This window comes from Astatotilapia calliptera, chromosome 11, assembly GCF_900246225.1.
Source record: "Astatotilapia calliptera chromosome 11, fAstCal1.2, whole genome shotgun sequence".
Lineage (NCBI taxonomy): Eukaryota > Metazoa > Chordata > Actinopteri > Cichliformes > Cichlidae > Astatotilapia > Astatotilapia calliptera.
This window is the reverse complement of record NC_039312.1, coordinates 14,769,308-14,821,509: the sequence shown is the minus strand read 5'-3', so window position 1 is coordinate 14,821,509 and position 52,202 is coordinate 14,769,308. Positions and strand designations below refer to the sequence as shown.

General features: G+C 40.6%; 2 protein-coding genes across 4 annotated transcripts; one reads left to right on the top strand and one right to left on the bottom strand.

Moving 5' to 3' along the window:
* Positions 1–19,741: 19,741 nt before the first annotated feature.
* Positions 19,742–24,978, bottom strand: tpbg (trophoblast glycoprotein). Its single transcript, XM_026183660.1, has one exon. It carries the CDS (start codon positions 24,458–24,460, stop codon positions 23,327–23,329), a length of 1,134 nt encoding a protein of 377 aa, XP_026039445.1. The 5' UTR covers positions 24,461–24,978; the 3' UTR covers positions 19,742–23,326.
* Positions 24,979–27,350: 2,372 nt separating this feature from the next.
* ibtk (inhibitor of Bruton agammaglobulinemia tyrosine kinase) lies at positions 27,351–50,958 on the top strand. Of its 3 annotated transcripts, XM_026183659.1 has the most exons (30): positions 27,351–27,538; positions 28,128–28,230; positions 28,605–28,983; positions 29,125–29,221; positions 30,475–30,599; positions 32,020–32,130; positions 33,465–33,635; positions 33,803–33,920; positions 34,293–34,473; positions 35,560–35,683; positions 36,006–36,183; positions 36,387–36,540; positions 38,360–38,744; positions 38,940–39,196; positions 39,282–39,368; positions 39,473–39,555; positions 40,447–40,484; positions 40,613–40,709; positions 40,851–40,952; positions 42,339–42,456; positions 42,627–42,687; positions 43,287–43,414; positions 43,589–43,701; positions 43,791–43,936; positions 44,100–44,218; positions 44,490–44,588; positions 44,798–44,953; positions 45,859–46,059; positions 49,236–49,368; positions 49,813–50,958. In XM_026183659.1, the coding sequence occupies exons 3-30, from the start codon at positions 28,660–28,662 to the stop codon at positions 49,936–49,938; spliced, it is 4,032 nt and encodes a 1,343-aa protein (XP_026039444.1). In that variant the 5' UTR covers positions 27,351–27,538; positions 28,128–28,230; positions 28,605–28,659; the 3' UTR covers positions 49,939–50,958. The 3 variants fall into 3 exon arrangements, with proteins under 3 accessions (XP_026039444.1, XP_026039442.1, XP_026039443.1); XM_026183657.1 differs by having other exon boundaries at positions 28,128–28,983; XM_026183658.1 differs by lacking the exon at positions 27,351–27,538 and adding an exon at positions 27,721–27,885 and having other exon boundaries at positions 28,128–28,983.
* The last annotated feature ends 1,244 nt before the right edge of the window (positions 50,959–52,202 follow it).

Here is a 52,202-nt window from a genome sequence, read left to right as displayed (position 1 = left end):
TAATGTACTAGGAAAATGGGAAATATGTGCAGCAGTTTATCGAAACATGCACAAACACACATGGATATACAGTATACATTATGACTATCTTTATTTTCTTCAACACAGCCTGAACTGTGTTAGGTAGCTTTCTTATATAAGTAGTCTTCAGGATTAGTACTTCTGAATGCCATAGCACATGTTAGTGTGGTGTTTAATCTTCCTCATATGCTACAATGAGGCTGAATTTACTTATTTGAGTAAAATGTCTCGACAGCTATAGCTATTTAACTTCTGTGACATTTTTCCAGTATTTTTGGTTTCTAACTAAATACCTGCAAGACTTTAAGTCTTAGCTCATACATTTGTGTTAGTATCTTAGCATGCTAATTCATAGTTCTCAAAAAAATTACCGTCACTGTGAGCATGTCAGTAATCTTATGTTAGTGTTCCAAACACTGCTGCACTTAAGTAATGACCACAAAGAGCCACTGGCATAACTGTCGTTTCTTAGTCGTTTCTGTGATCCTAATTTCAAAGTCAAACTGTCTTTCCCTCTGGCTTTCCTGACCCCATTCATATAAACCACCCAACCTTTGCATCCATACATCTCCCTCTGCAACTTCCCCATCTCTGTGATCTAATCAAACCTTGGGTCATATCCATGACTCTTCAGGGGCTCATTAGTTTGTCCATCGGTCTCAACAAGCTTCAGTGCTAACCTTGGAGCAAGCCTACACCAAGCCTTAAAGCAGGCTAAGGCCACAAAGTCAACATGCTCCCGGGGAAGAAGGATGCAGCTGCTTCAGCAAGCATAAAAAAACCCCCATCTCAAAACAGACAAACAGAAAGCACTTTTAGAAGTTATAATGCTTGTGACAGCGCAATGACAAACGGAAAAGTGCTTACTGTCATGAGCAGTGGGTCCAGAGTGAGAATACAGTGGTGAGAATGACGCTTGTCAAATGCATCAGCAATATTTCAGTTGTTGGGGTTCCAGGATACACATTGATATTCAGCCATAATGCAAAACCTCATTTCTAACTTTGGAAAGAAAGTGAGGTGGTAGGTGGGCAGACAGATACAGATTGAGCTGAAAGCTGTGGTGTGACAGGCAGAAGACATTTTGAGCTGACAGCTGGCAGAGGAGATGGAAGCCCTGCTGGAAGTGGGGTGTTAGGATGCTGCTTCTGCTGCCGCTGCAGCTTGATATCTCCTCCAGCCCGAGGGAAGATAAATTGTCTGTTGCTTCTCAGTTTGGAGACAGAGGAGCTTTTGCCTCACTGTCGGGGGCAAAATGCTTATCAGTGGTTATGTTCAGATGTATTATGGTAAAATAAGCAGTTAAGTTTCCTGTTGCTGCTAATCTGCACTCCAGGGGTAGATGCACAGTGTGCTCTAAAATCCCAATTCAAAAGGAACGAGTTTGTTTACCAGGTAGAAACAGGGCATAAAATCAAGGGTTCACACAAATGAAAACGAAACATGACTATTTTTAGAGGTTGCTCCTGGATGTCGATGGAGTTTAGTTCCAGACCACATTTGGCTGATAATAGACTTCTGGTCTTAAATGAACTCATTCTTGTATTTAGTAAAGATGAGCATGAGAATGATAGCTACGTGAACTGGTGGGAGGACCTGAACGAAGGAGGTGCAGAACAGAAAGAAACAGAGGGAGGGACAATAATGACAGAACAATCTGTCAGACTTAAAACGTTCCAATCTGCCCACAAATTTGATCTTGTCTTTTTATTCATGATAGACAACAAATAAGTAGGGAATTTTTCTGGGATGTTGGGATCAAAACAGAAAGCTTTGCAAAGGTTTGCCTCACATAACTGTGTTCAAGTGAACTGTCCTTATAGTAAGCTACCAACTATCTCAACTTTTTCCTTGTCCATAAGCGAGGAAAAAATGACCATATTTTGACCAAATAGGTAAGTCTGCTTCCTTGAGATGAATGCTACTCACACTCCACATTGATTATGGTATTGGTTAATGCTAACCTGCTAACATTTGGCAAGAAACACAAATACACTGCTGCAGCAATGGCTCTTTTTTGTGGGCCAATCTGAAAGTTAGCATTGCTAATACCTTATTACTGCAGAAAATAAGTCCTGGCAAACAAATGTTTATTACCCTTGTAGTTCTATTTTGCCAGATAGTCTCCACAATTAATGCAACTTTTATAAACAAAAATGCAATTTCCAAAATAAATTATTAACCTATGGTATGTAAAACCTTCAAATTCATCGAAACCCAGACCTCATTCCAAAAACAAAACAAAAAAATTTACATGTACTTTGACTCTTCTAGCTGAAAAGTCAGGAACATCAATGATATTATAATTAAGCCTCAGGGAAACGACTTAATTCATTGGAATTCCACCCAATAGTTCTGGAGATGTTTCAATGAAAACCAAAACCATAAGCCTCGATATTTCAGTCTTGACTAAAACATATTTTTTTTAAAAACAAACAAAACAAAACTGTAGACAAAATTGAAGCATTCATCTTTTCAGCAGTTCTAGGACACCAGAAAATCTGTAGCCAAGGAGAGAAGAAAAGAATAGGGCACATACGAAATTGCAATATTGCTTAGCACATTTCTCTGCTGTCCTCCCCCTCTTTTTCTCCAGGAGTTTTAGCTGATTCTAGCCTCAGGATAAAGAGGCCTTCTGTTTGTGTAGCAGACCTGACCTCTGAAACCCTGCAGCAACACATCCTTCACATGATGAACCCAAGAAAAGTGGAAACCTGGAACCAAAGCAAATAATAGGCAGAGACACATTCCCACTGGCCAACCAGGATGGTCTCCACGGTTTCTGTGTGTGCCTTCATGCCAGTTTGTGTGTTACCCATTGCTTCTTGCCAAAGCGAGGCTTTTTGTCTGTTCCAATATATTTCCGACAATCTATCTTTAGATGGCATTCAGTTTGATGAGTCCGGTTTTCTGAATGGTTCCAGGATTGTGCACATTATGAGCCTCTTGAGGCATTGATGTTTTGAGGTTCGAGATTCCCATTTCCTGGTACCTCTCCCAAATTATACTACCTTCCACATGCAGGTGTCCCTAGGCAGCCTGCTACATCAGACAGAAGCCTTTATTCAGTTGGGGGGGGGGGGGGGGGGGGGGGGGTTATCGCTGAGACTGAACAACGACCCTCGTATCCACTGAGTTGGAGGGGAGGACAGTTTGACAAGTTGAGAAAGTCATTTCATTTCCTCTCTGTCAAAGTGCCGCTTTCCTTTTCTTTTGCAACACTTTCATACCTTCCAGAGAGAAAACGTGAGTATAATATTTCTTTAAGTGTGCTTACCTTTCTTTGTCTATTTTCAGCAATGGAGGGTGACAGAAGTTCAAGCGAAAGACCTTGAAATCATAGAGGATATGTGGGATTTGACTTAACTAGCCCCTTCTAAAGTTTTTAGTAATGGTTAAAATGCAGGTTGCTTCACTCGAAAGAAAACCTCGTAATTCCACAATCATGAGAAAAACAATTCCTGTTACATTTTGGACACAGAGCATATCTTTGCATTGTTCTCTCAAAGAAAAAAAAGCACATTTGAATGTTGGACCTGCTTGTCTCCACTGCTTCTCATCTATAAGAGAGCCTGTCCGTGCTGTGCCTCTGGCTGGGGATCTTGCAGTGCATTGTGTCGACTGTAATAGCTCCTGTAACAAAGTAAGAAATGATTCACTTCAATTTGCTGAAGGCTACATGCGTTGTACTGTGCTGTATGCGGTGAATGAATCACGGCCACGACACGCAGCATTTAATGTAATTTTTGTGGAGGAAAGAGGGCGAGGGAGAGGTTTTTATATCTACTTTAATTGCAGTGCACGTTATTATCAAGAGCAGTTAGCAGGGACTTTTTCAACAGTGATGGCTTTATAATTACTATACAGCAGGTTTGACTGTCACCCTTGGCAGTACCATACAGTGGCCTCTGCACATTTTTATAAAATGATCATTTTAGCACACTGACAAATCGAACCATTGTAAGAAAGTAGGAGGGATGTCATTTGTCACCCACACTGAGTAGAAAAGGCCAATTAAATTCATAATCAGCTAGTTGTTAAAGTTTTCCTCTTTCCAGCATTAGGTCACAAACAAGCAATATGTTTTTACCTAATCTTGACAAACACACGCCTAGCTCAGTTTTAAAAGGGATGAGATTTTGCAATATTGAAAAGTAACCACGGTGCTCTATGATTAATGGAGAAGAGTGTATGTCTTAAAGGACCTGTAGTTATAAGATGTGCTGTTCTGCCAGTGGAAACAGTCCTATGCAACTCTAACTGACCTTTGTAAAGAAATAACCCAGATGATTTTATCAGCTTTTTTGCAGTACCGCTGATATCATCCAAAAAGAACTGGTATTTAATTTCAAGCATAATGAACCAAGCTGTAATACCTCAGGATGAAAAAGTAAGCCAATGTGAAAGGGACCAAAAGCTGTAGCTCCTCAAACAGCCACTTGAACCAGATTTCTGTTTGTGCTCTTTGTGCCTTTTGGAGCATTTAAAATTAATTATTCATTTAATGATATGGCCTATAGTGTCGTACAAACAGTCCAAGAACACAAAAAGCTAACTCCCCTGCTCCTTGCTCCCAAGGAAGGACCAATGATGCCACAAAGTTTGCAGTTTTACAACCGAATATTTTATTTTTCTTTGAAGGTAGGAAATGTCAGGGTGGGTGTTGTAGACCGTGTTGTTGTTAATGTATGTTTGGGGGCGTTGCACCCCGGAACCTTCAGAGGTTTTTCAGGGTTTTCCCTGTTGGAATGTTATGTGAAAAACATTCCTGTATGTGTTGCGACTAGCTGTGGTTGTTTCTAAAAGTGGTCAGTAAACGTCCTACAAGTGGCACCTGAGTTTCCAAGCATTTTTATCGTGAGGTTATAGCAGTAGGCATGAACAAAACAACCAATAAAACGCTCTAGAAATGAAACACAGGCCTCTTACCTGTGTCCCTAACCTAAACAGGAGAAACAAAGTTTTGAAAGAAAAAGGCTTCCCACCCCTACAGCTACCAGATCAATCAACAACGGTCTAGTTACACTATTTACAATATATACAAAAACAACCATCTAGTTCTAGCCATAATCACACTCAGTAACACACAGCTAAACACAAAGTACAGGGCTAAATGCACAGCTTGTTTGGAAGCAGGCGACAAACTCTGTCATAAGTTTCCTTATTTCCTAACTAGCCAGATAGAGGATCATCATGGGCAAGGCCTAAAACTTGTAGTTGGTAATCTTTTGGCATCGCAGCCTTAGTGACCACATCACACTCTCTTCCAGACACCGGAGACCACCACTTACGTAGCAATACACTGTGGTCAAATAGTACAACACAGGTTGGGTTACATGCGCTTGTTGCCTGGCAGCAGACAGGGACCCAGACAAAGTAGCATCAGACTGCTGAGTTTTAATGAACTGCTCTCTGTCTGTTGCTAAACACAAGTCATTTGGTAGCACATTAAATGATCTAGATTTTTTTTTTTTATCCCAGGAGAAAGCTTAACAGCAGTTTTAAACTTCAAGAACCTATTGGAAATGTCCACCACATCACCAAGGTGACGGCCTGGGCACGAGTAACCACGCATGCCGGTAAAACTGAAGAGACACTGAGCCCAGAGGGGGTATGAACGAAAACATCTGCAGCAGGATTTTCAGTGACTTTGGGTGTGGCAGGAAACACCTTTCCCCGAGGCAAATCATTTCCAAGAATAAGATCAATACCAGCAACTGGCAGCTGATCTTGCACCCCCACTCGCACCCGAAAGGGGGGAAATAGGGTAAATGAATGAAGCGGCATGCCAAACATATTCATTCTTACTCCCCACACCAACAAATCTGAGCCACAGTATGACTGGTCAGAAAAAGGCACTACACCACATCGCGCCACAGAATGCTTTGCACTGGGATCCCTTAAAATTGTGACTGGAACTTGGTCCCCCTCACTCCCAGTCAGTGAAAGAAAGCCTTTAGACATAAAAGGCTTGAACACCTTATCTATCTCTACTGCTGGCACTCTGGCAGACACTGGTTTATGTTAATCAACAGTAGATTGACCCTACAGCAGAAGTTTTATCCTTCAACATTTCTTTCTTTCTTAGCACCAGGCAAAAAGCAAAGAAATTACCAAGTTCCTGACAATAGAAACACCTCCAGCCACTATGAGGTTCCACTGGGAAACCTGAGGTGATCGTGCTATATCCACACCAGGTGAAACCATAGTGTCATGCCACGTCGGAGATGAAAAAGCACCCTTGTGAGTCAGGGCAAACTCATCAGCTAGGACATCAGTGTTTGCAAAACACTCAACTTTTTGTTCATTTAAATAGACTACCACATGCATTTCTTAAAAGCTTCGAAAAGCACTAGTTCTTTCAGCTTTGCAAAATCCTTGACTTTGCTAGCTTGACAACATTTATGAAAAAGCAACCCAGGTTGATCTTTTTTTTTCACAATTTTGGAATTTCTGTCCATATGCTTCAGGCACCAACTCATAACCATCCAACACTGTAGCCTTAGCCACATCATAATCTAAGCTTCAGAATTTGCAATTAGTATCAAATCTACTTTTCTACACTTATTTAGCTGCTGTAATGTAGGATTTCTGGCAAACTCATCTAACTCAAAATCCATTGTGGCCAACCAAACAATACAAAAAGCCAACCTGAAATATGAGAGAAATACCTACGGCACTTGCCCATTCAGTCTTCAAGCTGTTCCAACCTTTCTGAAACCCTGTGCTGTAACGTACGCCATAATATACGTACGCGTATGTCTCTAGAAATACAACTACATGTGGCATCAGTGCCAGCTCCAGTTCAGTAGCATCATTTTTTCCCCTACCTATTGCCTGCTGTTTCTTCTTCTGTCATTACTTTTTACTAAATTGACTGGAGAGAATGGATGAAGCTGAACAGAGAAAGCCTGCTGCTAGCTTTGATGTTGATGGTGAAACTGCAGAACAACACAGGCACATAACGCACAAGTATAAATGCTGGGAATGATTTTACTGCAATTAGCAACAAGAAATGAGTCAAACCTAGCACCAAATGTCTGATTTTGATTCTTACAGGTTTTCAACATAAACTTTAGGCAATAATAATACCAAACTCCACACTTCCAATCTTTCAAGGACGTACTTGAGTATGTTATGTCATAGACTCGACATAGATTTAACAACCTTTAAATTAACTATAAGGAGCTGCCCTTTATACTGTGTGTATAAAGGAGACTTAGTGTAAAAAAACGCTGTAAGAAAGCAGAAGCAACAGCTCCAGCATCTGTTCAGGGAGTAGTCAGAAACAGAATGAGCAGTGTTTTGGCAGCAGTCAGAGAACAAGTGCATATTCAGCGTGGTTATGTTGGGAAAACAGAAGAAAATGAGACAGTTTGCCTCTCACATGTAGCACAATTGAAACAATATCACATAGTTTCTTTAGTTGCTGGGATCATATTATATTATTCTGGTTGTTTATTTAATTCATCACATAAGGTGATTTGAGCCATCGGTTCTTAGCATGAGAAGAGTGAGGAACATGATGCCACATCTATGATGGGCGATCTGCACTGTGACCTATCTGCGCTGCTTCTGGGTGGAAGTTTGGCTGCAGCACAAGGGAATACAAAGAACAATGTAGGCTTGATGCCTGCCCTGTATGTTCTACCCTCAGCCCGCCATAACAACAAGAAAAAATGCTTTACTTTCGTTTATATTACACTGTTAAAGAGTTTCTATACAACTTTCGAGAGGCCCTGGAATATATTCCACCTGAAAAAGAAAAGGAAAAGTTTAAACACAATAAAGCACCCTACAGTTTTTTTAAATTAATGATACTTTTCTTATTCTGTTCTTATGCTTTATGGTATATTTTAAAGGTAACAATCACCCCTTAGTTTCCTCTGCTCGTCTGTATAATTAGCATTAATGTTGTTCTGGTAGAGGAAAGTAAGTTGACCCAAAATCAGCTCTTCTGGACTTTAATTCCTGGGAACATTTCAAAAGAGCAGTTTGAACTTAAGCTTAATGTGCAGCGTTTGTCTGTGAGCCATGCATCTCTGTTGTTTTCACACCACTAAATGATGCCTCTCAGGGATGTCAGCGTCTCAAGCAGGGGATGTTATTACAGCAGCCCTTTTCCTCTGATCTTCCCGTCTGTGCTTGTTATCCAATAGCTCCTTTATCACTCGAACAGCCCCATCATCATAGTTCAGAGTCGCTGCGGAGGAGAGCGGCAGGCCTCGAGGACTGGGCTTATGTCACACGGTTGTGGAGCTTATAGGGCGCTGCGTGTACATCTTCACCAGCGTTCATGGTGAAAGCGCAGCTCCTACTTAAGGATGCTGACTAACTGGCCAATAGGGAGGATGATGTGATTACAGAGTGTGTGCATGCCCAGTCGATCTGTTGTCATTAACATTTTACGCTCCTCTTTGTAACGTCAGTGTAGCACAGCATTATTGCCTGCAGCCTTGGCCTCGCCGTAACCCTGCCAGCCTTGTTCAGGATCACTGCTGATAAAAGGAAACTGTTTGAAAACTCCCTTAATGGGAACAACAAGGAAGAAGCGTTTCATTTTTCCTCAACAGCTGTCTGTTTGACTTTGTACCCCTCATGCACGCGCTCGCACACACACACACAAACGCAAACACAGCCACACCTATCTGGTCTCTCTCTCTCTCACTAATTAAAGATGGAGTTTACCTGAGTCTGTGAAGGTAAATGAGCTCACAGTCTGCAGTTCTTCCCTTTCAAGTTGCTTATTAAAACACCATCATTATATAATTACATATATACACAGCACTTGTAAAATGCTATATATGCTATATGTACATTTTAAGGTTTAATGAGATACAATGAGACCAATGCCAAAATGAACTGGTTATCTGAATAAGAATACTTTAATATTATTGCATAATAATATTAATTTATTTTTAATAAAAAGTTAAAAAATAAGATGTACTGTATAAACAATATATTTCATAAGTCATAAGGAAGAGTTGGACAGTTTGATGGCGTTCTGTGGTGCATCATGTTGGAATTAGTCTTTTGCTGAATGTGCTTCTGTGGCTATTCAGCATTAGCTATAGAAGCTGTCCAATACTGACAGTAACATGTAACAACAGCAATAGTAACTAACTCATGAAACATCATGATCATGGGCTGTTCTCACTTGGCCACTGGTGTTCGGGTTGCTCTCATGTCTATAAGCAGTTCCTTAGTCTTTGCCACGTTAAACTGCAGATGGTTCTGCTCGCACCACACAGCAAAGTTGTCCACCACAGCCCTGTACTCTTCCTCCCACTACTGCAGAGTCATCAGAAAACGTCTGAAGGTGGCAGGTCTTTCTGGAGTAGCTGAATTGCGTGGTGTGAAGAGATAGGGAGAGATGATGATCTCCTGCAGGGCTCCTGTGTTTTTGACCACACTGTTTGAAACACGTTGCTGTAGGTGCACACTAGAGAGGCAGCCACCTGCATCACTGTGAGTTGTTCACCTACTAGAGACACTCTGATGGTGTTGAAGAAGTCAAAAAACACGACTCTCACAGCGCACACTGGCTTATCCAGTTGGGTGTAGACACGCCCACAGGTCTGAACCTGAACTGGGTGGAATCTATTGGTGGGCTAACCATAAGAAAGAGGTTGAGTCTCTCCACACCGTGATGCGTGATGTGAGTGCCACAGCTCTGTATTCCTTAGGGCCACTGGGATATGATATCATGGGGATTCTTTTGCATATTCAGGCTTTTTCATCTGCCTGGTTCTCAAAGTTGTTGGGCACAGAACCAGAACTCCAAGGCTCATGTTGTCACGCCCCGCAGACTTGCCTGAGTGATTTCTTAACAGCTGTCTCCTAATTTAGTCAACAGTGAAGGTGGCTGGAGCGGAGAGAGTGGTGGTGTCCTGATCTAGAGTGTCGAGAGTGCGATGTATCTGGGAACCTGGGGAGCAGGTGTGAAATAGGCTTGAAACAGTAGGCTTAAATCCGAAATTCTCAGTTCGCTGTGGGAATTTTTTTGTGTATTTGTGACTAACTGAATAAACCATACACAGACTACTGACCAGGCTCTATCCATGAATGCTCTACAGTGCTATTTCTAAGCACAAAAATCAATATTTTCTTGGCTTTGTAAGTGACATGAATGGCTGTACCTAGCTCCTCACTTTCCCCCCCGAATGCACTAACCTGGGAGTGACATCACTCCTGAGTTCCAGACACAAGGACTGTGAAGAGGAGAGAAGGAACAGAAGGTAGTTGGTGATCGCAGGCTTCACCTCCACTGCTGCTGGTTGTCCTGAAACTAGTGATGGTCTTCATGCCCCTCCAGCCCTCCCTTGCATTGTTCCACCGTAGTTTGTATTCCGGCTTCCTCCTGTAATTGCCCTTAGCCTCCTTGATTGATGTATTCAGTTCACTTTGAACTGTTCTCACCTCCTCCCTATTGCCAGCTCTAAAGGCCGTCTTCTTCCTGTTAAGGAAATGATAAATGGTTATGTTGAGAGAGATTCAGATCCTACTCTAAATTTATAGCACCTTACTTTACAATTACAAATATGATTTGTAGCTTCAAATGTATTTCATTAAACAGATTTTTGGAGTTTCATGAAGGAGCAAGACGTGTCGCATCATGTATTATGATTATCTGATAAATGTTACATTCACCAGTTACACTTTGGGAAATAGGTTAACTTAGGACATAGATTGTAAATCAAAGCTCCAAATTAATTGCAACATGTTACTACATTTAGCTCCAAAATTTAGAAAAAAGGGAAAAAGTTAAGTTTAGGTTTATAATTTAAAATAAAATAATATATATTATACAATGCTTTCATCCTCCATCCATACATTCCCTTCTGCTTATCCGATTCAGGGTGGCAGGGGGGCCTGGGGCATATCCAACCTGTCATGAAACAAGAGGCAAGGCCCCGGACAGGTCCCAGCACCAGTCTATGAAAAATCTAATACAGAGAGACAGAAAATCAATCAAAACTCACAGTCACACCTATAGCAACTTTACATTCACCATTCAGCCTAACAAGTCAGAGGACATGGAGAGAACGTACGGAGCCACGGAGAGAACACGCAAAACCAGCGCCGGTGAATTCAAATCCAGAACCTCACTACTAATATTTAAATATAAAATTTAAATCTAAATTTTAAATACAAATATCAAATCTAATTTTTTTTAAATGTTACATTTAAATAGTACACCTAAATGTCATGGTTAAAAGTAAATAATTATCTGTTATACAAATTTAAACTGCTGATCAGAGAAGCATCAAAAGAAAGCTTTATGAAAACTTTGTTGCCAAACAAAAGTGCTTTTCTACTTTCTTGGAGTACTCAAAGCACTCTATGGGCTTTGATCAGCATTATGATCTAACAAGATCATAATGCTGCTGACTGAACTCTGTAAATATACATATTTACTAATTACCTGTCACATTTACGTCCTATTTTATTTTTAATATTTAGCATTTATATTTAAAATACATGATTAATTTTAGATTTAATTTTGATAATTTTAGATTTAATTTACGATTTAGATTTACATTTAAAAATGTAAATATTGTTGTAAATCTTGTAGAAAATGACATGCAAAAATGCTACATCATATTTGGAAAAAACATGTTTGAACTATTTTAATTGTGCTTTAATTTACAGTCGAGAACCAATAGTGTACACGAGCTGGTAGAACTTTTTGTTTGGAAACCAAACCTGTTTTGATTATGATCTGAATGATCACAATCATGGTTTACGACAGTAAATTAATGGACAATGCATTTCTTAGTAAAACATTGAACTGATAATAACCGTAAAAGAACTAATCAAAAGCCAGCAAAATAAAATAAAATCCATTAAAGGTAAAGTGATTTAGTTATTCCCTCACCTGATTTTTGCTATATGCATATCATACTTATCTCTCCTAATATACCATCATAGTGATAAAGGTCTATATTAAATCTATAGTAAATATAAAAGATTTGGCCTGTATGCATGTACATATAATGTATTTTATACATTCAGCTATGGTATTGACTGATTGTGTTTTTATGCAAAGTGTGATGTGATAAATGTTCATACTGTCCTTGTTAAATAAATGCCCAACTATAAACGCTCAGCTCTTTTTATGACCTTGTTTTAATTGAAAGTTCAGTAGGGACATTTCTGTTAGAAAAAGAATAAAGTGACATTATTGTGTTACTGCACTTCAGTAAACGAGCGTGCTTCTGTTGCAGCTTCATTACTTGCAGATATAAAAGATTTAAGGGAGAAAACGAGTTTTTAGGAAGCCAGGAGATTGTGAGTCACATTTTAAACTCAATGTGACCTGGCTGGATTGGAGCAGAGGAATTTTTTTTTTTTTTTTTACCATTAACACGAAGCTCGCCTCATTTCATTAATTTACATATTCTCCATCAAATCAAAGAGATATTTGTGGAGTTACAATGCCCCACAGACATCATTTCAGAACTTTGTCTGCTTTTTTGGCTGCAATCCCCATATTTCTGATTTACAACGATTCATCTCAAATAAATGAATCTTTGACAAAGTGTGTCTCTGCGGGGCGAGGAGAAAATAGAAGTTGAGGGAAAGATAAGGGGGAGGGAGACAGTATGAGGAGAAACGTTACTTTTTGTCTGAGCTCCTTCATTCTGACGACTAAGAAGGCCGTGACTTCGCCGCATACCTTTATAGTTACTGAACCGACGCCTCTTTAGACTGCCCACTCAATGACGTATAAACCGGAGGACCAGTTGTCAGATCAAATATTCTGTTCATGTTTATCCTCACATTGTTAAAGGGATTTGTGAGGGAGTGTGATGGATTAATCCTCCTTGAGCTGTGCTTTTTGTAAACTCCAGTGAATTTAGAAATTTTGCTGCTATGAGGGGGGCCTGGAAATTCATCTCAAAATGCAAAGTAGTGACAAGAAGGAAATAAGAAAGGTCGTAGCTTAGCAAGTATAGTATGGAATATGTCAGCAGGTATGTGAGCGATCAGCACTTTACAAAAGCTAATTGAGTTTCTATCCTTCTCATCTCAGATTGGCTTGTGTACAGAAGGGTAACCGGAGAAATCTAGCTTGCCCAAAGCGTTGGCTTGTGAATGGTAATGGAGGCATCGTCAAGTACTATCTGATGTCTACATATGAAGCTCATGTTACACAGCACTTTAAGAATGCTGCATGTCATCTGTCGGGCGGGGTGGGGGCTGTCTGTGGCTCTATCTGAAGCCGGTTTCATTATTCTCAAGCGCTGCTGTCAGACCTTTCTGGCGTGGAGACTCGTCTCATTTCATACAGAGAATAGAAAATGACAAGATGGTGTGCAAAGGGGCGGAACGGCACACTTGACAACTGGGGGCAGAGATTGTAACAGGAGAAATGTGAATGTAAGTATTTCCACGTGCACTGAAGCTGCTGAGAGAAAAGGCTTCACTTGATGTCTTGAATATGCACATGTATGAAATTTTAACAAGGTGTGGGGCACTAAAACTGACAAAGTGCAGGAAAAAGTCCAAGTTATAGCTGAATGCTGCTATAAAAACTGTAATTTTCAAAATGGTGTCTAAAAGTAACATGGAATGTATGTTTTTTTTCATGGACAGTTCCTTGGAAGCACCTTTATTTTAATATCAGCATCATTCTACATGATAGTACTCATGCAGCACTCAGAGTGATGTGTATGGGGGTAAAATATTCCTGAATACACTTGGGAAATTATTGGATGTCCAAACATTACTTTTGTTGGACAAGGTTAATTTTTTCTTTGTAAAAATGCATCACATTAGATAAAAAAAATGTTCAGTTTCATGTTCAGACACAAAATTATACAATAACTTTTGAATTAGGTAAAAATAACCTTACAGAACTTTATCAATTGCGTCACAAAAATAAAATATATTTGTTGTGGATATGCATTATTATGTAATTTAACTATTACAGTCCCGTGCTTTGTTTATGTGTGGCCATAAGCAACAAGACTGGCACTTATTTCCTCTACATTAGGAAATAAAATAATAACTTTTAACGTAACTCGGTTGAAATCCAATTATCACTGTGTTCAAAACAGTCCAACTTAACATATCAAGTTTAGGAATTCTTGCAGATATGCAGTATAATGTAAGTACAAAAGTCACCAAATTATCGAAAACACAAATCTATTCATTTTAATGCATCTTAATCCCTTTTATACATGTTATATCTTTAATATAGCCATTCCCCTGTATTTGCTGCAGTTAAAAAGTAGCAGCAGCAGTAGCATATACAATATTTGCAGCAGTGATTTTAGATGGTAACAATGATCAGCAGCTAGTTTGAACAAATTTAACTCCAAAGACACAATCAATTTTAAACTTACTAAATACTAAAACCGTATTACACACTGCACACAGTTTAATCCAGGTGATAATCCAGCGGCCATACTGCACCGGTTCTCCTCTGTGATGTTTTTGTGATGTTTTGCAATTGATCCTGTGTAATAGTCGCCTGTGGCGGCCAGAAATATCGTGTAAGATCAACTTTTACATTATCGTAAACAGGAAGAGCATGTGTTTTTAAACCAAGCATAAAACGAGCAAAGAAGTGCAAGTTAATCCGATGTGGCTGCCATGTGTAAAGAGCCATGAAAAAGAAGATAATTTTAGGCAGCATAAATTCTTGTTTCTTCTCTAAGTGCTGTAGCTGGAGGAGTTGACACAGCATCCACTTTAGCACCTCTTGTACCAGCAGATTAATGGCAGGAACACAGTTTTCATATTCTGTGCGGACCTTGTTATACTGATTCTTCAAGGCCTGCTGAGCACTCTAATTTGGATACGGAAAGAAACGTACATGTTTTTAAATGGGTTTTGCACCACATGACCTTGTAAAAGCAGTACTGGATGGCGCGATCAAGCTCCTTCTGGCTGTCTCTGCTCCCGTTGCTTGCTACTGTTCCGCTGAGGTCATTACTCATTGTGACACCCTCTGCTGGTCTACATCATATTACAAAGCGTTTAATATTGTTCCGTGTTGAACGCGTGGCCTCGCAAAACAAGCACCAAAAAGCCAAATTAAATACATCATCACGATAGTTTCAGTACTTCTTTCCTCAGCAAATCCTTCTCGTGTCTTGCAAAACTTTTTTAAGTTTTGCTTCGCAACTTTGGTTTGACATTCTGGTTGATTAGCAATTGATCGCCTTATGTGAGAAAATGCACACACTATGCAATCAAAACCTTTTCACATTTTACCTCCTGAGGTGTTATGTGTTCAGCCCAGCATAACAAACAATTCTGAGCTTGCATTTGTTTTCCACTCCTGTTGTCTTCAGTCCCACCCCCCACTGCAAAACTGGAAACTGCACAAAGACAAGAAGAAAAAAGATGACTTTCCATCTAACAATCCCCTATTTTTCCTGCTCTTCTCTAAATTTGATTCATTTCTTGCTCTGAGATGGTACATACTGTAGCTAAGATTTCATAAGAACTACTTTACCATACAGCACAAATGTGCCTCAGAAAGGTTGTGCTGTATTTGCACATTAGGGAAATATTGCTTTAGATTAGATTGTGAATGTGTTTCGTTTTAATCTTTATTTTTCTGCCTAACCGCGTTTGTGTACGTGGTTGGAGTTTGTCCATGTGGAAATGAGAAGTCCCGGCTTAAAAGCTGATAGCATGCTGTGACTGAAACCACTATAATGGAGCTTGTAGAGATTATTGTTTCCAACTGCTGCCTAAAAAGGTAATATTGGACTTTTGACCTCCTTTCAGTCTCTGCCAGGAAATCTGATTGTAATCTGAGAAAAAAAGCATGAACTTTTACAGTTGTGTTCAGATTACATGATAAGATCTAAAGTTCCAGACTGCTTTCTCTGTAATGAGATTTTAGTCTCATCGTCAGGAACAGGAATGCACTTGAAATTCTCCACAGGAGTGAGTCACCAGATGGCAGAAAAGGTAAATAATCCCACACTGAACCAAAGCTCTGATGTCAAAATCTGATTTTAATTTTTATAATCACAAAATTTCACTTCAAACTCAAACTACATTTTACATTCGTCATTTTAATTCCATCTATGAACACAATATCTCAAACATCACAGTACAAAAAAAAAGCTGGCATGCATTTCTGTAAATCTCTATAATACATTTATAAAACACACATTATTTGCCAAGACTGTGCTCATACAGCTTCACCTAATGCTTTCAACAGCAACTCGGAGCTGTGAGGTCCTGATTGCGAGTCAGTGTAAACATGTTGTTTGTATAAGTGGACTGTAGAGCAACATGTTTCCATGAGCTCAGGGCTAAAGGTGTAAGGGTGTTACCTAGTCCAGATCAGGTTTCCAGACTACCAATCAGGTGGTAACACTTCCTGCGGTAATTTAAATCCCTTTATTTCTACCTCGTTGTCACTGTTGGTGAGAATCAAAGAGTAATTCATGGCAGCTAAATAAGAAAGAATCGTCAGTATTACTCTATGTAGAATTGGATTATCATTAAACTTCAGCATTGTTGCACCACCTGAGGGCAGACCCTCTGTGAAGTCATCATGAGACTCATTTTACAATCCCTTCATTTTGTTTTAAATAAAAACATCAACATGTCTCAATATGTTGTCCTATTGTCTCTTGATCATTAATAACTCTTCCTAGACACCATTCTGACACCTGATCTGAAAGGTTTGTGATTTTTTTGAGAACTCTTACTTCTCTTTTTAATAACAGGGAAACTGTGATAATAGATGGTCACGATGCGCCCACATTCTGCTGAAACCTTTTGTTTGAGAGGGGCAGGAAATCAGAAGACAGTCAGTTTGAAGGGAGAGGAGCACACAGAGAAGTATAAATAAAGCACGCACACAGTGATGAGACGCAGGTCTTGCGTTCCATGACTGCCCTCGCGAGTTAAAGACAGCTGCAGTGTTTGTGTTTTCTAACTCAGGTGTCTCAAGCTGAAGAACTGCGGGGTGATTTTAAGAAATCCCCTGTCACCTTTTAAACACGTCTGCCTGCTACCACTTCATTCAAGAAACAAATGAGTGTGAAAACACTCCAACATGTCACTTTCAAGCACTTGGTTGAGGCCATACATTAATCAGCTTCTGGTGGGTTTTTTTAAGTGTTGGAAAGGCTGCCTTTGAGTTACTGACATTGCTAGAATCGGGCAGCTTTCAAGTCCAAGTTCACAGAAAACATATCGATGGAAAAACACGGGGCTCCTTTTGAGACCGGCCCATTGATCAGCCATGTTATTGAGCGCTGAGAAATCAACACGAGAATCAGCCACGTGCGCCTGATAGATTGTTAGGCGCACAGGTAATTTTCAGCGGAGTGAGAAAGAGTTGCACAGCTAAATAAATCTTTACACGGGAGGCGTTCGGTGCGTGGATCAGTCTGTTTTCGTAGCCGCGGTGGTGACACTGAAGTACTTTTACGTCAAGATATTCCTGCAGTAGACTCATCAGAGGTGTGAGCTTCATCAAACTGAAATGTGAAATAATACAGCCAGGCAACCAGGGTTACTCAAGGGGCATCTAAACCATGTTTATCTGCAGAATTTCCACAAAAAAATCACTTGAAAAAACACAGGAGCATATGATCTACCAGGGTGCAATAAGAATCAAATGTTCTTGGCCCCGTTTGTTGAATATCAAGAGCTTTCTGATGTGTTTAAGAGTGAATTTTTGATGTTCTATGAAAAACCTATTGAAGATCAAATCCATCATCCAAACAGACAAAGGTCACAGGAAAGGCTAGACTATTATTAACATTTTGCAACCATCATGCTGTTACCCAAGCTTCTATAAAAAAAACAAACCCAAAAACCCAGTGACATATGACATAACCCCAGCTAATCTACACATAAAGGTCACTGCAAATATGCATTTTAGCATCTTACAGGCATCCTACTGAGTTCCACCTTTTATATTTATTTTTCTTGGAGCCGCCGGATAGCTTCACAGCATTTGTGTCCTTTTCTCACTCATCCCTGCATTTGTGTCCCTCAAGCAGATGTGGCAGATGCTTCCGGTTGCTGGAAAAGGCCGCGGCACTGCCAGCTCAGATCCGTCTTCGTTTACGGAGGCTTGTGGTCGTCAAGCCCTGGTGTGGCTCAGCGGGAGGCTCAAGCATGGCATCATAAATCCACATTAGAGAAGGACAAGACATCGTAAGGGGGAAGGAAAGAGGCTGGGCCGATAACAAATACTCCAGGACCAGCAATGCCCCAACGTACGCGTAAAGACCTCATAAAAACTGCTACACAACCTTTAAGGATGAGGATCAGTGTTGGTGATTTCTGTACCTCGTGTTGCTTTGTTTAAAATATCTACAAAGCATGCCCCCACACTCACAACCGCCATTTACATAGTCTGATTTTTTCTGTTTTTTACTAAGGGAAAGGTCAGCAGCTGGGGCAACATGCCAGGTGTTTGCGGAGCAGCAGACCAGTGCAGTGTGGTGAATGTAATTACGGCACTCTGGCAATCTGATAACCTGCCAGCCTGTCTCTCAACAGTAGGAAAGTGCACTGGCATATTAAATGTGGCTTAACAAACAGGGAACAGTGTGTGTGTGTGTGTGTGTGTGTGTGTGTGTGTGTGTGTGTGTGTGTGTGTGTGTGTGTGTGTGTGTGGGCAGTATAATGGGGTAAGTGTTCTGTCGGATTTTCAGGAGTTTTCATCTGTAGGTGTTTTATTATTCAGTTCTCAAAACACTGACAAATTTCAGACCTTCTGATATATAAAAACTAATGCATTGCAACTTCAGTTTCTCTTTGCTTGGAGGCTATACTGTGTACACCCAGGTTATGGGAATGGCTGACAGTAACAAGGGAGGCACTTTTCTTCCTCGGGTTTATGCACAAGGCTGGGTTTGCCCCCTGGGAGTTATGTCTGTTGTCTAGAAGGATGCACTACCTTAACAGCAAAAGTCAGGGAACAAAAGTCTCCTGTGAGCACTAAAGGACAGGTAAGATGACTGTTACATAATCAGCTGCAGCCTTGATCTCCATTATCAGCTGTGATAGTGGCTCTGTGTCTTGCTGAATGCTAAGATGTGGCTTCAGCTGCGTGTTGGGTGAATAAAGTGGGGGTCTTCGAGAGCAGGGTACCAACATTCCCTTTTAATGCTTTAAAAGGCTTGCTAAGCAATTGGAGCTATCAGAGAAATTACATACAGATAATTTCTGCATGTTTAATTATGGGACAAAGTCTCTACTTTTGCACATTTATTTAATCCCACTTAAACTTCCACTTCCTGCTCACAGGAAGACACTTAAAAAACATCTCAGGCTGTTTGTTATTAGGTTTGTAAATTTATGGTTTATTAAATGTTCTCAGATGAAACTTATTTACATTAAAGGACATTTTTTATAGGTTATGAGGTCATAACTTAGGAGGTAGGTGAGTGTTACCATTCAGTTTTCTAATTGCTAGTAACAATCCCCAACTTACTAACATTTAGGAAATTGCAAGTTAACACTCTTGGTGAACTCGAACCATCCCTTAATCACATTAGCAGGCCTAGGCTGCTGGGGGCTTTCCATGATGCACTTGTTCTTCACTCACCTCGTTTCACTTTCTGTGTGTTTATACACCACTCTGCATTTAACAATTAGTTATGATTCTCTGCCTCTCTTCCACATTGTTTTTGTCCTGTCTTTCTCTCCTCACCCTGATTCTGCTGGAGATTTCTTGCTGTTAAAGGGGAGTTTTTCCTTCCCACTATTGCCAAGTGCTTGCTCATAGGGGGTTGTCTGATTTTTGTTTTTTTTTTCTCTATTATTTTTGGGTCATGTGCCATTCTAGGGAGATTTTTAAAAAAGAAATAAAACATACTCCAGGGTTTTTATAATAAATATGACCTGGGCCTAGAACATGTGTCTCTAGGGAAGAAGTTTACCTGATTTGTCTACCAAAATTTGTGTAACATAACATAAATATGGGCACTTGTGTAGAAAGGAACTAAAAGAAAACCACATTTTAAAGGGTGGGTCATAGTAATTAAGCATACTGAACATAATTAAACATATTACCATAAATACAATCTGTACAGTACCAAAGTATAAAAAGACATAGTTTCTTATATATGTGTTCTTAAACATGAAAAGCACTCATTTATAACAAAGAATTAATATTAATTTAAAAAATGACCTCTCAAGCACGTACAGAGGTTTGAGTAGAAACCTTTGTTGGTAAGTATTCATACAAGAGGCAACAAGTAGGTAATATATGTACCAGTTGAGCCTCTGGTGCCAATATCTGTAACAGTATCTGCTTACTAACAAGTACAACCATCAGTCCTGCCCCTGTCTGGAAATGAGCTTTAGCCGACGGCCCTAACAGACTGCTGAGGGAGTCCAGAGAGCTGCCCGAGACACCACCTCCTCACTGGACCTCACTTGACACCACAAGTCAGCGGCCAGCTATTTAGACATCCAGGCTGCTTGGAGACTAGAGTTAACGATCACAAAGGGTTCAGAGACGGTGTCGTCATGCTTAAAGAAAAGAAAGCCCTCCCCTCACTCATCTATTTTATTCTGCTTCCCCTTCAGCCATTCATTCTCTCCCTTTTCTCTCTCACTGTAATTACACCTGCTCTGCCAAGCGTAGCTTGAGGCGTGGCTGGGCAAAAATCACTTGTTAATATGAATCTGCAGATAGTGTGCGAGGAGGAGAGCTACTTACTGATGGTCTCTGTGGAAACATTAGGCTGTAAGCAGCCTGCACCTGTACGCCCCTCCTGGGAAGGCCAAGTGAGAAGCCTCACTTTGGGGAATAAAGTGTGCGTGTAGAATGAGACCATCCGCTTTCAAAAATCAGCCGGCAACAATTTCGAATGCACAGTTGGGTAAGGGCTTGTTTAATGGGCTAAAACTTCAGTGCTAAAGCGTGCATGAGGAAGGTATAAATCAAAGGTGACATTGTTGAATTAGAGGACACACACATTACACACAAAAGTACCCTCCCCATCTCTAAAACTGGCAAAGCTGTTGTTTGAACCAATGTCTTGAGAGATGCAAGAGTTCCACATGGTACGCACAAAGCTAAAGATACCGATAGTATAGATAACACCACTGATATTGGTATCAGATTGATAATAGCATGACTGGATTGACACTTTGTTTCTACCTACCAAGTTCAATATGTAACCTATTCTATGAATTCTATGAAATTCATTATTTTTTCTGCAAAGCTGAAAGGTGTGTTTTGTTGTGTTATTATTGTGAAAAGTAAAAATCGCAATGATTCAGTGATCACTGAAATGTGTTCAGAATTTGCAAACTGATAACGATTCATTTCAGAAATCATGACACACTGCTCTCCCCTCCATAAGCAGCCTTAATAAGTCAAAAGCATTGGTATGGATATCATCAGCGCTGGCCCCGTATTTACTTGGTATCACATTGATAGCAAAATTTGCAGTATCACACAGCACTACCTGCTGCACCTGCAGGAGACACACAAAGCATCAACACTAACTGGAGCACCAGATAACACAGACAGCGTTCCACATGACTTCCCTTTCTGATATCCAACAAGTCTAATCAGACACATCCAGAGACAGTCCCAACTACAGCAGCCGCAGCTGATGACAAAAGCTCTTATTTTTCCCCCCTACCCTGAAACACACAGATGTGCAGAAACACGCAGGCCTGGCAAAACTGTGAAGGAAATCTGTGCAAGAGGCACGCTGCGTGCACTGGAAATAGCATGCTGCGGGCAACGTGAGCCTCTTCATTAAAAAAACTGAGGAATAGGGAGATGATTATCTGTAATCTCTTCTTTTTTTAAAGGCCAAGGAAGTTCACAGTTGTTCCTGCATGCAGACACAACAAACATCATTATTTTGTACTGCTAGATGGCAACACGCATGGTATCCCTTCAAAGGAATACCACGCATTATTAAATTATTAATCCATACTATAGTGGACAACATGAAAAAAAAGAAATAACCCTCCCCCCAATACAACAGCAACTGACAGATGAGTAAAAACACTAATGACTTACTTCCAGGGATGCAAGTTCACCTAAAGAAGGGTTACATGAAAAGAAAAGCTGCTTGGGCTCATTTCCATAATACCTCCGTGTGCCCCCATGAGCGCCAGCATCTCTGGTTTGGTTTTTCTTCATTTGCATGTGCCATGGAGCGACACGAATACTGATTTTTTTCCCGGGTTTTTGCAGCTGGAGCATATTGAAATGCTTACAGTAAACGCTGGTAGGAGCTGTTAGTAGTGAGATTAGTCTTCTGGCTGCAGTGCAGGCTCACAGACATTATTCTGGGAGGGGACGGGGTCACAGCAGAGCCAGTGGTTCTTTATCAGAAACACACAGCGTGAAGTAAATTGGACCGGAGATAACAGTTGGGCTACTCTCATCACCTTTAAACCCGCAGACAGAAGCTCATTTGAATTCAGGACGTGTCCTCTATTCAACATCAGAATTTGACTTCTTTCCACAGAAAGTTGCTTGTTAATGAGAACACAGCCGTACACTGTTACCCTGGAGATACTATAAGTGGCAAAAGTGCAAACGTTTCACACATTGCTGAGCTCGCTGACAGCTGGAGTGAGATTTAGTGTTTGTCATGTGGTTTTTAGCCGAGTTGTGGCCCTGCGTCAGGAATGTAAGTGTGTGTGTGTGCCCGTGAACTCCTTCATCACAGCTTTGGGATCACATTCCTCAGTCTTACAATTAAAAAGCCCTCAGTCGAGACAGATACCAGCAATCCAGAGGCATTTTATTCAGCTCAATATCATCACAGGAGAAAAAAAAAAGAGCAATCACATCCACCTAATAAATCCGAAGAGCTAATGCAGTGTGCACTATAATCATTCAAAAGAAGGCATACTGTATTACACATGTTCACGTTTAAAAAACAAACTCAAGCAGTGTAACATTTGTCTGCAGCTGAGGCTTTACGAGAAGGATGCAACGACTGGCAGTGTGTTTTCACCAACTATTCTTTTAGTTACAAGTCAGTTCCCTTCATTCGTTTATCCTTTAGGGGAAAGTAAAAATAGAACATATCACTCTTTGCAACTGTCCAGAAAACCCCTTTCCCATGACTCATTGTCCATGCACTGTTACACAGAGACAATGCTGCTGACATTGCAGCTGCCAGGTGACTGGTACGGGACATGCGGCAGTGGCTGATGGGGAAGTCACTAAGGGGTGGGTAAAAAGGAGCGGCGACAGGTGCGAAGTCTGAGTATCATCATGGGGTGTGGGGGAGGAAGACTTTCATGCAAATCTTAATAGTATAAAGTCATTTATTATCTCACTACACGGTCCCAGGCTGGTGCCACGCTGTACGCCCCCTCTTCACACATCTGAATTGATGCTCAGGTTGGCCAAACGTGGGTCAGAGTTTATCTCATACCTGTAATGATACCCCTCCATGTGGTCCCTACAAGCATCCCGGATGTTGTACATCCACCGTTTGATGCCCTTTCTGTTCAGGTAGAGCACCAGCAGGAATATGACACCAATCAGGGCCAGCACCAGTCCCAGGAACACGTAAGAAGTCCCCAGCACGCCCTTCATCTCCATCGAGCACTTCAGCTCGTACTTCTCCAACTGCAGAAGTGGCTGGCGTCTCAGGTCCTTGGGGTTCGTGCAGGTCAGGTTCTGGACGTCGACGACCTGAGTGGAGTTCTTCAGCCACATCAGCGTGTCCTCGATAAAGCAGTTGCAATGCCAGGGGTTCCCTGCCAGCTGGATGCGGAGGTCGGGCTTAAGGCTGAACTCTGCCATCATGATGCTGGACAGATCTTTCAGGCTGTTGTTCCTCAGGTCAAGGTCACGCAATGGGGGCACTCTGAGAGTCCCGTTGTGGATGTTGATGATGGAGCTGTTCTGCAGGCTGAGGCTGACCAGGCTGGAAAGACCAGTGAATATATCACTGGGAAGAATCACAAGGTCATTGTTGGACAGATCCAAGACTGTCAGCTGGACGAGGTTCCTGCTGTGCAGGAAATTTAGAAGCTCATCTGTGGTGGAGTGATTGTGCAAAGACCTACTGAGGTTCAAGTGTTGCAGTTTATTGTCACTGGGGAAAGCACTTTCACTGAAATGCTGGAGTGTGTTGTTGCTCAAGTCCAGCCACACAAGGTTTGGCAAGTTGTTAAATGCCATTGTATCCACATACTCCAGCTCATTCCCACTGAGATGGAGCTCTGTTAATAGCTCCAGGCGGGTTGGGAAGGAGTCCCCACTAATACGGGAAATGCTGTTTCCTGACACAAATAGAATTTTGGTGTTGTTTGGTATGAAATGCGGGATCCTGTCCAAGTCCTTGTTTTGGCATTTCACAGTTTGTGAGGAGCACAAGCATTCCTCCGGGCACCCGTGACCGGACGGCACGATCGCGAGGAGGAAAAGTAAAAACATCACGCCGGACTTTCGGAGTCTCCCTCGCGTGCCTCCGCAGTCACTATCGCACAACGTGCTTGACATGCGCCTCTTGGAGTTTGGAAATCAGTGTGCGCAGAGCGTGCGTAAGGAAATCGTTTTTAAAACAATCCAAGCGTGCGACCCCTGCTTCGTTATTCGTCCGCGGTGTGGGGAACAAAGGAAAGTTTTTCTAACACCGTTTCCCACGTTTATCCTTTCGAAAAATGCCCCCAGTTCCAACTCCATACAACTACCGCCACACCATCCTTGTTTAGGATGAGTCTACATTTCAGTGAAGCAGGCAAACTTCTCCGATCCTGTTTCTTTGTCTTCCCAGTCTCAGGCTTTTCGGAACATTAGAGGTACACGATATTTCCCCCCCTTTCCTTAGCAAAACAAGCAAATCCAGAATATTTATTTCTTCTTTTTCTTCTTCTTCTTCGTTTTTTTTTATATTTTTTTTACATCCAGTTACTTATTCCGGCTGCCGGTTTCCAAACAGACAAAACTCTCGTTCTCCCAGAGGTGCCATATATTACAAACGTATTTCCAGCATTCCGCTCCTCCTAATCGTTGCGCGTCAAGAGGGAAAGACCAACCGCAGCAACACAGTGCAGACCATTGCAAGGAGGGAGCGTACCATTATTCAAGAAAAGAGGGGGTGAACAGAAAACTCCCACAAGTTTTCTTCGGCCTTCAGTTTTATTTCTTATGCTTATGCTTATAAGTGGTTTATTTTTTTTTATAAACCTAACCTGAAACTCTTGCAGTATTCATAAATTGGCTCGCAGTATGTATGAAGAGGGCTGAATAGTTCATCTTAAATGGGACATGGGCTTATGGATAGTTTAGTGTGGAAGTGTTAACATTCATTTTATTCCTGAAAATCGCAGTTACTTTCTGTATTAAATAATAAAATGTTCTATATAGTCTCAAAGAAATCAAGAACAGATTTAAAGAAGCAAGCCAGTCTGGCTGTTGGATTAAGTGTTATATATTAGAAAGAACGAGACACAGCACTGTCATTATTAGTATTATGATGTGAAGACATTATGAAGAGAGATGGAAGGGTTTTGTGCTCATGCACACTTCAGTTGTTTTCTTATATTTTAAATTTTAATATGTCACTGTTCTACCCTACAGGAGTCTAGATTTCCTTTTATAAATAACTGTAGCGTTTGGATTGAATGACTTGTCAAACATAAGTTAAAAATAAATGTAATGAAGCTCTAATAACTCATGAATAAAACGGAAGCGGTACTTGATATTCTACAAAAAGAGGAGGTGACCCTGCATGAGGAAAGGGAGGGAAGGTAAAGGATTATCAGTCCTTATTGCATTTTTATGAATTGTAGTTTTTACTAAGCAACAGACCATAAATCAGTATTTTGCACTGTTTAGTTAAAAGGAAAAGGGCGCTTTCATGTGGTCTCTTATGTCAAAGGGTCACCAGATGCCCTTGCTTACCCACTCATCCGAATTTCTCAGACTTGGGACCAGCACTGGGAATACACCAGCTTGTGTCCTCCTGAGTCTGGGTTCGTGTGTCTCCTCCTGGTCTCAAACTGGGGACAGTTTGCTTACATGATGAATCTATGAAGATAAACGAGGAACACCGTGAAGATTTATTACATGTCAGCGAAATACTAAATTAAATAACAGTAAAGAAAACACAAAAAGTGCCTGGATATTGTGTATTAATATAGTACTATATGTGTAATTTCTAAACATGGTTTTGATCCCCATTAATTATGGCAAAACTGTTTGGCTGTAATTGTACCTGACTGCGGCCTTGTAGAAGCATCGTCTGGGCAATTGAACAAGAGTCATAAGATTGAACGGTGAGGGAGGGAGTGCTCATTAATATGGCATATTTGGGAGCAGCCCCTAGTGTGTATCTGAGCGTAATATTAGCTTTACCCTCCTTTGACCCTCTGCTATAGTCCTGGCAAATATGCCAGTCATCTGTGTAATTCCATGAAACCTGGATTCTGAATATCTAACTACATGATGCTTTTCTGGAGAACCTAGAAACTTTACATCTTCTTGTTATATTAACGCTAAATGTGGTAAACTCAAAATGTTGATCATCACATAAGTTTTATTCACCGTTGAAGAAACAAAACAATGATCAGAGATGGTTTTTAAAACCTTTTCTATCCTATTAGTTTATCCTCAAAGTTTATATTTAAGTGTGAATAGCATTAGTCATTTAAAAAATATTCAATAATGAATTCTTGCTTCTATGGAACGCTTATTATTGTCTTTTCTCTTGATTAATCTGCAAGCTTGTTAAGATGTAATATTTATGGTATTTATGTTTTCATTTTTTGTTGTTATTATGTTATTATTCATTAACATATGTACAAGGTACAGTTATTATAGTTTTGTATTTTCTGATCATTTTTTGTTTTTATTTCATTTTGACTTTTTGTTTTTAATTCAGTTTAGTTTTAGTTTGGTTCCATACTGGGTTTTCTTGTTTCAGTTTACTTTTTGAACTTTTCAAATTTTTTAACAGTCTTGTAGACACACAGAGTCATCAGCCAAACTGTAACTATGATAATAATAATAATAATAATAATAATAATAATAATAATAATAATAATAATAATAATAATAATAATAATAGTTATTATTATTTATTTTATTTTCATCAAACTAAGAAATACTAAAACTAAGGTTTTCCTCTATATATTTTTTTTATTATATTTTAGTTAATTTTGAGGTCACAAAATCGTTTCAGTTAGCTTTATTTTTTCCCCAGAATATTTTATTTTTATTGTAGCTACCTAAAAAAATTTTTTTATGCAGTTTTAGTTTTTCATTTTGTGTTAGTTAACCAGAATAATCTTGGTATAGGAAACTAAATGTCAAAATCGCATCCTATGACATCACCCACAGAGCGACTGACCGCCCCAAAAATCCGCCAATAGGACATCAGGATGCAGGAGCCGTGGCCAATCAGAAGTCTTGACATTGATGCAAGCTCTCTTACCTAACCTGCAGGGGCTCATACCTGTCCAAAATTCGTACCGGCGAAAAAATACATTGCGTTTTCCATTTGTAGTAATGACAAAGTGGATTTACGTCGTTGATGCTACTTTCTCCATGTCCTCTTTTTTCTTTCACTAGCGGAAGGTAAGCAATACCCCGACGTTAGCTTGCTAACGTTAGCTTGCGATGATGTGTCAGCTAAGCGAGCTATCAAAGTAGTATTAGGTAACTGTCTTTAATTAACTATACTGGGCTGATTTTCAAACTTGTCCAAATCCGTGCGTTTATCCCGCTTTGAAATTATCTATGTTGCAGTACCCTGTTAGGCAGGATGAGCTAATATTACTGGGTGAAGTAGCTGCTGTGCACAGCCTGCTTCTGCAGCAAGTTAGATAAGCAATAAAGGAGATACGACTGTTTCTATTAAAGAAATGGGGCCACTAGGCCTTAACATCAAGGGTGTTTTAGCTGACCATTAGCGAGACCAAATGGTGAGTGGACAATAACAGCAGTTAACATTAAGCTAAGCTAAGTTAGCCTGTTACATAATCGTGGTGATTAGTCAACATTAAACCTTGTAAACTCAGCTGACTCGAGCTACTTCAGACTGATTTTAGGGCAGACTTGTTCTGAAGTTTACACTTTTGTATTTGACTATTGCACACGTGATTACATGTAATCAAAATGAGGACGCTGTTTTGTCACTAATGTGTGCTTCAACTTTCTCCTTTAGGTACACTCTACAATTATGGAGTTGTGAAAAAGAGGTGTCAAAATTTGGGGGGGAAGGTGGCCTTTCCCCTCAGGTTTGATGGTTGGGACTGCAGGAGGAGAAGGTCAGAGGGCTGGTGAAGTTGTTGCCTTTTGTACATAATTAGAGGGAAGACTATTTTTGCAGATGTTGTACAATTTCTTTTGTATAAATTCATAAAGAAGTTTTGTATTTATTAAAGTCCTGATGCCATTGTACACTGCGAGCACCCAGCCTTGTGTGCGGTCCTTGGTCGAAATGGTGGACTGAAACGAGTCACGCAGAGCTCTGGAGTCGCTAGGGTGCGGTGGAACCTCAACACAAGCACAATTCTAGCACTCCAATCTACCTCGGCTGTTTTATTTTTGTCCTATTTTTTTCCCGATTGTTTCTGTTGTTTGTTGCCACACATTACATTGTTTTTGAGTGTGTTTGCCATTATTGGTGGTGGGCTGGCAGAAGGTCTTTGCCAAGAGGACAAGGGCTTCACTGTGAAGATTTGTCAGAGGTCAGGATGAATCAGGCACCGCTGGACTGCACCCCCAAATGCCGCTCACAGCAGCATGCAGACCAGGTGGTTGCTGCACTAACAAGCGGCTCTGAGGGGCAGCTCCGGGCTTTCCTGACTTCACACTGCCACAATGCAGCCACTTTGCGGGATGCCTTCGGTCGTACAGCCCTGCACCTGGCAGCCTCACTGGGTAAGAAGGCCCTGCTGGAGTGGCTGCTGAAAATCAAAAGTGCTGACCTGATGCTTAAAGATAAGGAGTCCGGCTGGACCGCTCTGCACCGCAGCGCCTTCTATGGACAGATCCACTGTCTCATATCACTGGTCAAGGTGTGTGTTGATGGAGTGCCATCAAAATTCAAATTATTACCAAGAAGAAACAGTCCAATCAAAGCTTTTAGTACTGTAAAATGACAAACCTTATTCTGAAGAGACTCAAACTTTGACCTACATTTGAATTTTGAATTGCAGCATGGGGGACTTCTCTCCACCCAAGACAAGGAGGGTCTTTCAGTCCTGGACTTGACCATGAAGGACCGCCCATCACATGTCTTGTTTAGAAACACTGGTAAGAAAAGCCGACCCCCTCAGACGCTGCTTTTAATGCTTTGGTTTGGAGATATGTCACTTCGCTTGTTCAAAAAAGAACAAAGCTTGGGCATATACTACGATTCAATATATATGTGATATCTTTGTCTTTTCTGCCTTCCCTTATCATATCACTGGTAATAGGTAAGTGGTTATCGGCTGGATCAGTCAAATGTAGCCCACATTGAAGAGGCTGTGTTGGCAGCATATGACTAACCACAAATAGGGACAGGTCCGATGGCAACCGAGCAGTCTATTTTATGATGATCAGATTGTAATAGTACAAAAATACAACCACCTGCTGAAAGCAACACGGCTGCTGCAGTCAAATAAGCAAAATGCAAGTGTGTGTGATAGGCAAAGTGCTGCAGAGTAGTTCAGTGTTGAAAAGCTCTGTGTAAATGTGTTTAAGTGCACTCTGAGCTTTGCTCAGTGAGACCAGAAAAGCTCACTGTGTCAGGTAACAGACTTATCATTATCATAGCTGTATCACTGGAACACAGGCGATTCAGACATATAATTACAATTGCGTATTCTGTTAAACAGTCTGTGTTGTGTGACGTGTTTGTGTTATTCTTGCAGCTGAAGCCCCTGCGGTGTTTAAAAGGTCTGAAAACAAATAAAGAATAAATATAAAAATGGTAAATGGGCTGTATTTGTATAGCGCTTTACTAGTCCCTAAGGACCCCAAAGCGCTTTACACATTCAGTCATCCACACATTCACACACTGGTGATGGCAAACTACAAAAACAGAATTTAAACCAGTAACCATGTTTAGTGTGCTCGATTTGATTCAAAATCACCAAGTCAAGAGCTAAAATTCTCCACTTTAGTTTCATATTGCTATATTGAGGCTTCAAAAGTCTGCAAAAGTTCCTACCTGCGCATTGTGGACCTCATTGTGTATGTAGTAGGTTTCCAGGCTTTTCTAGGAATAGTTATGTTATTTTCCAGGGAATTGATTGGTCAGCAGGTAGTTGTTTGGTATGCGTTGATCTCCTTTGTGGAACAGAACAGTCCAGAGCAGCCTAGGACTGCTCTGGACTGGCAGGCTGCAAACCTAGGCCGTCTGTCAAGAGCAGGCTAGGTTTGCAGCATATGTGCTGTCTCACTGAACCCCAAATCCAGTTTTGCACTACAGGCCTCTGTAGTTAAATCGAACATTAGGTGGAGACAGTGTTTTGGCTTTTTTTTTTTTCTTTTTTGAAATAGTGTTTCTTTCTTCACCTTAGACCCAACTGAAGTTTACACGTGGGGAAACAATACAAATTTCAGCCTCGGTCATGGCAATCAGGAGAGCCGACAGCACCCTGAGCTTGTCGATGTCTTTGCCAGGACTGGAGTTTACATCAAGCAGGTAGGCTAACAACGCATTGCTGTCTTAACATTTCTCAAGGGAGTGGGAAAGTGTTTTTCTACCTCACACCCTCAAAACCCAACTCATGTGTATCCCTGTAGCACCAGGAATGCTGTAATAGCTCCGTGTTTTGACTGAGTACCAAGATATTACATTAAATAAAAAAAAGAAAAAAAAAAGAAAAAAGCCAGTGCACATGGGTGTTTCAGATAAGCCACATCACTTGGGTAAAACCAGTAAAACACTCCTATCCCCAGAGCCCTGTATTACACCACCTTCTCCTCAGGGCACATGAAAATTTGCAATGTTTTTTTTTTTTCCTCCCCCTTTCAGCTGTCCAGTACTGTTTAGTCCACAGCAGCTGAAATAATGCTTATGCTGGAGAGCTTCAAACTGTACCTGCGATAAATGTATTAAGTTATACATTAAAGCATATTACATACTATAATGGGGCATATTGTAGTGAGTCATGGCCTCATTTCCCGGTTCATCTAGGAGGTGGCTGGATCAGTAATGTTATTTGAGTCTAATACAGCATTGTTTCTGTATCATCAGGCGTGGTCTACCATCTCTTGTACAACCTTCATTTGTGACTTAGTGGAGCTGGTCTGTACATTGTTAACCCCTGCTAGCTAAACTGTGCCAAGCCAGGCTACAATTTCATGCGTTTGTCATGTCTAGGCTCTTAGTGTGATTAATATAGCTCCTGGAACCAGTTCAATTACCCCCAGTGGCCTGTGTACCCAATGGGTGTCGGAATAAGATAAGACTGCGTTTGCTATATTTTCACTTTCTGTTTATCTGTTGACTAATAATTTATCTGTGCCCAATGTTGTGTAATTGCTGTTTACAGCTGAAAGTGTGAGGGTTGTTCTTTTTCTTTTTTTTTCCTCTAACCTGCAGGAGTCATTTCATAAAGCTAGTCGAGGACAGGTGGATCTGATTTCATGACCATTTCATGACCCTGTGAGACTCAGTGTAGTCTTTGTCTACCTAGTCCAATCCAGCAGGTGCCAGAGGTTAAATATTAATTCCACAATGACATGTTTTTAATTAAATGAGCTATACTCATGTGTACGCATGTGTGTGGATGTCCACATCAATGCGATACTTCAGGAGACATCCCTGTGCTCTATTGAAGGCTTGAGGGGAGCGATGTATTAGTAATGATGTTTGCTTTTCCACCTGTGCCCTGGCCTTTTATTGCCGTAGTGTTTTACTATCGCTACAAGAAGGGTTGGCCCAGGGACATGGAAAGAGATGCATTGCAGCCTCGTACGTGAGGTCAAAATTATAATGACAAGAGCATTAATCAGCACAACCAAGCACCTTGTAATTTTCCTGTAGTGGGATATGCAGGCTATTAAAACTGAAAGCAACAAGGGGATACCACAATTACGTTTGTTTCTTCTTTTTGCAGGTGGTGTTGTGCAAGTTCCACTCTGTGTTCTTGTCTCAGAAAGGCCAGGTGTTCACCTGCGGGCATGGACAGGGAGGCAGACTTGGCCATGGAGATGAACAGACTTATCTGGTGAGATCTGGTCATCATGTCAAAATATATTTAAAACGAAATGAAGAATTCCTTCCTCTTTAATGAACAAATATATCAATGCATTATCATCATAATCATGTGCTTGTGCATTTTATTGCTTCAGTTACAGAAAATTTAGGTTAAAAAAAAAAAGTGGTTTTGAAACTTGATCTGGATTTGATATTCATTTAAATCATAATTCTAGACAAACACAATCTATTTTAATCTATTATAAATGAAGTTCAAAACAGCCAGGTTTTCTTTGTGCTTGCTGGCTTGGGAAAACCTTAAACCTCAGTTGTAGATAACGGGTATCATAACGGTGGTTATCAGCTTTCTCTGGTAAGCCAAGCTTTCTGCTTTGGTCTCCATGTGTGCTCACATACAAAATGATCCCTATGAGTGCCTCCTCCAGTCAGAAATGTTTTTAGATGATGATGATGATGATGATTATAAAATAGTGATTAAAAAATATATAAATAATACAAAAATGTCAGTAAAATGTAGCATTTTTAAAAATAAAATTAGATTAATCCTGCAGAATTAAATATTAGTCATGAGATTTAATGCACAAAGCTTAACAAAACTTAACTTCATACATCACATTGTTGTTTGATCTTGTGAGCATCTACAGTCTTGAAAATCCTCTATTTTTACTCTTCAGCCGTAAAAGGCTGATGGGTTATTTTTGTCACTCCACTTCGTCCTCGAGTTCACAATCTTGGGTGTCCACATCACTCTAGTGACGTGATTATTCCCACCAACGTTTTTTTCCTTTCTTTTCTGTAGAAAAGCAGATTTTGTCAGTTGCCAAACTGGAGGGGCGCTCAATATCTCCTTGACTCAAAACACATATTTTAAGGAGATTTTTAAAAGCTGTCAGCACAAAGGTTCACTTACTTTGTTCAGTTGACACTTTTCAGTACATGCTGAAAAATTTGTGTTCAATAAAGCCACAGGAAGTACAATAATTGTGTTCACTAGAGGATTATGGTTGTCTGTGGGACTTGGAGACGGGGATGGTAAGTGAGAGAGGTGCTTGTATCGCATCTGTAACTTAAGATCCCAACTACACAGATATACGGTACAGAAATGTCTTTAAGTCTGTTACGCTAAATGCACAGTCTCATTTGCTTTCTGAGCTTTTAATGGTTTAACCAATGAAATGTAGAGCTGTGGTATCAGCCTTCTGCTGATACGAATTTAACACTTCTTTCGTGTACTTCAGATGGGCTTGGAAACAGTTGTTAAACCCTCTGCTTCTCTCTCTTTATCTTGTTTTATATTTTTGGCTATATTTCTTTTGTCTCATTCCTTTTTTTGCTTTTTTCCAGGTTCCTGGAATGGTAGAAGGCCTGATGTCCCATCACTGCTCCCAGGTGGCAGCAGCTAAAGACCACACAGTGGTCCTGACAGAGGAAGGCTATGTTTATACGTTTGGTCTCAACACATTCCACCAGCTGGGCCTAGTTCCTCCTCCCGCCTCTGCATTTGTACCTAAACAGGTAGGAGGTAGCAGTGGGAGCTGCTGATGTTTTGCAGTGAATCAATCAAGCTTTGGCTTACCTTTAATTAATTTGGTCATTATTAGTATATAAAAGGACCTTATGAATTGATGTTATCTGTTTTGTTTTTTGTTTTTTTTATGATGTAATATTTGCTTTTCATAAAGGTTTTCTCCAAGATGCTCAAAGGTAGGACTGTGATTGGAGTTGCAGCAGGAAGGTTCCACACAGTGCTGTGGACCAGGGAGGCTGTCTATACAATGGGACTCAATGGAGGCCAACTGGGTAAGTCCTCATCCTTAAAGTCAGCCAAAATATTACCACAAAATAAAAAAATAAACACTTTTCAGATACATGATATGATTTAACAGTTTAGATCAGTCAGTTTAAGATGAAACACACAGCAAGGGGTCATGTGTGACCATGCCAGAGAACAGAGCCAGTATATTTAGCACAAATTCATGAATAATGATTGTATTGCAAAAGTAACTTTGCACAATTTCCAGTTTACTTATTGTAGGAGAGACGTTTTATTTTTGTAAAATGCCATTAATAAGATAATAAGGAGATTTAAAAAATAAAATAAAATCATTCCATGTTTTGAAAAAACTCTTTAATAATCACTTCCTTTCTGGTATGTTTTGTCCTCTTTTCCAGGTTACTTGCTGGATCCAAATGGAGAAAAGTGCGTAACAGCCCCCCGGCAGGTGTCAGCTCTGTACCACAAGGATGTAGCCATATCTATGGCAGCAGCTAGTGATGGTGCAACGGTAGTTGTGACCGAGAAGGGGGATGTGTACCTCTTAGCTGACTACCAATGCAAGAAGATGGCTTCAAGGTGAATAAATCAGTAGGATATCGTGCCAACCTTAAAGTTTAGCGCTCTTAAACCTGCAAAAATGTATATTTGGGCCATGTGGGGGCAGCAGAAACAAAGTATGAGCTCAACATTATCATGATCCCCATTTAGATTGGTGTTGTGATCAAATAATTAATCATTTACACATTGAGCAGTAACTTATTCTGAGTCATCTGTCTGGCTATTTGGCAAGCTTGCATCTAGTATTCAGTCTCCTTTAGCTTTGGTTTTGTTCGCCGCTGTTGTTTCCACTGACTCCTGATTGCTAGATGATATACTCAGTTTGGCAGTGGTTTGCTAACTGTGTTTCTGTGCTTATACTCACTGCTAAACAAAAGTTGAAAAAAAAAAGGGTTAAAATTGGCTGGCTAAAGGGTTAAATTGATCTTCGTAGCAAAGCCAAGCGTAGCTGCAGAATCGGCTGATAATTTTCTGTCGGTTCATCACTATGAGAGACTCAAAGGTTTCACATTGCCATATTATTATTGTGTTAGACTAGACCATAATCCTATACCCGAATCAATAAATAGCTTTTAGATTAAGCTATGTTAAATGGCCCATCTTTTAATTTGATAGAACAATACCATCTGGAATCAAATAACTAATGGACAGTCTTCACTTTGCTCCAACCTTCTCATATTTTTCTACTGAAAATTGCTCATACTCTGGCAAAAAACGCAGCGCTTTTATCTGTCATTATGTTAGAGCCAGATGTGAAGATTTTTTTACAAGCACAGCAATTTTCTCATTTATTTTGTTTTCGAGCGATTGTTTTATCTATAAATATAAGTCTCTTTCACTGCAGCTCAGAAGTTGCTGCTTGTTTAACGTGTAGTCTTAATGAACTGCATTTCAGGCACTGCTCTGTGTCTGACAAAAAATATTTGAGAACAGCTTTATTAGAAGTTTGATTTTATTGTATTAAATATCATCCCCTAGATTGGAAATAGTTGTCTATTCTGTGAGTTCTGTAGTTTAGTGTCGTACATACAAATGTATGTATTTGTAAATACATTCCTGCTCTTCTTTCTTTTCCGATTATTGATTTTGATGGGTCTCTTACAGGCAGCTCAACATCAGGAAGGTCCTGGTCAGTGGGGGGAGTCTGGACCATCGAGTAGCTCCACAGATCTTGAACGAGGGAGGAGCGGAAAAGGTGGTCATTCTGGCGTTGGATACAGCTGGGAGGGTAAGTGCACTGTTATGCAGCGCTGTGCTTTTTGTTCTACTTTAGAGGTGCTTTAAAAACCACAAGACAAGCACCATTTAGTTCCTGTATCTTCAACAGAAGAGGGATGTACAACAGTAAAGCTGTAGTTCACTTGTGCTTCACTTATTAAATTCTGGTACATGGAAAGAAATACATCCTGTTATTTTTATCATCACTTTACTTTTCCTATTCTTATCTAACCTATGCTACACGGTTACACAATCCAAAATCTGCCTTACCTGTGTGACAGCCTATAGATAAAAATGGTGAGTAAGACTAGTTTTTCTCTTGTCTCTGTCAGGTGTTTTGCTGGCGTTCCACTGGCAGCTCGGTGAGACAGTGCCGGTGGGCGTACGCGCGTCAGGTCTTCATGGCGGACATCGCTCTCAGCAAGAACAACATGATGTTTGTGACTCAGGATGGAGAGGGCTTCAGTGGTGTGTGGGCTGGAGAATATAAGAAGTACGGGGAAAAGAAAGGTGAGGAATTTAGGGGGGAGAAAGGTGTGTTAAGTTGGCAATTGATTTATTTATTTTTCCTCCACACTTTTTTTTATCCGTGCTGGGATTAGACTTTGTTATATTGTGGCCTATCTATAAAATACATTTCAATGAAAGTTAAGAGGAGTGCCTTGAAATGGATTATTACAGTATGTGGTAAATGTTTTCCTTCTGTGTTACAGAGGGCAGTGTGGAGGTGTGTGGCCACTCGGATGTTGGGACACTGTATGAACGAATCCGCCTGGAGAAACTCCCCTATGTCCACAGAGCTGTCAGCATTACCATGGACTCAAAGGGCCGGAATTTTGGAGTTCTCCAGGCTGACCCAAAAACCAGGTACACATACCCTCAAGTGAAGAAAAGGCACTACAATAAGGGACGGACACTTTAGTAGAGCTGTAGATAGAGACTTTGCTCATCCCACGCTGGGAAAATACATTTGTTACAGGAGTACAAGGTCAGGAAGAAAAAGTGAATTAGAGATGGATTAGAAAAAATAAATGTCGTGTACAAAAAAACCAAAATATTATATAAAGGTACACAAACCTAAAAAATTGCCTAATCCAGCAGCCCACACATGCAATAGTTTATACATCTCTGTTAGGTAACCCACTGTAGGTGAAATGGCCATGAAAAAGTTTTTTGTGTGTGCCAGTGAGCACAGACTACTTCCCAGTATGAAGGCAACAATGCAGCACCAGAAGGTACACTGTCCAGAATGATTGTAAGGTAGTTTTATCTTAAACATTTTGGATAAAATTCAATTATTATTGCCTAGAGAGCCACTTTTGGATCGGTTATCCACTTAAAGCTTGAGAAAGAAAGCAGCTTAAACACAGCCTCTGCGAACAAGGCGTAGATAATGAAATGACTAACACCTAAGGAACAACTGACATGAAGAAGTAAAGTCTTAAAATCTTAGTTCTTTATGTCTATGAAGTATGATATCTAAACTTAAGTAAAAAGAAGAGGTTTAATATTCTGATCTTTACTAATAATAATCACTAGTGTAATAAGTTCTTCCATCCGCAATAAAAACATGGTTATAACTATCCACTAGGGGTGTGTTTTTTATAATCGATTTATCGATTAAAATCGATTCTGGCTTGGATAACGTGAAATCGATTCATTAAAATCCTGAATCGATTTCTTTAATATAAATTTATATAAATATAAATTTATTTTGCCCGAAATGCCAGAATCTCAGGTTAAACCTCACAAAATTTCAACAACCACCCTCATTTCTGCTGTTCAATACTGAACAAATTTAAACTTTTTAAAATTATGCAAAATGCAAAACGCTTAGCCGTGTCTCTAATAAAACCGCTGTAACGTCAGAGGTAATGTTCATATGTTGATTAATGATTTTCTTTCGTTTTTGATGTACTGCAGAATATTTGTATAAAATCCAGGCCAGGAAAATCACCTTCATGTTTTTCTGTGTTTTATCTTCAGCTACTTTGACACAAAGGCATCTGCTGTGATGCTCACACCTTTGATAAAGTCTTGCGAGTGTCAGCTTCCTTTTTATAGATACAAAAATATGTAAATCTACTGATCTGAATTATAATATTTCTGACTGTCAAAATTTCCCAGATTCAAATTGAATTGAATCTAATCGAATTAAATCGAATCGTGGATCAAATCGATTCGGGATCTTGTGAATCAGAAGCGAATCGATTCTAGAAATGAGTGACGATACCCAGCCCTACTATCCACACTTCGGTAAAATCTTAAATGTTAAATACTTAAAAAGAGGTACTTTAAAGTCCCGTCCCCCCCCCCCCCCCCCCCCCATACTTAAAAAGCTCACTAAATGATGTGTTTTGGATTCACACTGCAGCTGCTTAGGCATGAATCAGGAGAGTGGACTGTTTCTCTGAGCAGCTCGTGCCTTATTTTTTATTTTTAGATCTCCTCTCTGCTCATTACATTCATTGCTTTATTAGGAGTCAGCTGGGAAGATTCTTGTCTCTTTAAGGGCTAAGCTACTTGCTATCATTCTTCTCTTGTTATTCAAAAGCTATGTTATATCATTTCTGATTAAACTGGATTTGAAAGATTAAATCCAGTTGGGTTTTTGTGTGTGTGTTTGTAATGAATGAGTTTTTATCATTTAAACCTCAATCATGTTCCCTGTGTATATGTACTCCAGCCTGTACGAGGTTCCCAGCATTTCTCCGTCATCCTTCTCCCAGCACTTCGGGAGCCTTCTGGATGAGGCGGACGAAATGGACAGCATCCACGATGTGACGCTTCAGGCTGGTGATCGCACTTTTCCGGCTCACAAGTACATTCTGTCCATGAGGTCCGAGTTCTTCCGGAAGCAGTTTATGTCTGAGCACTGTGGGGTCGATGAGGAGCTCGATAAGGAAGTGAGGAAGAGCGAAGATGCCGTGGGGTGCGATTTGCTCATTCTGGAAAAAATCCCACCGGACATGATGGAATACGCTCTTCACTTCATCTACACAGACTCTTGTGAGCTGCTGGTACACGGGGCGAGGCCGAGAGTGTCGGGGGTCATTACAGTCCCAAACCAGGTGAGGGGGGGGAAAAAAAAGGAAAATCATATGTGCTTGATTACGCTGTACTGTAATGTAGCTTTTTCTTTATGCTACATTGATTTTTAACTCCACAATAATTTCATTTTCATTGACCTGGGAGGTCTGTTAGCTCTGACTCGGCTGTGTTGATTCATGAAGACTGTCTTCTGCTGTATCCATTGCCTTGGCCAGGATTCAGAGGAGGGCAGGCTTATCAGTAGCCTGCAGGACTTGGGTCTGAGTGGTCGTTCAGCCCTCGAGGTGTACCGTTCCCTTCCACCTGCAGCCAAAGGCAACAGTGACAAGGCCAAGGGCAAAGGCTCCAAGCCTGGCAAAAAGGGGAAAGGAAGCAAAGGTGACAAGGCCGGAGCCAACGAGGGAGGTGCCAACCCAGTGAAAACCTTACAGGGTGTTGCAAAAAAACTCGGCCTGGGCAGCCTGTCGGCACGGTGAGAAGCCGGGCGCACTTTAAGCTCAAGGGCAATACAGATTTCGTGTCCTTTGTTTTCATCCATTTTTTTAATTTCTGCACAGACTGGATGGTGTCAAATACGAAAATGGAAAAATTAATGTTACAAACAAGAAAACAGGCAACAAACCAAAATTCTACCAGAAGAAATGGTACGTATGTGTGTCTATAATCAGCTTTAGTTACTGAATAAACTGCAAACTTGTCAGACACAACTTAACTGTTTGTATATTTTGTTCTTTCTATGTCTGTGCAGCTCTTATCTTTGTGATGTCACTCTGAAATCTGAAGATGGGAAAGAGTTTTCTTGTCATAAAAGTGTCCTCTGTGCCAGACTAGGTAAGATGAATCAGGTAGCATTCAAATCAATAAAAACTGTAACTTCAGTTTGTTTTGCACAGCTGTGTATGGCATAACATATCATTTGCACCATTTAATTCTAAAAGGGCTAACCGCTTAAGAAAGTAACTCATTACCTTTTGTAGCACAACTGGTTTTCCTTCCTTTTGCCTGTAAGAGAGCATGCAAAGGTAGTCTGTAGGTTCAAATACTGTTACTGAAAAGATGAGTTTTTATCATGCATGTCATCTAGATACACATGCTACCCCCTCGTGGATCCAGAATGACTTTTTCAGTAATCCCGTACACCATATTCTCCTTAGCTGAGGTAACAAAGAGACGTGTAAAAAATGAACCTCACAAAATACAATACCTGTAAAGTGAACCAGATGTTTTAAAATGGGTTTGTTTTTAAGATAAAAACCCAGTTGAATGTAAATGCAGAGTTTCTGTTCAAGCAGTAGGATTGTAATTAACAGTATTTCTTAGAAGACTGTGGGGTTGGCTGCAGTTTTGCAGCCAACCGTTCTGACATTCCTAGGGTACTTAATATTGGTCCATGTTCTGTCCCAACACCAGCTGTCTATATAAATAAATCCCCCAACCCAAAATTCTGCAAATGCAATCGAGACAGTTCCACATCCAGTTCTTCCTTAATTATTGTAGGCCTTTTTGGAGACGATATTCTCCAGAAGTACACGTGAGAAAACCTAGTAACATGTTTTCGATAGTCATCCAGTTTGACCAAAATTGAAACCTGTATTTTATGTAAATGTTCGCTTCACGTGAGTAGCCAAATTTTAGTGTTGATTAGAAATACTTTTTTTTTTCTTTCTTTTTTTTTTTGGAAAAATGTACTTCAATTGTTCTCTTGTTTCTGTCCTTCTGCAGAGTACTTCAACAGTATGCTCGGTAACCCCTGGATTGAGGTATGCCAAGTCCCCCATCCTTCTGTTGTGATATATATAATTATTATTATTTTTTTAAACCAGTCACAGCTCTAAAGTCACACAGTTTCGTACTGGTACTCTGATAATATTGTCTTGCAACCCTTCAGGCCACGTCTTGTTCTGCACTCGAGATGCCCACTAGCTCAGAGATCCTGCAGGTCATTCTTGAGTACATTTACACAGATGAGTCACCCACGATTAAAGGTAACCTAACAAGTTAGGGTTTTTTTTCCTAATGAAAACACATTTTGAATTGTTTTTTATGGTCATGTGCTCTCCAAATTTAGATGACTGTGGGGGAAAACCCCACACTGATCATACTGTTCTCTCACTTTTCCCTGCCAGAGTCTCTGAATGTAGAGTTTGTCTGCAACGTGTTGGTTGTCGCTGACCAGCTCCTCATCACACGGCTAAAGGAGATGTGCGAGGTCGTCATCACGGAGAACCGTACGTTCTCTTACTCCAGTTTGTGACATAACTTCTTGCACTTGCACTTTTCTTTTTCTTTTAGTAGCCCCCTTCATTTGAGAGTATCTAATTCTCTCTTCTTCTTTTTTTTTTTATTATATTTTTATTGAAGAAAAAAAAAAAAGGACTTGTTACAATAAAGTGCATTGACATTATTTAGTCAAAAAAAAGAGAAAAGGAAAAAAAAACAACCCTTTTTCTTAGTCCTTTTGTTTTACATTCTCATAGCAAAAAAATAAAATTAACTCATTGGCTTGACAATGTGTTACATAATGCAGCATGTTTAACTTATTTACAAAAACTACATTAGGTACATATTATGAAGTTGAGGGTCAACCTGCCATTTATTCCATATTTTGTAGAATTTGTCTTTCCGAATTTTTAAAAAGAATGTCAGTTTTTCCATTTTAAATATTTCGAAAACCACATTAAACCAGTCCTCAAGTGTTGGCGGAGTTGGATTTAACCACTTTCTGGTTAGTGATTTTTTTTTTTTTTTTTTTTTTTTGCTGGCCGCTAATAGCGCTTGTAAGAGTTTTATTTCCCCTCCCCGGACCGAGTCAACAACCAAGCCCAAGTACAAATTTACAAAATTGATGTCAAATTTTATCTTAAAAACCTCACACAAAGTTTTATGGATTCCCAGCCAGTAATTTTTTAAGTTAGGGCAGTCCCAAAAGATATGATAATGATGTGCCTCTTCTGATCCACATCTTCTCCAGCATTCTGCTGTCCCATTTTTATATTTAGTTTGATGAGGGGTTTTGAAAAATCTAATAATGTTCTTCCAACAGTGGTCTCTCCAAGATAAAGAACTTGTTGAGTACCAATGAAAATTACAAATCCTCTCCCAGTTCTCGTTTGTTATACCCATCCCCGATTCCAATTCCCATTTAATCTTAACATTTTGAGTAGTATCCTTCCTTGCTTGAAGGAGCACATCATATAGTTTGGAGATTGCCTTTCTCAGAGTACTATCATATGCTAATTTAACTATCTTAAAAATTTCTGACTCAACCATATTTGGGTTTGGGATATTGCAGTGTTTATTAAAGTAATCCCTCATTTGAAGAAACCTGAAGAAATCTACTTGTCTTAAGCCATTTCTTATTTGTAAAGACTGGAAACTCTGTAGTGTCCCTTTATGTGTGAAGGAATGGAATGTTGTTAGTCCACTCTCTATCCAGGACTGAAATCTAATCTAGAGTATCTAATTCTCAGCATTAGCCTTGGGGCATCTGTTTAAAGTTAAGTTCACATTGTCCTCGTGTCATCTTGATTCTGAATAATTTTATACATAGAACTCATGAAAACAATAAGCACACACAGCTGCATCGTTTCAAACCGCTGCTTTTCTGCCCTCAGTGACTCTGAAGAACGCTGCAGAGCTCCTGGAGTTTGCCATCATGTACAATGCAGAACAGTTAAAACTGTCCTGCCTCCAGTTCATTGTGCTCAACATGGCCGCTCTGCTGGAATCAAAGTGAGAACTTAAAGCCAGTGTAGCATTTTGGATTCAAAGTGGTGTGTTCAAGATCATGAATATGTTTAGTAGAACGTGTGCATGTAAATATGGATCCATAGAGCAGAGCAAACAGGAGAAGTGTTTTCTAATCAATATGTTTTTGTTTTGTGTTACTTTGGTGTCCTCAGAGCTCTGGATATTCTCAGTGATGAAGTGCTGGTGGAGCTTTCTGCAGCCTACAGGAAGATGGTGAGTCCCCTTCCACCCTTAAAAACACCCCAGTCTGTGTCAGAATTTCTTTTTAAAGATGCTCATTGTTTAACTTGATTTCTTTTTTTCTTTTCCCCCCCAGTGAAATAAAATAATTCTTTAAAGTGAACAGCAGGGGGCAGCTCTTGTAGTTGTAGAAAGACATGCAGTTGTATAAAAGCCTATAGGGGAGCAACCCTTGGCTTCAGTTTCCTGATGACTTTATGGGCTCAGTTGCTAGGTTAAAGTTACACTGAACACAACATAAAGTTCACTTTGTACATTATTATCAACAGGTGGGGCTTCACCTAGTCTGAAGTGATGTCGCTACATCTGCCTTTTACTTCCAGTCTTTTGTCACAGAAATCATCCTGTTGTTCTGACTTTCACTGATAAATCTTAAAATTATCTACACAATGTAGAGATTGAGCTGTAGAGAGTTTCTCCTGCCTCTGCAGACTGAAAACATGTTTGTCGATTGATTCATTGATTAACTGTAGGTGATGTAATGTTTTCTAAGACAGCCATACTTAGATTTATTTGTCTATTGCATAGAGTTTTTCATAAGTTTTTCTTTCTTTTTCTCCATTTGATTTCAGATCCCAGCAATGCAGAAGCGTGTTATCACACCATATCCTGGTGCACCAGACCTCAGTATGTATGAGGATGAGGATTTGGACTCCACATTCAGCCCTAAACCAGAAGCAGATTTGGATCACTCTTGCAGGTACAGTCAAATATGGTATTAACTTGGTACACAGTATCACTATGTTAATTTCTAACGGTTTATAGCTAAAAGGCAGGGAATTATCTGTGATACCTTTAAAGACGTCTATTAAATGTCTTCAGTGTGTCAGCCTAACAATAATCTGCTAATAATTTCACACATTGTCTTTTTCAGGGAAATCCTGTTAAAAAAAGCTAAAATGAAGGCTAAGAAGAAACCAAGGAGGCGCTCTGATAGCTCAGGGGGCTATACTCTCTCTGATATCATCCAAAGCCCTCCTGCTGCTGGTATGTGGCTGTCAGCTTCTTTGTGAAGTTGGATCTTGTTGTTATTGAATTTATGACGTTACCTAACACATGCTTCTTTTTTTGCTCAGTGGTCTCCCCATGCCTGGTGAAGTCAGGTAAGGTGAACTCGACTGAGTCTCTGCAGGAGCTCCTCACATCAGACTCTGAAGGCAGCTACATGGGGGTCGGCAGTCCCAGAGACATGCAGTCACCTGTTTTCCATGAGAGAGCTGAGGTTAATTTTACATCTTTAATATGTTGCACATCGCGTGTAGTTAGAAGTGTGAAATAATTAGATGAATTGCTAGATTAAAATCAAGACTGCAAAGATGGTCGAGTTAACACTGTTAAGTTAGAGTTGAAGTGTTTGTGAGTTTTATTATTTTTTTTATCTGCAGGATGAGAAAACCTTTAGCCAGAGGCTGAAGACCCCACCCAGCACCCCAACATCTATTAAGAACTGCCTCCCAACTCCCCCCAACTCTGCTCCGCAAACCATCCCAAAGGTCCTTCCCTGGTAGGGTAACTTTGATGGTCTGAAATTTATCAACATTTTTGTTGTCTTATTAATTTGTTTTTCCCACATCTCCTCAGCTGAGAAATGCAGGTTTAAGATTGAACAAAGGCTATCTTGAGAGGATGTCATTTTATCCTTATATCCACCCACTTTATGTTGAGGGGGTGGTTAACAGAAAGGAAGCATTTTCAGCCCTGATAAATGAATAACCACTGAAATCTGAGCAGTATATCTTTCATATTAAGTTTGACTCTGTTTTTTCAATTTGCAGTCCTGCTCGTGCACCTCCAGTCTTGGATCTGAGAACCATCATGGACATGGAAGCCAACTCTCTGCAGACTCTTGGAGCAACTCCTAAAAGCCCTGGAAGGTGGGCGGGTGGTCTACAGTGTTTAACTGAGAAATCTTCAATGAAAAAATGATTTATACCACTTATTCCAGTCAATAGAAGGGAGTGATGGGTTTAATTAATGACTAATATCTGTACATTACACATGTATCTTTCAGTTCTTAATCCACTGTCTGGAAATGAGAACTGTTGCTTACTTGAGCTCTGCTTATTTTCCCACCTGTCCACAGTGTCAGCACCAGCATTAAGCACTCCCCTCTTTCCACTAAACTGTCCCAGAAACAGAGGAAGATGCTGGCCATGGCTAACAAGGAGGCCAGTGCGGAGTCCACAGCATCCAAACCAACCCCCACAGCCACTCCATCCAAAAGCAGTGGAAAGGCCTGGTGAGTGAGCCCAAATACGAATACCGCTACTGTCATGGAATACCTTTGTGTTCCTGATATATTTCAGGAAATCTCAAAAGAGACAAAATGCATTTTGTGCAGTGAGCCCACACATTCCTACTCTGGATGGGACAAGTATTTGTGAAATTGTGTAGCATGTAGAAAATATCAAGAGTGGAAATCTCCCTTCTCCTCTTAGCTAAAATGCTACTGTTAATCCCTTCCACAGAAAGTGTGTGTGTGTGTGTGTGTGTGTGTGTGTGTGTGTGTGTGTGTGTGTGTGTGTGTGTGTGTCAAAGCAGGTTTACAGCTAATACAAGTACAAACAGCTACAAAAGCTTTATATTTCCTATTTGTAAAGTAGATCTGCTTTATTAAGAAAAATATTTGTTTACATTGTACAACAGATAAAAGTTGGCTTAGTGAAAATGCATCATTGTGATTGTTTGCCTGCTTGTTGATGGTTTGACAGCAGAAGGCTTATGTTGCATCCAGTGTTTAGTTAAAAGGCTTGGAGAATACTTGTGGTGGATATTTGTTGCTGTGCTTGGATTAGGTAACACTAACTATACTAGCAATATGATCAATTTGCATTCTGTTTCTGAAACAGGTTATAAGATGTGCCACAGTCATCTGCCTTGTGATCTACCCTACACTATGATTTTAGTATTTATTTATTTGTTTTTACCCTCAAAGTTGGGCATGCTTACAGTATAGGTCCCCTTTGAGCTTGGGCATTTGAAACCTGAATCTGTGGTTAAATTACTCAAAAAGGGACAAGATGAAGAAAGTTGTGAGCCACTATGTAATGTCTTAAACGCACCAGCAGCTACAGAAAGGGTAGCCACCTTTTGCTTTTAATTGTGAACTTCTTCTTCCCTTCTATGATTTCTTTCCACCTGCAGGGTAACTGCTGTCCAGTCCCCACCCTCCTCGTGTTCATTTCGGGCTCTGCTGGAGGAGGAAGAGAACCATTTGATCCGAGCAGGGCAAACCGGAACGCAAAGGGGCCAGAGCACCCTGGGATCCCCCATCGTTGCTGCACCTGCTGCCAGAAGGGTCACATTCAAGTGTGCTGAAGGCAGCGAGTCAGAGAGACCCGCGGGGTAAGCAGAAGTCAAAGTGTAGCGTACAGGAGTAAGGGTTTCTTCCTTACACACTGGAGGTAGAGCCAAAATAGCCTCTCTTTTTAAGGAGATAGAAATAGTCCTGAATTGAGACTCGAATCTGTGCCAAATATTTTGAGACGGCCAAAGAGTACCTCATCTGTTACATAAAACATATTATAGGTTGCTGCTGCAGTAAGATTGAGTGTTTCTGACTTGTGCTGCTGATTTCCACTTGGAGGCACTATTGAGGTTTCATCATGTATCAGCTGTTGTGTTTTTTTTTTCCAGCAGTCTGCAGCCCTGTAGATAACCAATTGTCTTAGCAGTAATCTCCCATTATTTTTACTTCTAATTTCTGCAGCCTGAACATCAAACTTGGCCCCCAAAACAGGAAGACAGTATATACGTAACACAAGCAGGCACTGTTTCGCAGCTAAGACATATAAAAGAGGAAGTGATAGTGATTGTTTAGACTTATTGTTCAGGAAACGCAAAAATAAAAGCTGTGATTGTAACTAACCATAACGCTAACTAGTGCCAGGGCACTGATAAGATGTGCTGTAGTTGGATAGGCTGACAGCCTGAGAAACGCATTAAGCTCTTTGTTGTGTGAGGTGAACGGCTCTGAATGACCCAGTGCTGCTGGGTTGACCTGCCCTTGACTGAGTCACCCTGACCTTTACAATGTTCCTCAACAGCTGGATAAACACGGCATGCACAGAAGATATTCCTAGCTGTAGTAAGTGGCGTGCTCTTCTTTCTGACGTTGGGTAGCTCGGAAGCAATGAAATCCTCTATGTTTGGCCACCTTTGCAGCTTTTAATTCCTTTCAGGTCCGCAAAGTCAAGTTAATCTTGTCTATCTGTATGTAAGCACATCTCTTATCTGATTTCATCCTCCTCTGCTGTATGTTTGGCCATGCTTCATGCTGTTAAGAGCAGACTGCTAGATATTAAACAGCTGTGAAAGTAAGTCAAGTGAAATCAGTGATGTTAATCAGAATTGATAAGGGCAGCCCTTGTGTCACAGCAGATCACACAGAAACGGGAGCAGGTTTCAGGTTCGCCCGGGTATTTGGATGAGCAGACACGGACGAGTTCAAGGCTCAGGAAGCAGCCGTGCACGCTCTTGTGTCTGCCTTCTGGGACACAGTTTCCACATCCCAAATCAGATTTAATAGAGATGCCTTTATAATCTGCGCTGTGATTGAATGTCAGACATTTTTTCCTCTGCTTATGTCTTGTGGAAATATTTCCAGCGTTGTCTCTCGTCCAGATGAACGATCAGACAAACGGAGGCCCCTCTTTCCATACGACATTAGCGTGCGCCATAATGGAGTGTTTTTGGCAGGATTTGTAACAACCCGCTATATAAACAACCTACAAACTAAAAAAAATCACTTAAAGCACACACAAATCAGTCTAAAGGTAGCTCATTTGTATGAGTCAGGTCATATTTTACCCACTGTGTTGAATAGATGTATTCTTTAACAAACATTATATATTTATACCCTCTTCTCTAAGTTGTTGTACAAGTATTTTAGGAGGATTTAGAAATGTGAATATATATATATATATATACATGGTGTTTCAAGGGAAAAACACCATCTATAAGCAGCAGGAAAGGGGTTTAAGTCGGCTTTCAGTCAACCTTTGTGCACACTTTGAATCCTCTGACAGCTTTTTTTTTTCCTGCTGTTGCAGTAACTCGCCTCATGTTTACAAATGATAACAGGTGTGACTTTTCTTATACTGTTGGAGCAAGGTCTGCATTTTATTTTTAGGCTAATCCATTTGGACACTGATGTGTGAGCCGTCACGTTTTGGAGTCTGTTTTTCTACAATTTTTAGAGTCAACAAGGATGCTGAATATAAAAGTCTAAACAATGTGTTTGCGAACGCAAATCCCAAAAAATGTTGCTGTGTATGTCCTCGGTGTGTAAATGGATATAGCTTGTGACTGTTCTTACCTTCATTCCTCTGACAAGGGAAGATTAACAGACTGAACAGTGTGCTGCATGCTATCAGAAACCCCACTGAGCTGCTGAATGTAATGAAACATGTAGCTATTAACTTGGTCTATCAGAATAGCTTTGGGGGGGACTGAATGAGTGGGAGAGTGCAGTGAGAACTGCAAACTCTGACACAGCTTTACTCTATAAATGCATTACACAAGGCAGCATTAGAATATGCTGGTATTTTTAAACTTCAGCAGTAAGTCAGACTCCAGTGGTTTGTGCCCCTCGTCATCAATTCTGCTCATATCTTTATGAACAGAATTTCTAGTTTCAGCCAAGAGGTGAAACTAGAAATTTGAAATTGAATTTGCAAAAGGTTTTTTGCGGATGATGTGGTCTGCAGTAATGAAGACGCTTTACCAAGTCTGTTTTGGTAAAGTGAGGGCCAAACATCAGAGCCAAGTTATCATCTCACTGGTGAGTCTACATTCTTACCCTCACCTATGGCCTCGAGGTGTGGGTAGTGATAGAACTGGATTGCAGATACAAGTGAAGGAACAAACAAGTTCCTCCGAGTGGTTTCTAGGCTGTCCCTCAGAGATGAGGAGCTCAGTCATTTTGGTGTGGCTCAGAGTAGAGCAGACACTCCTCTACATTAAAATGAACCAGCTGAGGTGGTTGAGGGATATAACTCCTGAATCCCTTTTAGATCAGGTGTTTCAGGCACATCCTACTTAGAGAGGACTCTGGGGCAGACCCAGGAAACCCCAGAGAGATTATGTCTATTGTCTGGCTGGCTTGGGAATGTCGCTATGTCCTCTGTCTCTTCCCATCCATCCCTGTGTCCCTGACCCAGACCCAAATAAATACCATGATATTTGACACAGCACACCTAGGAAGAGTGCTGTGTCAAATGCAGCAGAGATCAGAAAGGGTTGTAGCTTGACTTTTTATTGTAGCATGTGCAGCAATCATGTTAAAGTCTTCAGCAAAGCATTTTAACTTCAGTACTGTTGTGCAGTAGTGGCAGAGGCTTGTTAAAGCCGGGTGGACAGGTGGCCATTCACACACCGGAGCTTGTCAGTAGTGGTTGACTCAACCTTTGTCCACTGACTCAGACTCTTGTTGCAGCACTGGATACCAACGTGTGTGTGTGTGTGTGTGTGTGTGTGTGTGTGTGTGTGTGTGTGTGTGTGTGAACCATCTATCCCCTCAGGCCGTGGGTGCTGGGTGCAGTGGGCAGCCCTCCCCTCTCCTCCCTGGTGACCTTTGCTTCCATCGTGGAGGAAGAGAAGCAGCAGGAAGCCGCGCTGATCCGCAGCCGAGAGAAGCCGCTGGCGCTCATCCAGGTAACACATTGTGTCTGTGTGTCACAAGCACGCACACACACCCTTGGCATCACTGATTGGATAGCTTCTGTGCACAGCGTCGGTATGGAAAACATGGCAGTGGTCCATCAGAAGATGCTTCTTGTGTCTCCTGTCTTGCCTTATCTGACTGACTTTTACCTAATCAGCATTGCACTCTGTACAGTGCTGGTTAGAAATGAGGTGTCTCCAGGTTTGTCTCTTTGACAGCACACTCTTCTCCTCTCCAGCTGGTTGCCAGACTTCTGTCAGAGCCTTCACAAAAACACTTTTTCCCTGTGAGGTTTTCTGGTTGCTATTAAGTAAAACACTTATTACCATTAAGCTTTCAGCGTCAGCATTTTGTTCTTTTCCCTCTCAATTGAAGTTTGTTTTTTGTTGGGTTTTTTTTTTCAGTTTTTTCCTTGTTATTTTCTGTCTTTATAGATTGAAGAGCGGGCCATCCAGGATCTTCTGTTCCACTATAAAGCCCATGACAACCCAGATGAGCTGATAGTGGTGGAGAGGTCTTCCAGAGGTCCCATAGCAGTCCCGACCTGGAACAAACACTGATGTTTAACGCCAGTGACGTTCACCACAACCGCTACATACCATCAATGTGAGAACATCTCATCCCATAGTCACTCTATACTTCAGGCAGTTTCCTCAAGATCCATCAGTCCATACTAAGACGTACTTGGGACTCATCATCCTAGTTTAAGAGGAGTGTGATGCGAAGCTCGCTTCTCTCTGCAGTTTTAGGTTTAATTTGTTTTATTGCTGCTCAGCATTTTGTTTGTGTGTGAAAGAATGAGTGTTTTTCCCACAATTGAATACAGTACTGGGACTGGGATGAGTTGTGCATGTTTTTTTTTCTTTTGATGTACTCTTTACTCAGCAAAAACAATGGCATAAAAACTAAACAACTCTTACAAATGAATATTATTAGTGATGTGAAGTTGAAGTTGTCAAAGAAGTGAAAATGTGAGACGTTCCAGGCCACACAGAATGTGTCCAGGCTACATCACAGGGGCTCTCTGGAGCTTAAGAGAAGTTAAAGAGTGCCAAACATCATCTGTGGTAGAGCATCAGGAGCAAGTCGTATGTGAGCTGTTTAGCAAGGCAGTACATTTTTTTTTTTCTTTTATGGACCCCCCTGCTTTATATCAACATTGTGTGCTTCAGTTGATCTGCAGTGACATGGTAATTTTGCAGTAAACAGTAACCTTTACTTTAAATTCAAACACGCTCACATTTGTCATAGAATAAAAAGCGTTATTTGATGCAGTTACAGCGAATGCTTAAGCCAGACTATACTCAGTAGGGTTGATTGTGTTCAACTGCTCAGTAATGTGTTCTAGAAATGCTCCTGTGCCTTTCTATTACATGATAAACAAAGTAAAGCAGCTAAAAATAATTTTTTTTCTCCTTATGGTTTTACTCTCCAGCTCTTTTCCTGGAGCCAGTGTAAGCTTGGTAGGTAATGTTCTCATTTTCAGATGCCATTTTTGCCAGTGCGTTTGTATGTTTGAGGCCTAAAGATGTGATGGGAAAATGGCATGCAATAATAAAACATCTCACCTGTGCAATGAACCTGGCTCCTCTCTGTGTTTCATAGATCTGAGTGGACAGAATAGAATTTTAGAATTTCTAAATAAAGTCTTATCAGAGAGACTCAGTCATTCGCTGGATAATGTGGATCTCAAAGTATCTAATAAAAAATAACATTTAAGCTCTCCATCTCTCTGCACGTCATCTGCCCTGCATGAGCAAATGACCATTATTAAGTCTCAACCTGTGATTAACTGTGATGACCCCGATCTGAGCAGAGAGCACGGTGATTGAGGGATTTTATTGGCTGTAATTACAGGTAGAGCATCACATTGGAAGTCAGGAAGAGACAGCTCACGGGGAAAATGTTAATTACAGATTAAGATCTATTAGCTGGTGCAGAGATGACACATGAATCAATGCCTCGGAGGGAGAAAACTTCCTTTTTGACATCACACCAACGTAGCCTGGAAACTAATGAGAGATTTTTTTTTCTTTTCAAAAGGACTGCTCATGCTGTGCATTTGTGTGCTGAATAAAAATTAAGTGGTTTAGCGTGTAGTGTAGTGCCACACGACGTCTCCTAAATATGACTGTAGAACACAAGCTCAGATAAAGTATTAAGGAGTATTAACCAATAAGCTATAACTTTAAAACCTAATAATATGTAGAGCCCCCTCAGGGCATGGATACAGGACAGGAAGCAGATCTTGTGGGTTGTGTGGGTTGGCTTCTGAAGGATCTCGGTTTTCTTAGGAAATAGAGACCACTTATCCCCTTCAGCCTGTTGTTGATGTGGACGCACTTGCGTTCCTCCATTACATCAAGATCCTGCCCCGGGGTAGACATGGATTGTCTCTGATTCTTTCCAAACCACTTCACAAACTCATCCACTAGTGCCTCCACCCCACTAACACATTCAACCAACCACTGCAGAACTGTCAGTACTGTAGGTAGGTGGCACGACCCCGTAGTAGTACTGTAAATCTGAGCTGTACACTGTGAACAGGAATGCAGACAGAGCAACAGTCTTATATACTGCACCCTGTCTGTCAGGTGGTCATTGATGTATGAGCTGGTCAACATGTTTACTGAGATTTCCTATAGCTTCTTTTTCAGCAGCTGAATCATGTTAAAGGAGGTGATCTTCACTGTGCAGCTGCTACCACCCAAATGGGAGCAGGCTCTCTGCAGCATGTGAATGATTAGATTCATTCTTTGTACACAAACAGCAGAGGGTCACACAGACTAGAAGTGTTGGAAACAGGAAGCCTGGCTCTGTTAAA

What these genes read in the sequence shown, in the direction of transcription:
- ibtk (XM_026183659.1), top strand. Translation starts at nt 28,660, where the DNA reads ATGAATCAGGCACCGCTGGACTGCACCCCCAAATGCCGCTCACAGCAG. An exon ending in TGTCCTCTGTGCCAGACTAG is followed by an intron (nt 39,556 to 40,446) that starts GTAAGATGAATC and finishes GTCCTTCTGCAG; the next exon opens with AGTACTTCAACAGTATGCTC. An exon ending in GGTCGTCATCACGGAGAACC is followed by an intron (nt 40,953 to 42,338) that starts GTACGTTCTCTT and finishes TTCTGCCCTCAG; the next exon opens with TGACTCTGAAGAACGCTGCA.
- tpbg (XM_026183660.1), bottom strand. Translation starts at nt 24,460, where the DNA reads ATGTCAAGCACGTTGTGCGATAGTGACTGCGGAGGCACGCGAGGGAGA.